Below are 63606 nucleotides of genomic sequence, written 5' to 3'. Positions count from 1 at the left end.
TCACAGTCACTAGATGGGGCTTGGTTTAGTTCCTTTTTTTTCTCCTGTCCAGCCTCAAAGGGGTGAGTGTGCATCAGTAAACCTAAACCAGTCCCTGAATCTCATCCAACAACTGTCCCTGGAGTCCTAAACCATGAGATCTCAGGTGAGCATGCACGTATTAGCCATGCTAAAAGATCATAATGGACATGACTTATCAGGTTGATTATTTCTATATGACGTACAGTTGTCATAACTACAGTTGCCCAAGCAAAACTGACTGCACCGTAACACTGAGTTACAAAACATCCAAACTTGTCTCTGACACACAAATGAGAACACATGCGCACACAATTGCAGAAACCATTATAAACCATTAAACAAAAGGACAAAAGGTCACACTCCTTTGGTAATCTTGCAAATGGTGGTGTTTCCAAAATGTGTATTCGTGCACATGTGGCCTAGACATCTGACAGTGACCACAAAAGCCTCATTGTTCTTCACAAATTTACAGGAAGTGATGTGAAACATGCCAATGAGAACAAGCAAACAAACCTGTGCACACATGCAAAGGCCAATAAGAAAGAAATCACATATTTATTGGTGTTTATATTGCTTAGGAATTTCTTTGCATCATTTACTGACAGATTTGTAGAGGAGAAGTACATTACTAATGTAATATTTTTGGCTGATTTGATTGGATTAGATTACTTATTTCTGGCGGATGATAAATTGCTCTGATTTACACTGCAGGAGCAACAGGCTTTACGAAAAGTACAAATATGTACAGTTAACATACTAATACGTACACTTCAGTTACTAATATGTTCCTTTAAGGTACTTATGTGCCTGTTTAGTGGTAAATAAGTGTAGCATTGAGTTCTGCATAAGCATTTTCCCCAAATGTATACTTAATTTTATTATTATATTACTATTTTATTAGTTTTATAGTTTATTTTGAAATTAAATTAAATTCAACTGTTCATTTCTCTTTGCTGGTATCACAGAAAACACATCCAGTCATTTGAATTAAACTTGTGTGCTCCCAGTAAATTTCCTCAGTCTCTTTTTGGCTGTGATGTCATTGAGTAGACAGGAATCCGGAGGAGAAAAATAAACAAGTGCTGCATTTGCCAAACTATTACATCACAATCACAAGATTACCGGCATTGTTGGGCCAGAAATGGGGCGACAGTACCTCTAAAATGGGACATTTCGTAACATACTGGAGCTTGTGATAACAAACATCCAAAATGCAAATAATATAAAAGAGCTGTTAGGTATTTTCAAATAAATAAAGTAGAAAAGTAGACTTAGTTTAGACAAAGCTAAAGCTGTGCTTGATATTTCTTCTCTTATTTTTTGTAAAAAATTAACTAAAATAAAATCAAGAACAATCACATGATATCGCATGAGATCGTATTATATTGGTGAGTGTTATTGTTTTATTATTCGGAGATCATATATTCCCAGCCAAATATCTTTGTAAAACCTCTATTGCACACTTTCACTCATAGCAATAAAGTTTAGAAGAAAGTAAAAACTCACTGTTGTACATCTACAATGAAAACTGAAAACTTTTAGCTTTTGCCCAATAATGCATCCACACCACTAGATGTCAATATAAATCCCAAAATGATTGTTTTATCAGCCAGTGCAACAAAAGCAATTATTGAGAACACCTGAATATAGAGTTACTGCTGTTGGGCGAGTTGTTTCTGGCCATAGTAAATGTACTGTAGATTAATAGTTACCAAAGTGAGTTGTATAAAAATAACTTGGCTTAAAACCTTCCAGAACTTACTGCCATGATGTTAAGGTAAGTGTTTTTTTTTTCTGGTTTTGCCATACAGTTGTGTTTTTTAGTTTGTTGCTACGAGTTTAGCTTAGTTTAACTTAGTTTGGTTGCTAGATGTTTGCATGCTAGGCTGTTCTATGTGGTTTTTGAAGTGTTATGTGGTTTTTCATTTGTTGTAAACTAGTTGGCATTTTTAGAGTTGTCTAGATGGTTCATAAGGTATTATTGGCCTCAACCCTGCTGAAAAAAACCCCCAAAACAAAACTATAGAGACCATCACAGAATTTATAATGGTTTTATTGGTTATAATTGGAATTGTACCGCTTTGACTGGAACTGTAATGGTGCCTGTTTGTTTTTTCTGGTAATTGGTCACCTTCTATTGGTGGCTTGTTAAAACAGCTAAATCTTAATAGAACATGTCTCAAAGCACACTACAGGAATCCATTTTTGATGGTTTGAAAGGGATAGTTCACCCAAAAATGAAAAATTGATGTTTATCTGCTTACCCTCAGGGCATCCAAGATGTAGGTGACATTGTTTCTTCAGTAGAACACAAACAAAGATTTTTAACTTAAACTGTTGCAGTCTGTCATATAATGGCAGTCAATGAGACCCATGGCTTTGAGAGTCAAAAAAGCATATATGGACAAAACCAAATGAAACCCTTTGGCTCATTACGATACATTGTTGTCTTAACACACAAAACAATCGGTCTGTGCAAGAAACCGAACAGTATTTATATGATTTTTTTACCTTTGATCCACCGCTATGTTGAACTGTCTTGAGCGCGTTCACAACAAAGTAAGCATCCATAACTTCAGTCGATCAGGCTCAAAAGTTGGGAGTCGGTAAAAAGTCAACACTCCCGGATGAGTTCGCGCAAGCAAAATCTTTTCGCTTTTAATCGGTTGCAACAATTAGGATAAGCACAAATAATTACCATTTTGAGTAGCCGTCGCACCCACAATGAGTGACGTATACGTGCGACAGATCGCTTCCACGCAGAGCATGTTGACGTGCAACACGCTGGCTGTTGTGAACAAGCTTAGGACAGCTGGACATTGCGGTGGGTCAGAGATAAAAAAATATATATAAAAATTATATAAATACTGTTTCTTGCACAGACCATTTGTTTTAACCTGTTGTGTGTTAAGACATCAATGTATCGTCACTTGCCGCAGGGTTTAATTTAGTTTGTCTGTGTATGTTTTTTTGTGACTCTCAAAGTCGTGGATCCCATTGACTGCCATTATATGACTGACAGACTGCAACACTTTGAGTTAAAAATCTTTGTTTGTGTTCTACTGAAGAAACAAAGTCACCTACATCTTGGTTGCCCTGTGGTTAAGCAGATAAACATCAAATTTTCATTCTTAGAACTATCCCTTTAATGATTAAAAGTTGGTTTGTAATGGTATTTGTTGTGAAAGCCATTAGAATTTCTGTGATGGTTTCAGTTGTTGTTGTTTTTTTTGTGAACAGGGAAGAACCTGCAATTCCATCTATCACTGTAAATACATGGGATTTTTTTCGGTCCAGTTTTTTAAAAACAATGAACAGACTATTTCAAATGACAGTACTTTCCAGACAGAGGTAAAAGAAGTTCAGAATGAGTTCATCAGGACCTCTTTTACTATTACAAAAGTGTTTCAAGAAAATCTCAGCATCACTCATGCTCCTGTGTATCTTTTCCTAAACATGTTGTTCCTGGTGTGTGTTTGTCTATAGTTTTGTTTTCCTACAGACTAAGAATGATGGTCAGTTTGGTAGTTACATCTTAGCAAACTATTGCAACTTTATGAGAGCACAGTGAGTTCTTGAAATTTGTCACTTTTTGTGTCCACTTTTTCATAAGTTTCAAACTTCCTATTTCAACCTACTTGAGTGTGTTAAGCGATACTGATGTGATAGGACAGCCCATTTCCTCTACAGTAGTTCAGCTGACATGTAGTTGTCCTTCCTGGTGACCTTGTATCATGCACACTCATTGTTAAACCTAATCCAGTTGCCACAAAAACAGTAACCGGCCACTTTCTATAAATGTCATACTTCATGCTGCTGGCTGTCAACCAGTGTTTCCGCCTTATAATAAAGACCTCACAGTCTGTGTTTTCAGGTTTTGTCATATCTACAGTGCCTTGCGAAAGTATTCATACTCATACTTCATAGTATTCATATTCATAGTATTTCACATTTTAGGTTGCTGCCTTATGTTAAACTGCTTTAAATTTATTTTTTCCACATCAATCTACAGTCCATACACCATATTGACAAAAAACAGAATTGTCCCAACTTTTTTATTAAAGACATTTAAAAAAAAAAACTGAAATAAGTACATTGCCTTATAGTGGGTGCAGGGCACTATAGTTATAGTATTCATACCCTTAACTGAGTACTTAGTTGAAGCACCTCTACAGCCTTAAGTCTTTTTGCTATGATGCCACAAGCTTTGCACATCAACATTTGGCAATTATCTGCCATTCTTTGCCTCACCTCTTCACTTCTAAAGATCTGTCAGCTTGGATGGGGGCAGACGCACATTTTCAGGTTTCTCCAGGAATATTTGATTGGGTTCAAGTCCAGGCTCTGGCTGGGCCACTCAAGGACATTCACAAAGTTGTCTATAAGCCACTCTTGCTGTGTGCTTAGGGTCATTTTCCAGATAGAAGGTGAACCTTCTGCCCAGTCTGAGGTTCTGAATGCTCTGAACTGGGTTTTCATTAAGCCTGTCTCAATATTTTAGTGCATTGAGCTTTCCTCCTGGTTGTTTCAAACTTCTGTTGGTAATGGAGACTACATGCTTCCGTGAACCTTCAAAGCAGCATTTTTTTTTTTTTCTGAACACTTCCCCAGATGTGTGGCTTGATGCAGTCCTGTTAATGAGCTCTACAGGCAGTTTTTTACATCAGGTCTTGGTTTTTGCGCTGATATGCATTTTCAGCTGTTAGACGTGTGTGTTTTTCCAAATCATACCTCACTCACTTGAATTCGCCACAGGTTAACTTCTTTCAAAGTGTAGTAACATCTACTGTACAAGCAATATGAATGCTCCTTAGCTGAATTTAAACTGTGCCAGATAAGAGTATGAATATGCAATGTAAAACCTGTTTTTTGCTTTGCCATTATCGTGTATTGAGTGTATATTGATGTGGGGGAAAAAGGTCATTTAAACCAGTTTAACATAACATAATAAGACATAAAAAAAATTAAGGGGTATGAATACTTTTGCAAACCACTGTAAATGTATAATTCCATTCAGCACCTTATGCCATGTCAATTTCTCTTTTTTTTTTCCCTCACACAATAAAATATTTTACATTCGTATGTAATAAGTCATCACTGAATGTTGAATACAGGTAATTGTGCTTCAACTCTTCAATGGGCTGGATGTGTGAGATTATTGTCTGCTCTTGACCCTGTTCACTTTAGATCTCATTACTTTGCACACTGACCCTGAGCCCCATCTGGATTAACTTACTCTCAATGCTGGACCGTCAGCCAAGCACGTTGTGCACATCCACAAAGAGAGATGCATGCCTCCGTTCAGGTACAGGTGCTTGCAAACACTGACAGTGTCTTATGCAAATTGTGTACGTGACGCTTTTTAAAAAGGCAACCAGAACCTACGTGCATTGAATCAAGCAGCATTCTCAAGCTAAAACTGCCCATATATGCTGCCACTAAGCTATAGATAGATAGATTTACATATAGTCCACAAGAAAATAAAAGTTGAACTTATAAAAATTACGTACACATAATTTACGTAACTTTACATACACTTTTTTTAATACTGTGTTGTTACTTTATTGAACTGTTTTTTTTTTGTTTGTTTAGTGATAGTTGTTCATGAGTCCCATGCTTGTCCTGAACAGTTAAACTGAAATTATGAATTAAGAGCCATGAGTGTAAACTTTGAACAGAATAAATGTGTACATTTTTCTTATTTTGCCTTAACATCATTTTTTTTTTTCATTTAGTATTGCCCTTCAGATGCTACAGAAGATATTTGTATGTTTCCCAAAAGACAAACTAAGTCAAATTTACCCTGATCTTCAAATTCCAAAAGTTTTGCCTGGTTTCCTATTGCATCGTATTTATTTCTGGAGCTTCAGTGAGTGTTTGAACCTTCTGTAATAGTTGCATAGGAGTCCCTTAGTTGTCCCCAGTGTGAAAAGATGGATCTCAAAACATAGTTATTGTTAGAAAAGGGTAAAAATACACAAAATGCTGAAGAACTAATTTTCCTGAAGAACAGTTAGCAGTTTAGCTGTGGTAACACTATTAAGAATCAAGTGTATGTAAACTTTTGAACAGGGTCATTTTTATAAATTCAACTATTTTCTCTTGTGGACTGTATGTATAGGCTACATCTACGTCAAATCTCATTCAGGTCAGTACTAAATAAAAAACATAACATGCATTTTGTATTATCTCATTTATTTCGGTAAAATAACATTTTGACCTTAACCATACACACATACTCAGGCAGAGAGTCCTTAGGTGACTTAATGTCATAATACTCAAAGTACTTCTGCTGCTGTGACATGGCTACATTCTTTAACCTTGACCAAAGTGGAGTTACTTCGTGTACATGTGTACTTTTATGGAGTCTTTCAGTTTACAAACTGAGCAATCAGCCCACTTGGAAATCGGTCAATTACTCTATGACTCTTTATACATGTGATGCCAGGTTAAGGGTCATTTGCAGGGTGTGACAAAGTTTGCATGAATGCTGCGGGAAGAGGTCAAGCACTTATCCAAATTATATGGCCACTGCACAGCCTTAACAAACACTTTTAAACATCATTACCTGAGGAGAAGTGAGAACTTTCAGGGTTGAAAAGTACACATAAGGAGACACAAAAAGACATATTAAGTGAAAAAAATGTTAAAAATAACTTTATAGCTGGTAATTAATCGCAACGTGCTTGCGCAGACAGCACGTGATAGACATTCTCTACCATTTATGGTCTTGCACCTGCATAGCATCAGAGTAGACTGTTGTATATGCAGGGTGTGTAGTGTAATGTCACGAGGATGTGTGGGGCAGTTTATATGTTGAAGTGATGAAATTTTCCCTCTGAAGGTGAAAGATAAGTTAGTTCGTCCGGTCAGGGAATCAGACAGTCGAGACATTAATCTGTCTCTGAGCCAGTGGACATAACATTATGTTAATCTCTTTATAAATCGTACCACGCAACGAATAAAATGCAAATGATCAGTCATTTCAAGAAATTCGGCACTCTTTTGTCCTTGAGCTCAGTTAGACGCATAGAAAATAACATTCAATAGTATTATATCACATTGATATGGGACACGGAGTCATTTTCCTGACTGTGATGACTCAGTGGTCATGTGCGCTAAACATTTGTACTCGTGCTTCCTGTCTTTCATGTGTAGCCTAATTCTGAAGGAAATACTGGCCTCTAGTGGACTCGTGATGCCATTGTGAACTTTAACGTGGTCATATTAAAATGTGTAAGTATTCAGACACCTTCAACATTTCTTACGTTATCATTTTATTATAACGTGTCAGAGCACATTCATCTTGATAATCGCAAAATAATTACGTTTAAACCTAAATGTATTCAGACACCTTCAATTTTTTTTTGACCATCACAGTTTATTCGCTACCCTGATAGCACACATACATCGGAGACGTCTATTGACTTCTGCAATTACATTTTAAGACGTTTTTTTAGAGGGTTTGCTCATCTGCAATAAGTCTATAGGACGTATCCTATCAAATATACGTCTATTAGATGTCTTTAAGATGTTTATGATTTAGAATGCATGTAAAACTGACATCTTACAGACTTCTGTCAGATGTTTGTACCCAACCAATGCTTTCCAGATCAAGTGATCTTTAACAGACGTCTTGCAGATGTACTATGCGATCTGGGTATAGTTTAGAAAATAAAGAACTCGAGAGTTAATCTGTCAGTCAGAACAAATGTATCTTATCTTATCTTGATACTGTCAGATAACTTTGATAAAGAGGTATGTAACAAAACATGGTCAGGTCAGGTCAAAGTGTCAAATCAAATTTAGCAGATTTATTAAAACAGAAAAACATGGTCCTAAGTATTCAGACCCTTTAGTCAGTAGAAGCACCCTTTCGATCTAATACAGAGTCTTTTTGGGAGAGATGCAACAAGTTTTTAACACCTGGATTTGGGGATCCTCTGCCATTCCTCCTTGCAGATTCTCTCCAGTTCTGTCAGGTTGGATGGTAAACTTTGGTGGACAGCCATTTTTAGGTCTCTCCAGAGATGCTCAATTGGGTTTAAGTCAGGGCTCTGGCTGGGCCATTCAAGAACAGTCACAGAGTTGTTGTGAAGCCACTCCTTCGTTCTTTTAGCTGTGTGCTTAGGGTCATTGTCTTGTTGGAAGGTAAACCTTCGGCCCAGTCTGAGGTCCTGAGCACTCTGGAGAAGGTTTTCATCCAGGATATCCCTGTACTTGGCCGCATTAATCTTTCCCTTGATTGCAACTAGTCGTCCTGTCCCTGCAGCTGAAAAACGCCCCCCACAGCATGATGCTGTCACCACCATGCTTCACTGTTGGGACTGTATTGGATAGGTAATGAGCAGTGCCTGGTTTTCTCCACACATACCATTTAGAATTAAAGCCAAAAAGTTCTATCTTGGCCTCATCAGACCAGAGAATCTTATTTCTCACCATCTTGAAGTCCTTCAGGTGTTTTTGTTAGCAAACTCCATGCGGGCTTTCATGTATATTGCACTGAGGAAAGGCTTCTGTCAGGCCCCTCTGCCATAAAGCCCCGACTGGTGGAGGGCTGCAGCGATGGTTGACTTTCTACAACTTTCTCCTATCTCTGAACTGCATCTCTGGAGCTCAGCCACAGTGATCTTTGGGTTCTTCTTTACCTCTCTCACCAAGGCTCTTCTCCCCCGATAGCTCAGTTTGGCCGGACGGCCAGCTCTAGGAAGGTTTCTGGTCGTCTCAAATGTCTTCCATTTAAGGATTATGGAGGCGACTGTGCTCTTAGGAACCTTAAGTGCAGTAGAAATTTTTTTTGTAACCTTGGCCAGATCTGTGCCTTGCCACAATTCTGTCTCTGAGCTCTTCAGGCAGTTCCTTTGACCTCATGATTCTCATTTGCTCTGACATGCACTGTGAGCTGTAAGGTCTTATATAGACAGGTGTGTGGCTTTCCTAATCAAGTCCAATCAGTATAATCAAACACAGCTGTACTCAAATGAAGGTGTAGAACCATCTCAAGGATGATCAGAAGAAATGGACAGCACCTGAGTTAAATGAGTGTCACAGAAAAGGGTCTGAATACTTAGGACCATGTGATATTTCATTTTTTTCTTTTTTAATAAATCTGCAAAAATGTCAACAATTCTGCGTTTTTCTGTCAATATGGGGTGCTGTGTGTAAATTAATGAGGGAAAAAATGAATGATTTCAGCAAATAGCTGCAATATAACAAAGAGTGAAACATTTAAGGGGTTCTTAATACTTTCCGTACCCACTAGTGTATATCAAAGAAATAGAGCTATAAAAACATAATTATACATAGGTGCTTTAAAGGGTTCTTTACAGCGATGCCATAGAAGAACCATTTTTGGTCCCACAAAGAACCAGTTGAAGGTTCTTTAAAGAACCATCTCTTTCTTACCTCTTTAAAATCTAAAGAACCTTCTTTTGCCACAAAGAACCTTTTGTGAAACAGAGGTTGTTCAAATGTTAAAGGTTCTTTATGGAACAGTGAAGCACCTTTATTTTTTAAGAGTGTAGGCCACTTACAAATTGTAGTCCATATAAATTACATGATGAAATCTGTAGTTAGTAATGCAATTGAAGTTACTCATTTTAGGTTATCTATTCTGACTGCTTTTTAGATTAGATTACTTTTAGATTACTTTTGAATGTTAGTTGTTTTAAATTTACCAGTAAATGCACCATATTAACTGGAAAAAGGCAAATTCAGGATTTGTATATTTTTTGGAAATGAAATAGGGAGAATCAATCAATCCTGAATGATTTTCTGCCATTGTGTGATCATTATGAACATTAAAAAATGAAATGTACTCTTACATAATTATTGGAATCTGATTACACAATCCAGATTACATCTAATCTGTTACTACCCAGTTCTAATTATACATGATTTTATCTCCTCCAACATATATATATTTTTGTAGATGTGAAGTAAATAACATAATGAAACCACTCTAGCGTACTTTCAGTGCAGCATGTTGCAACAAAAGTTTTCACTAAAGTCATATTAGGCTGTTATAATATGTGACCTTGTCCAGTTGAAGTTCTTAGCAATGCCTATCATTAATCCAAAATTAAGTTTTGAGATTTTCATGGTAGGAAATTTACAAAATATCTTCATGGAACATTATCTTAATTTAATATCCTAATGACTTTTGGTATAAAAAGAAAAATCTATATTTTTCACCCATACCGTGTATTTTTGTCTATTGCTACACATGCTGCTTAAGACTGGTTTTGTGGTCCAGGGTCACAAATAGCAAATGTGATATGCCAAAATGTAAAGTACTTTATGTTTGTGATTTACCTTTGGTCTGGAAGACTTGAGCATAGATTAAATTAGTCCCCAAAGACCCCACTCATGTTTATGGTTTTGTTGTAGCACGTTTTCATTTATTCATCAATGAGTTTTTAATTTTTCATGCACTGTAAAATAACCATACATACAATAAAATGACAAATCATAATGCTGACTATACAGAAAACACACATTTGTAATAAAGAACTTGTTTCTTTAAATAGAATCAGTTCTTGTCCATTACACATTAATTTGTAAGAATTTACATTCGTACTTTGTACAATCCAAGAACATAACTGAACCTAACTGAGCACAGCAGTAATGTACAGTTTGCTACACAGCACCTCTATACAAGGCCTTTAGAAGTCAAGTCAGTATGGAACACATAGCTAATAAAGCAGATCATTATTAAAGATATGGACATCACAGCATATTCATTCTAACAAAACATCAATTGATCTTCAGTAATGACTTTCATGATGTACAACCAAACATCTTGAAATGGTAATGTTTCAAACACTTCTATAAAAATCACATCACAATATGAGATGTAAATTACGCTCAAATTCATCGCCATTGTCTAATTCATATCTCTCAAAAATGGCTTGCAAATGAATTAATAATATATTCAAATTTTTATATTGATTCAGTCTTTAACTCTTACATTTAATAATGTCTACATTCCCCCGTATCCATTTTTAACTCATACAGATACTCCAGGTATTTTATTTAACATTGTTCAATTGTTGTAACAAAGGATTACAATTCCACATTCTACTGTCTGTACACTTACAAGTAGTAGTGGTGGGGATTTTTCTGTAGGGTTACATATTTTAACCAGTAGGAGGCGACAAATCGCCTCATTCACTTTAACTCGTTGGTTGAAAGTTCGTTTGGAACAATTTTTTTAATGGCGGAGCAAAAATAGAAGCAGGCAATACTGTGTTTACAACGTATGTTGCTCCATATTACCTCCTTGTGTAGTTTTTAAAGAACCAACACGTTTTTCGTTTGCACTTTACAAAAAGGCAAGGAGGCAGCAAATAATATAATAATAAAACAATACAACTTACATTAAATAAATTGACACAATTGTGTCTTTTATTTACTGACCATAGCATTAAATGAGGTTGACTAGAGGCTGATATGACATTTAGGTGAGTGTTTGCCTTTTGGTTTGAACGTTTTCACAGTATTTGCACAAATGTCTTTTGTTTGTTTGTGAGTTAAGGGTTCTTGAGACGGGCCATGGCAGGATTGATGAAGGAGAAGTTGTTGAACATGGTCTGGTCCACGCTGTTGATGATGATACGGTCTGTGACGGAAAGTCGAGGCTTCTCGTTTATGAACTCCTTGTCGAAATTACTACAGTCACTTGCTGATTTCTGTAAACAGAAAGTTAGTGTGTCAGTCACAAGTAAACTGTGTTCCAAAATCTTAGTCTGCACCTTACACTCTTAAATAAACATGCTTTGAAAGGTTCTTCACAGCGATGCAATAGAAGAACCATTTTTGGTTCCACAAAGAACCATTCAGTCAAAGGTCCTTTGAAGAACCATCTCTGTCTAACCTTCTTATAATCTGAAGAACCTTCTTTCGCCACATAGAACCTTTTATGAAGCAGAAAGGTTCTTCAGATGTTAAAGGTTCTTTATGAATGAATGAATGAATGAATGATGCATTTGTATAGCGCTTTCATTGTGTATTTCCATACACCCAAAGCGCTTTAAAATCATATGGGGGATCTCTCCTCAACCACCACCAGTGTGCAGCATCCACTTGGATGATGCGTCGGCAGCCACAGTACAACGGCGCCGGTGCGCTCACCACACACCAGCTACAGGTGGAGAGGAGAGTGTGATATAGCCAATTTTAATGGAAGGGGATTATTAGGAGGCCATGATTGACTAGGGCCAGTGGAGGGAATTTGGCCAGGACACCGGGGTTACACCCCTACTCTTTACGAGAAGTGTCATGGGTTTTTTTTGTGACCACAGAGAGTCAGGACCTCGGTTTAACGTCTCATCCGAAGGACGGATTATGAAACCATTTAGACTAAACGGACGGTTTATGAAACCATTTAGACAAAAAGGTTCTTCTATGGCATTGTAAAGCATCTTTGGAGCCTCAAAAGTTACTGATTTCAAGTGATCTTTAGCATTTTTATAATATCAAAAGCATACTTAATGTTAGCATGTTGCTTAGCTAAAAACAACACTACTATAACATTATAGCACAACACTCAACACAACTAGTGAATAATAAATGTTTTTTTTTTTTATGTTTCAAGTTCCTGTTTCAGTACTGTATGTATTCCTCACATTCAAGCTCCCAAAACTAAATATAATATTATTTAGGTTGGCAGCTCATTAGGTTTTGGAACAGAATAAGTCTTTTACAGCAATAATGAACTTACCACAGTCGGCCTGAAGGGTGGCTCTACCTCTCGTTTTTCTAGTGCATTCCAGTCTGTGTCTCTGAAGAACGGATGCTGTCGTATATTTCCTTTCACACCCAGCCTTCGCTCTGGCTCCCGGACAAATAGCTATATAACCATTCATAAAAAAAACAGTTATAGTTTATAATTATTAGCACAAATCATTCTTCTATTTAAAGGTGACATACCATGGAAATCAGACTTTTTCACTGGAACAGATGAACGTACAAATGGTAAGTTTTATGTGACATTGGTTTTGTATGCGTCACCGAAGTTCTGACTTGAAATTTTCGTTGAGTGGCGCTATAACTCTAATGCTCCGTGATGTTTTAAAATAGCTAACCATCTGCACTACCAGCTAAACCTACCTGATAGTGTGAACAAAAGCGAATGTGGCATAAAAACGCAATTGCAAATTGGATGTGTGTGCTCAGAAAACTTATATTACATCTTGTAAAACAGGCATAATAGGTCACCTTTAACGTTTAACTTTGACCTACCTTTACAAGAATGTCCCGTGCATCTCTAGCTAACCAGCGTGGGTAGCACGGGTCATCTGTGCGAATTGACTGAAATAACTCTTCCTCGTCATGGCCATGAAATGGGGATTGTCCAATCATCATCTCATAAAGAAGGACACCAAATGACCACCAGTCTACAGAAGTCCCATATTTCTGCCCAAGCAGAATCTGTGAAATATACAGTGTTAATTCGTATTCATTTATATACTTTATTTAATATTCATCTGTTTTGTGCAATATTTTAGACATGTAAACAATTTATAATAATATACAGTTGAATTCAAAAGGTGGACTCATGAACAGCTATCACTAAAAACACAGCTGAGGATAATTCAGGTAACAACACAGTATTAAGAATCAAGTGTATGTAAACTTTTGAACCATTTTTTTAAATATATAAATTCAGCTATTATTTTCTCTTGTGGACTATATGTAAAAGTCATTTATGTGAAATATCTTATTCAGGTCAGTACTAAATAATAAATAACAAGCATGTTGTATAATCATGAACATAATCATGTTGTATTTTTCAGATTCTGCAAGGTGTATGTAAACATTTGACTTCAACTTAAATAAATAGTATATGTGGTCCTCACCTCAGGAGCGATATAGTCTGGTGTTCCACAGAAGGTGCACGTTCTAGCTTCTCCAAACATGTTCTCTTTACACATGCCAAAATCTGCGATCTTGATGTGACCATCAATGTCTAGCAAAATGTTATCCAGCTTAAGATCTCTGAGGAGACATAATACACATAAATATTGTAATACCTGTCTATCAAGACACTCTTAGCTTATATTTTATGGAATATAGATTCCACAGTAATGTATACCTGTACACAATGCCTTTATCATGTAGAAACTGCAGCCCACAAACAATCTCGGCTGCATAGAACCTATCGACAGAGAGAAAGAGAGGAGGTAAGAGAGTGAAAAACAGAGAAAAGAAGAGTAGGCAGAGTCTCAGCTTTTAAAATGTTTGTGGGGGCTGCATATGAGACTCACGTGGACCGCGGGAGGTCAAATCTGTGGCAGGTTTGGATATGGAACATTAAGTCGCCCCCATTTAAGTACTCCATCACAAAGAAAAGATTTTCCTATAGAGACCAATACAGAAACCGATCAGTTCAGAGGGTCAAACAAAACCACATTAATTCAGTATGCGATGCGAGAGTGACTCAATGTGTGTCATGGGGTGGGTGGAATGTCCAAAATATTATATTGTAATATTAAAGGGCCGTTACTTATATTCACAGGCCTTGAACAAAAGCTTATAAATATAAAACTATATTTTATAATCTGTTTGTTTTTGTAAAAAATCCACATGTTTTTATAATTATATTATTTTGGACTATGGGGTGGAGGGGGGCGATTATATGGATGATGTGAAATGGTTGCACTTGGTGAGCTACTGCCACATTGTTTGGCTTTTGGTTGTAATTTTCAGTCAAAGAACAACAAGATAAATAAAAATTGGAGGAGAAAAGAATAGGAAGATGACTGTGGATGAATAAAACTTCCTAAAGACGAGCGTCTTTGTTCTCCCCACTATAGCCCTGATGCCTTTGAGGCTTTTAGCAGACCACAGCCACTAAAAAAGCTTACAAATAGCAAGTAGCGCTAGATGCCATATTGGCAGGATGTAAACATGACACTTGTCATGACACTGCGGCCACTGAAGGAGTTTCTCAATGTCGATTTCACTCGATATCTGTGGGCGTTTAGACTCCTTGTGGGGAAAACCGATGGGACAGCATTTGGTTTAGACTACGCTTATATCCATCACCACCTTTAAGCTCTTTCAGTAGCTGTGGTTATTATATCAGTATTTTCATTTCCACGTTTTGTATTGTGTTACAGGAAAAATGGCAATAGGCAAAGCCAGTAACTCACAGAGTGCAACCATTTGACATCATCAAAATAATGGTGACCCCGTAGTCCAAAATATGTATAAAACGATTAATAACATAAATCTTTGAAGGGTTTCTACACCATATTTCAGTAAGAGACATCATTTACATTATATTAAGCCGTTCAAGTCTTAATACCCTAAGTGTGTTGATGTGTATTACCTTGGTCTGGAAGGTGCAGTAGAGGTGTGTGAGGAAGGGGTGTTCCCAGGCTAGAGACAGTACTCTTCTTTCCACCATAGTGCATTCAACATCATCATCCATCAGAACCACATCCTTCTTCAGGGCCTTTACTGCAAAAAACTGTCCTGTGTTTTTCAGCTCAGCCAGGAATACCTACAATACATATACAAATATGCAAGATATGTAGAGAATTGCATTATAATGCATCCAGAATGATGTTATACTATATATGTGACCCTGGACCACAAAACCAGTCTTAAGTTGCTGGGGTATATTTGTAGCAATAGCCAAAAATACATTGTATGGGTCAAAATTATTGATTTTTCTCTTATGCCAAAAATCATTAAAAAATTAAGTAAAGATCATGTTCCATGAATATTTTTTTTTAATAAAATCCATACTATAAATATATCAAAATGTAATTTTTGAATAGTAATATGCATTAAGAACTTAATTTGGAGAACTTTAAAGGTGATTTTCTCAGTATTTTGATTTTTATGATTTTATGCTAGTTACTTAAAATATTAAAAACACATATCCAAATTGGCCAGGTACACTCAGGTCATAGTATTGCAATTAATTACCATGTTTGGTTTCAATATAGCAAAATATTACCAAGATTCTGTCAGTAGTATTCAATCGTTATTCATTGAAGATTATTCATAATGGTTTGACCCAGGGAACCAAAGGATGCCTCATCTCTAGTTAGTATACTGCACTATACTATTGGAAATTCACTGCTGTTATGTGTTTGTTTTAAGTTGAATACACTTCTCTTACCTTTCCAAAGCTTCCTTTGCCCAGCATCTTGTGCAGAGTAAAATTTTCTAGGTTGAATTTGTGGTGCTCTTTGCGTGGGGTGGCGTACAGGGGTTCAGACTGTTCAAGACTTGGCCTGCGGCCCTCAGCCGGAGTGTCCCATGAAATACCTTGATGCTCTGTAAGGAGGAAGGAGAAAAGTTAAATGGATTGAATAGGACAGCATTTATCTATTAAAACGAGCAATCAATCAATACAAAAGCTTATAGCCAGACAAAATTTTGGGAACCGTAAGCTAATTCAGTGTCAACTTCCTTTTGATCACTACCTAGTTCCTTATAAGCTCCTTTCTGGTCATTTCTAGAGTGGGAATACTTTAGTAAACTGAAAGTGTTTTGACAATGTTAAAACTCTAGAAATGGCCAACTCCAATGCAGTGTATTTAATACTGAACTCTGTAGCTCTCTTTCTGAGGTAATTTGATTGAATGAATCTTTAGTTGGTAGAACATTCAGCACTCAGTTCTATGTTGTTTTTGCTTATATTAAGGGGTTTTCACAACATGTAGTTCTAGGAACTAGCCAGCATGGTGGTTCCTAGAGAATCGGTTTCCCCCTCTGGCTGTTTTGCTGGTTGCAGTCGCACCTGCAGCAGGAACTCCAAAGCAACCAACAGTGATGTCTTTATTTGTGCCATTTGCAAACGTCAATAACAAGTGACATTCTAGTTCAGGGGTCCGTTCTTCGTACCTTGCTAACTAAGTTAGCTGGATTTGATTGTTGACGATTTGGCATGATCTTGGATTGTTTGGTTCTTCGAAGCTCATCCTGGACTTGCTGTCATAGCAACAGCTCTGCAAGCTTAAACCTGCTCTGGAGCAGGTTTATTTCATGTAAACTGGATTTAGGCTGCGCTCCTGGCGGGTTATGATTGGTTGAAATGGCGAGGTCACATCTGATTGGTTAAAGAGCACGACTGACGCGGACTGACTCACGTGGGAAAAGAAAAGTATCTTGCAAGAACGTGTATATATATGACAGGTTCCAAAAAATATTTGGCAGCACAACTGTTGATATTATCCAACATTGATCATTCTAATAATAAATCAGCATATTAGAATGATTCCTGAAGGATCGTGTGACACTTAAGACTGGAGTAACAGCTGATAAAAATTCAGCTTTTCATCACAGGAATAAATTCTATTTCAAAGTATGTTAAAATATATAAAAAAAAACAAAAACATTATTTTATTTTGTAAAAACAATTTGCAATATTACTGTTTTTTCTGTATTTTTCTTTAAAGACTATTACAAGTCTTACTGACCCCAAACTTTTGAACGGTAGTGTATAAAAAAATAAAAATATAAATAAAATAACATATCAAGGAAAAAACATGTAACATGGGCAACATTAACGCGTTTAATTTGTTCACTACTTTTTGTCAGCCCTCTCTCCTTGCTTTTCCAGGCTTTGCAGTATTCCCTTGCGTTTTAATTAAACTCTGAAACTCCTGAAATCCCTCAATCAAGAGTTCTTGCTCTGCTGCAGAAAAATACTGAGCTCGCTCCTTCGTCATGTTCGCCGACCAATCAAAGCGTTTCCGATCAATGTTTCTACTATCGATACGTAGCCCCTTTTAAGCCACCCAGTGATCTCAAATAACTTCATCCAGCTATACTAATCATCAACAACAGGTGCGTTCGGAGAACCGGAATAGCGTGCTCATAGTTAGCGTGATGATTTGATCTTGGATGTGTCATTTGATCCTGGATGTAGTAAGCGAGGTACGAAGAACGGACCCCAGTTTGTGGCAGTAATGCACTAATAAACTAGTCTACCAACTGCTAATAAACAATAAAAGATAAAGAAGAATGGAGGACACCATGATCAGAGCTGTTTTTGTCATGCCTCATGGGTCTTGTGATAACGGAAATGAAATGTAAATGCACAAGTTATGTGATTGAAATGGCTTGAAAATCTGACAAAATCTAAAACAATTTGCAGTGCTACAAATCACTGAGGATGAGAAAACAACACAGTTTTGCAGACCGCAGATGGCTAAATGTTTTCCATGTACATGAAGTAAATATTTTTACATGGCTTTGGCCAATCAGCGTACATTTGTCACTGGTGGTTTCTATAGAACCCTACTCTGAAGTTGGAGCTAATTTAGTTTTCCCAAAAGTTCCTAGAACTATATACGTTCCTAGTTCCTGCGGTTCAAACACAGAAAAAAAGCGGCTGCTACCGCCAATAGTTCTAGGAACCATAGAAAGGTTCCTCCAGTGTGAAAGCCTCTATATATTTACCTTTGCGTGGTAGAGGTGGTGCAGGCGTGAGGGGTGAAATTGGTAAGTGGCCTGAAGGCTCTCTAGTGACCCCTGCCTGACTTACGCCCACTGGACCTTCTCGACCAACAGTCTCACTATCCCGAGAGCTGCGAGCCTGCTGTGGAAAGAAATAAATAAATCAACATGACAGAGTGCCAACAGATACTCTAAAATATAGACCAAAAGTTGCTATTCTACTTAAAATGGTCTGTTTTACCCAACATTTGTGTAATTTATTATTTTGTTTACTAGAACATGACATTGTTAGTTTAGCAACATGCTAACAACAAACTCCATTGGAAAGTCTGTGGCACTATTATTGTACTGTGAGTGGTGTGTTAAAGAAATCATAACCAACTCCAGTTTGTTCCATTAAACCCATGTGCTATTAGGTAGCTTACTATTTACATGTAGAGTTTAACTTAAATTTAAACTGTAGCTATAAAAGACAACTAAATGTGTCACATTAGTAAAAAAAAATTGACATGGAACAATTTGAATCCTTTGCAAAAGCTGTCTGAAGAAATATTTTGCCCTTACTCAAATTCCTATTGAAATGCCTTGATTTTATGCACTAAAATTTGCCGAACAACATTAAATGGTGTGACATTTGTTACATGCTTGTGTCACACTGCCAAACTTCTGTGATTCATAATGTGTCTTCTAACCTGTTGAGTGCTCTCAATCATAGCCAGGGCCTCTGCCATTAGCTTCTGGTTGACGCCACAAAGATTTGCTACTTTCCTCTGACATTTGTGGTGAACGTTCATGCCACACTCTGCAATAAGAGCAAATAGTCAAAACATTAAACTGAAATGCAAGTCTAACATTTTGACAAATACGAGTATGTAAAACATGGTTATGCAAAAACTGAATTTCATAATCTTTGACTTGGTTTTTAACTAAATGTAACTGAATTTTCCATATTGTGTTCAAGCACTTTAAATGGAACAGGCCTTATGAATGTTTAGGGGTCTTTCTTCAAAACAGGAGATATCTGTGTCCTTTGTTAGTTTCTTATACCAGGTGTATGTATAAAAAATATTCAAACTCAATATAAATATATATATATATATATATATATATATGTATTCAAACTAAATAATTCATGGTAATTTTTAATATCTGAGATACACTACCAGTCAAAAGTTTTTGAACACTAAGATTTTTAAGACGTTTCTTCTGCTCACTAAGCCTGCATTTATTTTATCCTAAGTAGAGCAAAAACAGTACAATTTTGAAACATTTTTACTATTTAAAATAACTATTTTCTATTTTTATATATATATATATATATATATATACTTTAAAATGTAATTTATTCATGTGATTTAAAAGCTAAATATTTTGTCATTACTTCACATTACGTCACATGAACCTTCAGAATTCATTCTAATATTCTGATTTGCTGCTTAAAAAAGCATTTATTAATATGTTGAAAACAGCTGAGTAGATTTATTTTCAGGTTTCTGTGAAGAATAGAAAGTTTAGAAGAGCAGCATTTATCTGAAATAGAAATTGTAACATTTAAATGTCTTTATCGACACTTTTGATCAATTTAAAGCATCCTAAATAAAAGTATTAATTTCTGTAATTTCTTTCCCAAGGAAATTTTTTTTTGAATTGTATAAGTGTATAATGTTACAATCATTTTATTTCAAATCAATGCTGATCTTTGGATCTTTCTATTCATCAAATAATCCTGAAAAAATGTACTCGACTGTTTAAAATATTGATAGTTATAAAAAAAATTCTTGAACATCAAATCAGCATATTAGAATGATTTCTGAAGGATCATGTGACACTGAAGACTGGAGTAATGATGCTGAAAATTTAGCTTTGATCACAGGAATAAATTACATTTTAAAATATATTTAGATAAAATATTTATTATTTTAACATATGTATGCATGTATGTAAAGTTCTGTCATGAAACTCTAGATGGCGCAGGCTGATGGGTTGTTATTGTAAACTGATGATGGAACATACACAGCCAATGAGCTTGCTGCTTTTCATTTAAATATCTGATTAGCATACTAGAGCATTTCGCAGCACACTTTTAAAGTTCCTCTGAAACCTTCCACCTCCCCAGCTCCACCTGTATAGATCTGCTATGGGTTATTACTGTATATACATATATAGCGATGTGTCTTAAATGCTAACAGCACCGTATCGGCATATGTACTGACAGTAGCAAGTTATTGTGCTTGCTTTGCAGCAGCAATAATCTACAACAGCAGCAATAAAAAAATTAGCAAAATTTCCCGAGAAGTTGTCATGATAGAAATATGTTTTTGTGTGTTTTACTATCTCAAGCTAAATAAAACATTTTTAATTAATAATTACATTATTTTAACACTTTTCTAGCTCAAATAATATAGACATTAACTTTAAAAACCACCTTTTCAAAATGAAAAAAAAAACACAGAATGATCCTTTCACAAAATGACCCTTAGACATTCATAGTTGGCATGTGGTTGTGTAATGAATCACCTTCACATTTAAGGCCCTGCCGAGCAAGACCCCACAACAAGGTTCCACAGTGCTCACAGAAGGTCGGGCTCATGTAGTTATAGACTTTAAACCTGTGAGGCATGTCAATCTTAAAACGTTCCTTATGGATCTGAAACGCACACATATGCACACATATTTAATATAGGGCACATATACACGCAAAAGAAAAATGTCCAAAACGTCATTCGTTATTTTCAGCATGACGTAAAGTGTGGAAAAACTAGGCCTATTTTGTGTCATCTACTAATTACTGAAAGAGGAAGGAGTCTGAGACAAAAAGATGATTCATTTTCTGAAATATTTCTATGTCATTCATCTGCAGATTGCTAAAGCTTTGTTGCATCTATAATTAACCTAGAGTTGCACAAAATCTCCAAAGGTCTCTGACTTAGTGTAAAATCAAGGCACCAAAACCCTTTTGTGAGTGTAAAGGAACAAAAAAACAAATCACATTGTGTGCTTGGTGAATATATAAAAGGTGAATATATTTACCATGGTTTCTTTACTGTTTACTGCTGAGCCTGTGCATTTGGCGATGACTTTATCGATACACTTTTTATGGATGGCGGCATTGCATTCTGGAAAAAAGAGAGAGAGAAGTGTGGAGGAGGAGTCCTGACACTGATTCAATGGAAACTTGATTAGGAACTGCAACAGCAATGAGGATGTGAAAAAATGACTTACGCCGACACTGATATCCCTGTTTATTCAGGCCCCTGGAGTAGGAAAAGAACCATAAAGAAAACATTTGTAATGTATAATGTACAGTGCTTATTTGTTGCATATACATACACAGTGGTGGCCAAAATTATTAGAACACTAGTATTTTTACTGGCTAAAAAGTGGTTTTAAGTCAGTTATTTCTATCGTTTGCTGTAGTGTGTCATTAGGAAATATTAGTTTACATTTCCAAACATTTATTTTGCCATTAACTAATAATCCAGTGATATTTTGAGTTTGACAACAGCCAGTGCTCCACACAGAGATCTGATCGTCTTCATCCACTCTGTCTGGAATGGCATGAAGAAACAGAACAAACTGAGACAGACTAAATCCAGAAGAACTGTGGCAATGCCTCCAAGATGCTTCAAGAGACCTACCTGAAAAACTAGGCTCAAGTACACCATAGGGCAAAAGCTGCTTAAAACACAGGATGGTCACCAAATGGTGATGTAATTTAGTTAATAGGAGTTAATTGATAAAGAAAATCTATTTATGACATTATTTTTGACATCATTCTCATTTTACAGCATTTTTTACGCAAGTGTCTAAAACTTTTAACATTACTGTAGCTTTGCAGATAGGTTTCTTGAAGCATCTTGGAGATGTTGCCACAGTACTTGTGAATTTAGTCTGTCTCATTTTGTTTTGTTTCTTTTTGTCATTCCAGAAGATGAGGAGATCAGATCTCTGTGTGGAGCACTGGCTGTTGTAAGACTTCTTGTGCAAACAAAAATCCGACTGGATTACTATGATTAATGGCAAAATGAATGTTTGGAAATGTAAACTGATATTTCCTACTGACACACTGACTTAAAAACATTTTTAGCTGGTGTTCTAATCATTTTAATTCTAAATAGATTAATCCATTATGTTCCACCCACATAATTTACTTTTTTTTTTCTCGTTGTCTCTACAGAGTGCTGTACAGAAGTTATTTCTTAATAAGAGTGTTGTTTTAAATATGAATGTTTGAGACTGTTCATATTACCAGACAAACTCCTTGCAGACCGAACAGAAAGTTGGCTGAGGGAAAAAGGTGGCGGTAAACTCGTGACATTTGACCACATGAACTTTGGCCTGTTTAATGGCTCCTCGTCTGTGATGCAGGGCGAACACCCCATCTTTTTCCCGTTCGGTTTCTCCATCTCCTTCACCGTGACCCGCAGCATCTAAGTATAATCAAGAACCCACACAAAAACGCCAAAAATTATTTGTGTCACCGATCCCAATTTGAAAACTCCACCAAGTTTCATCGGCTCATGACAACACGTAGTAATAACGTAGCATTAATATATTAATCAGTGAGAGATTGTATGTGGATATAAATTAGAGAAATTCTCACCACTCCTCTCCAGAAAATAGCGCGCTTCCATAAGTAAACGCCCCTGTGGCTTCAGTTCCACCTATAATAAACCAAAAATAAATCATATTAAAGGATTAGTTCAGATAATTTACAGATAATTTACTGACCGCTTTGCCATCCAAGATGTAGATGTCTGTCTTTCTTTCTTCAGTTGTAAAGAAAATATGTTTTTTGAGGAAAACATTTCAGGATTTCTCTCCATTTAGTGCACTTTAATGGTGCCCCCAAATTTGAACGTCCAAAATGCAGTTTAAATGCAGCTTCAAAGGGCTCTAAACGATCCCAGCCAATGAAAAGGGGTCTTATTTAGCAAAACGATCTGCCATTTTCTAAACTAATTGACAAATTATATACTTTTTAACCTCAAATGCTCGTCTTGTCTCGCATGTGTAGTCTGTGTGATCCAGGTCAATACAGTTAGGAAATGTTGGAAAACTCCTATCTCATTTTTTTCTTCAACTTTTTTTTTCAGCGATGTACTGTAGGACGATTTTGAAATTTGGGAAGAAAACGAGAGGAGTTTTCTGACATACCCTAACTGTCTTGAGCCAGAAAAAACAGACAAGGCAATCCTTTGAGGTTAGAAAGTACATAAATAGTGAAAATAACCTTTTTGCTAGATAAAACCCTTCTTCCTTGACTGGGATCATTTAGAGCCCTTTGAAGCTGAATTTAAACTGCATTTTGGGACGTTCAAACTTGGGGGCACCATTGAAGTCCACTATGTGGAGAGAAATCCTGAAATGTTTTCCTCAAGAAACATAATTTCTTATCGACTATAGAAAGAAAGACATGAACATCCTGGATGACAAGTGGGCGAGTAAATTATTTGTAAATTTTTGTTCTGAAAGTGAACTTATTAGTGTTATAATCCACCACAAAAAGTCAATGTATGGACTGTACATCAGCATTGGTAGCACATTTGTTACAATTTAGCTTTTATTTCACACACAAACGCTCACCCAGATCTCCAGTTTGCCGTTCTCTTTCTTACAGCGTGAAGCGAGGGTGTCGAGTTGAACAGTAGCCTCCGTCTTTAGCTCAGCCGTCTTGTCCTTGACCACCACATGCATAACTCGTCCTCTGTGGACGTGAGCGTCAAACGTGCTGCTCCAGGGGGGATACATGGTGGGCCGCTTCTGTTTGTACACCTGACCCTTTTCTACAGACATAAAAATAAAACACAAAAACACCTCCAAATCAGTTTCAGACCATCCACAGTTTGACTGGATAAGCTTTAAAAGCATCAGCACAAGTAAATCACTTCATGTGTGTTCTAGCTTACCGGATCTGAAACTAATACTTGTGAAATGGCACAATGCTCTTACTGTCTGATAGTAATCTGACAGCTTTACTGCAGGAAAACACATATAGAACCATGCAAATGAAACCAAGCAATTTTAGTCGAATGTCAACATTTTCCCTTTGTTAAAGTCAACATGACATTTAAAATCAGGTCTGTTTTCTTTTAATGCATGTTCCTGGTTATGTTTGAAAAACACATTTGTCTTTCTAATCTTTCATCAAACTGACTTGTAAAACGACTTTCCTTTTTGATGACCTCATCAAGTACTCTTATTTTTAGCCCCTCCCCTCCAACCACCTGCCTTCATGTGTGTAATGCAACCCAGGCTCATGAAAATGCGTGCCTCTATATACATTTCTGGAACACCGTAATTGCGCACCTTACTGCACGTTTCGCGGCAGTTTCAAAGTGAAATGTCCAGAAAGTGTCGCTAAAACACACGTTTAATACGTGACCTGCTGAGTTTTTATTACACTGCTTGATGTACGTATTGTGACTGTTCAGAATTCAAATATCGCTAAAGATTAATGCTCTGTCTTGTTGAAAATATCCCCAACTCCAAACCCAACCCTAAACCTACCCGAAGTGTTAACAAATACAAAAGTGATATTAAAAACACATTTGTTGATGCTGCCATGCTATTTTAACTTCCTTATGCAGATTTGAGCTGTTTTGTCGAACCAGAGTTTCACGGGATTCGTACCGGAGCTCTTCATCATTCAAGTACAATGGCGCATCGGGTGAGCTACCGAGCAAACCTACTGAATTAGAAATTGTATGCATGAAGCTGTATATGTGATGACAATGTTCAAAAGTATTAGTTTTCAAATCGCGCAGGATGTTAAAATTGTTTTGAAGTCATAACGTAATATTCTGCAAGTAACTGTGTGAAAATTAGGCTTTATTAATCCAAACTCTGTACCTGTAAATCATATTTTGTGTGAAAAGGAATACAAGTTGTTGGGGTTTGACTGCTTCTAGTGTTCATTTCAATTGGAAGCTGCAGTGATTCCAACATATAGGTATGTTTTGCAGAAATGTATATAGAGGCACATATTTCCAATGAGCTTAGGTTGGTGTTACGCCCACTTTTTATAATCCAATAAATTCCCAATTAATAAAATTAAGTCCAGCTCTACATTCTCTTCACTTAGAAATACATACCTAAATTAAAATTAACATTTTAATTTAATGTGCAATTTTTACATTTAACAAATTAAATGTAACAAACTGGCCATACATCTGATTTGTACTTGACAGTGAAGATGTTTCAAAAGCGTTTGAGAATGACTTGACACATTTTTTGACAGGTATGTGTGGTTGTGGTTGGTTCTAGAGAATGAAACCAAAGGGGTTGCTGGGAAAGCCTTGTGTCTTTAATACTGCTTAGTGGCTACGTTTGAGTAATATGCATGTGTGTATAACTGTTTATCATTTCATCTAATCTGATTTACACCCACGTGTACACATCCGTGCTAGTAAATATATGGTGCATTTAAAAAAAAAAATCCTCAGTTCTCAAAAACACACACATATGGTAGGTGAGTTCAAATGCACTTTTGCAGAAATGGTTACTAATTTGATTCTTCTTGATTTGCTTTGTTGATTATAGGGCTGTCAAACAAATAATCGTGATTAATCGCAATATTATGTGTTTACATAATATATGTGTGTGTATTGTGTATAAGTCAAGCCCGAAATTATTCATACCCCTGGCAAATTGTGACTTAAAGTTACTTTTATGCAACCAGCAAGTTTTTTGTTTGATTAGAAATGACACAGACGTCTCCCAGAAGATAATGAGATGATATACAAGAGGCATCATTGTGGAAAAAATTCTTACTCATCTTTTATTTACATTTGAACAAAAAGTGGCATGTCTAAAATTATTCATACCCTTCTCAAAAATCAATAGAAAAGCCTTTATTGGCTATTACAGCAATCAAACGATTCCTATAATTGCTGACCAGCTTTTTTGCACGTCTCCACTGGTATTTTTTTTAATAATACTTCGCACTGTAGCCACTGGAACTTTAAAACATTTAGATATGGTCTTATAGCCCTTTCCTGACTTGTGAACAGCCACAATGCGCAGCCGCAGGTCCTCAGTGAGTTCCTTTGTCTTAGCCATGACTGTCCACAAACAAACAGCAGAGCTTCTGTTTTTCACCTGTTGAGTTGATTAAAACAGCTGTTCCCAATTAATCAGGGTAATTAGGATGCTTTAGAACAGCTTGGACCTTTTGGAATGGTATAGAACTTTGGATTTTCCCATAGACTGTGACAGTTTGCAAAGGGTATGAAACTATGAATGACTATAAAAATACACAGTACTCAAAAACGCAATTTTCCCCCCCAGATGCAATTAATTGCAATTATTCGTTTGACAGCCCTAGTTAATTATAAGTGGCCATTCTAATTATTGCTCTCACTTGCAGTACAGAAGCAGTAAAACACTGCAGTAATCAGTGGTCTTAAAGAATAATTCAAACTAAATATATATTTTTCTAAATTTAGTTGCGCATCTATGACAGAAGTTTGATTCATGAATGACTCGTTCGTTTGAGGCTTTCAAGTGAACTGTTTTTAACTCACTAAATCTATTATCCAGTTGCAGTGGTTTCAGAAGAATATAGTGCAAAAATCCTGTGGAAATGTACGATACTTGGAAAAAATTAAACGTGTCATGTTCAAGTTCATTGTATTTGCTTGGAAAAGAACGTCCAGAACATTCTGTAAAATATTCCTTTTTGTGTTCCACAGATTAAGACGGTGATGTGATTTGGAACAACATGAGGGTGAGTAAATAATGACAGAATTAAAATTTTGTGTAAATCATTTCTATAGGTTGTGCGGATAGGGCTGTCAAATGATTAATCATGATTAATAACAATTTAAAAAAAAAGCTGAATAAATAAGCTTTCCATTGTTATATTCCATTGTTAGGATAGGACAATATTTGGCTGAGATACAACTATTTGAAAATCTAGAATCTGAGGGTGCAAAAAATCTAATGTTTGAGAAAATCGCCTATAAAGTTGTCCAAATTAAGTTCTCAGCAATGCATATTACTAATCAAAAATTAAGTTTTGATGTATTTAAGGTAGGACATTTACAAAATATCTTCATGGAACATGATCTTTACTTAATATCCTAATGATTTTTGGAATTTAATAATAATAATAATAATTTTGGCCCATATAATATATTTTGGGATATTGCTACTTAAGACTGGTTTTGTGGTCCAGGGTCACATATGTACAAAAACATCTAGACTGCATCTTCAAAACATTTTGAATTGCACGTTTGGTTGTCAAATTCTATCAGACTTTCTATCAGTTTTGGTTCCAGGTTTGGCATCTGTGTGTCATCAACTGATTATTTTGCTGAATAGTCTAATGAATGACTAAGTACCCTGTTTGAATTTGTGGGGTGTGTGTGTGTGTGTGTGTGTGTGTGTGTGTGTGTGTGTGTGTGTGTGTGTGTGTGTGTGTGTGTGTGTGTGTGTGTGTGTGTGTGTGTGTGTGTGTGTGTGTGATAGACATATGTGCTATATGAATCACAACCTGAAGAGTAATAGGAAAGAGACACCTCCTTTTTACTGACATTGACACTTATGACACACATTTCCCTTAAGGCAAGAATTCACACTTGCACACAACACATCCAATAATGGTAAGCTTTGTTAAAAACTTTGACCAGACACACTTTCACCCACTGAAAACTGAGTAGGTTTGTCTTGTGGGTGTTTCTTCCACTATGGGCAATTTTGTCTTTGTAAACTTTTAGTAAACAAACTTTATTAAAATACACAGTTACACAAATTCACAGTTACATATGTTTCTTGAACTAATTCTTTAACTAATGTTAACTATTGAACCTTATTGTATTGAGTGTTACAGATAAAAACAATATAGATAAAATGCAAAAATATTAAGATCTCTATATTTAGAAATTTGGCAAAAATAAATAATGAATGAGTTTTATTATATGCAAGTTGCATTAAAATTGTCTTGTTATCATGCATTCATTATTTTCCAATTTTAATGATACAAATTTAAAAGTGCCCATAATTGAAGAAACTACTCTTTTTTTGTCTGTGTTTTTAAGCTTTTATAATAAGCTATCCACATATATCTGAAACAAAAGTATATCTTACCAGTCTCCACAGCCTCTTTCATGTAGACAGCACAGTATGGATTGAGTACTTCTTCATGATAGGCAAGCCCAGGGTCCATCTCAAAACTCGAAAAACCAATCCTCAGGAACGGAGACATGACTGTAAAGTCTCAGATCCAACAATAGCCTCTGATATACAGTTTTCCTTGAAAGCACGCTGGTTAATTCCACTGTAAGGATCTTCTGTACAGTGATGTACTCCTATTTGAAGTCTATTCTCATATTTGTGATGTCCAATGTATGGGTTTCGAAACTCAAGCGGCTCCTTAGCTTTGTGCCATCCAAAGTAATATTTTTTTCAACTGAAGTGTTTAACTTTGTCCTTTTTCCATTAGATCTGGCTTGTATAGTCACGGTTTTAGAAGGAATGAAGTTGGGATGAACTTGGAACAGTCTACAAAAACAGAATAAAGTATCATAAATTAAAGTCAAAAGTCTTAGTATATATAATATATCAGCAGTTTTAGCTGAAAAAAAAAAGTCCATTGCACTTTTCTGTCAACTTCAAACTTAAAGGTCTGAAATTATTTTGTTACATAATAATAGTCACATAATCACAATACTGTTTCAATTAAGTCTCTTTAAACCATTAACTAAAGCCCAGATGAAAAAATAGTGTAAGCACATAGGATCACACAGCTGAAGACATGCTTTAACTTCTATACACATGCCCTTTATTAACATGACACCAGTTTACACACACCACCAACCATGTTTCAATCAACCCTAACACTTCACTTAACATGTCATAAAATAAGCAGAAAACAATAAAAAGAAGAAGAAAACACACTGACTTGTTAAACAGTTGGACCACAGAGCCACACTAAAAGTACTTACCAGTTGAAAGCCATAAGGTAACTGGTGGAGAGAGAGAACCAGAGAGAAAGAACTATTAATAGATGTGAAATACAAAACTCCCATCCAAACAGCCTGCCAGGATTCACTTCCCTGCTGAGTCACAGCCAAACATGCAGTATTAACCCACACGTCATAGTCACACATTTACACTTTGCTCAAACTTGATGTCTATGTTATAGTGCATGATATACGTGTTGCAAAAATGGAAACCTGACTACTTTTTTCCATTTCTTTTCAGCACTGTCATGCCACCTACAATATTGTATCTGCAATTTAAACTAAGAAATACTGTTAGAAATTGTTAAAGAAATATTCTGGTTAAGCTCGAACAGCATTTGTGGCATAAAGTTAATTACCACATTAAATAATTTAGATTCATCCTTTGTTTTTTTGTTTTTGTTAATAAAAAAATAAAAATAAAAATATTATGCCAGTGTTACAAAATATAACATTAAAAAGCTTTTAAAATAAATCGCTTCATTTTTCTAAATAAAAAAAAAAAAAAAAAAAACGTCCAACAGCGACACCAGCAGATAAAGTTACAGCAGGAGCCTGCGTCTCTCTTGCCTCCCCTGAGCCCACTGAGTTTTAACCAATGCTGTCTCACGACCAATTCGTATGTATTTTACGAGGTGGCTAATTCATACGAATTTGTACGACCTCACTCGTACGATTTTATATGATTTGCCTAGACCCCAGTGACGGGCAGGTTTAGGGGCAGGGTTGCGTGTAGGCTATTTGTATGAAATCATATGAATTGGGGAACTCGTAAAGTATGTGCGATTTAGCCAAAAACGTATGAATTCGTACAAGTGAGGTTGTACAAATTTGTACGAATTAGCCATCTTGTAAAATACATACAAATTGCCATGAGATCAGACTGGTTTTAACAGACTCCCTAAAGCGTGCAGTGAGTTTGGTGGGGGGTAAGTGAAAATGAAAGGGGTTAAGTCACGTGAGAGGAAGGAAATGCCTCCATGTGATATGATTGGATACGACTGGTTATGTTCGGCTGTGATTGGTTCATGCGATTAAATCCCTCCTCTTGTGTTTGTGCGCGTTCCGTGTTCGTGAATCAATATGAATGAACAATATAATGGCGTTAATGGAAAGACTAATCTAATAAAGTAAGTAAACAACTCACACACTTAGATATAACCACTTAGTTACGTCAAATTTAGTCTCAAAATGGCATGAAAACATGAGATTTGTGAGAGTTTTTAGTGAGTTATTAGCCAGGCGAAATTTAAAGTAAATCTCTATGCCTGTGCCCAATATTTATTACTTGATCTCATGAAGAAAACATACCTGTAGGATATTTTACGCAAGACGCAAAATATGTACAAAGTACATTTCACTGCAGTTTTCAGCAGAAATCAACACTAGAGGCGGTAAAACAGTGACCACTCTGAATCGTTTTTGTACACACTATGATTGTAGCTCGCTGTTTTACCGTCTCTAGTGTTGATTTCTGCTGGAAACAGCAGTGATATGTACTTCTTGGTACATATTTCTCATTTTGTGAAAAATATCCCACAGTAGATCAAGTAGTAAATATGTTTTGCTTTCTGGATGTAAAAAGCTTGCTCGTTAGCTCACCTGCCAAGGAAAACGAGCTAAAAGATAAAAAAAAAAAATAGTTAAAATGGCATGCATGCGGTTTGCCTTTTTTTACGTCACATTCGCTTTTGTTCGTACTGTTGGGTAGGTTTAGGTATAGTGCAGGTGGTACATTATTTTAAAACGTCACAGAGCATTATAGTTATTGCACCAATAAACAGGCATTTCAAGTCAGAACTGTGGTGACATGGACAAAACCAACATAACATAAAACGTACCATATGTACGTTCATCTGTTCCGGGGGAAAAAATTTTTTTAGCACCACTCAGTACATCGAATTTTACATCGAATATGTCATGAAATGTACATGGAAGTACATATTTCGCATCTTGCATCTTGCAAAAAGTTCCTATGGGTATGTTTTTTTTTTCTGTTTTTTCTGTTTTTTTGATCAAATGAATGCAGGTTAAGCTCAAACAACAGCATTTGTGGCATAAAGTTAATTTTATCAGATTAAATAATTTAGATTTATCCTTTGTTTTTGTCTTTATTATATATATATCAGTGGCGATTTCTTTAAGACTGCAAGGGAAGCTCAGCTTCCCCTATAATGTCACAAAATTAATGGTCAAATTACGTACTATTGTATTAACATTTTATTGACTAAAAATGCGTTAGAAAACGTTCATCTCAAAGACGAGTTCGTTCAGAATCAGTTAGATATAGCAGGTCGGCTGACTTGATTTTCTTCTCATACATTCCCGTAGCGTCACAGTGCATTTCACCATTGAAGCCCAGCGTCCATTGACTTCAATGGGGCTGCTTTGAACGTTTTTTTTTTTCAGTGCTTTGAAACTAGACGGTCATTGGATAAACGCTGCGATTGTGTCCCGCCCACGGACGCTCAGCATCTCTGGGGGTGAATGAAGAGTGGGCTGGCCTGGACGCTGAGCTTCTGCGTGATGATTGGAAGGTCTGTCGAAAGATTGCATCTCCTTTTGACTGACAGCGATTTTGTACTATAAGGAATTGCTCGCTGAAGCTATTCGCGCTCAGTCCCATCGTGGATTTCTCAAGTTCAGTCGAAATAAAACCTGCTGCAACCTATTTCTTTATATTTGCTTGGCGAAATTGCTTGATTTTCGTCATACATTTCACACAATTATACACCACATTCCTTGTTTCACTTTTACAGAGTTTAATTTTTTTTTTTAGATCGTTCATTCATTCATTCATATAGTAGGCTAGGCTAGCGTCGTGGGTGAAACTGCACACGAAAAGACGCCTAGTTGGTACGACAGGGTCACAGACCATTTTCTTGAAAAGGAACGTAGGGCAGAATTTACTTTTAAATAAATAGACAATTTTATGATGTAGGCCGAAAATGAGCTTCCCCTATTTGACAGACAGTAGCCGCCACTGATATATATATATATATATATATATATATATATATATATATCAGGGTTCAGTGGTGTATATACCGAGGAGGCAGTGTCTCCTCAATGTTGTAGTACAAAAATAAAAATATTACACCAATATTACAAAATATAACCTTAACAAGTGCTTTTAAAATAAATCGCTTAACTTTTCTAAAAAACAACAACAAACAAACAGATAAAGCAGATAAAGTTACAGCTGGAGTCTTTGTCTCTCCCACCTCCCCTGAACCCATTGAGTTTTAACAGACTCCCTAAAGTGTGCTGTGAGTTTGGTGGGGAGTAATTGAAAATAAATAGGGTTAAGTCATGTGAGAGGAGGCATTGCCTCAGCGGGATATGATTGGATATGACTGGTTATGTTCGACTGTGATTGGTTCATGTGATTAAGTCCCACATCTTGTGTTTGTGCGCTTTCCGGAATTAATGAAAGGAAGTGAAGTGAGGCCAAGTATGGTGACCCATACTAGGAATTTGTACTCTGCATTTAACCCATCCAAGTGCACACACACAGTAGTGAACACACACACACACACACCGTGAACACACACCCGGAGCAGTGGGCAGCCATTGCTGCGGCGCCCGGGGAGCTGTTGGGGGTACGGTGCCTTGCTCAAGGGACTCACCTCAGTCGTGGGTGAAGAGAGTGCTGGTTATTCACTCTCCCCACCTACAATCCCTGCCCGACCTGAGACTCGTACCTGCAACCTTTGAGTTACAAGTCCAACTCTCTAACCATTAGGCCACGGCTGCCCAGTCTGATCAGTCTGAATGAACAAAATAATGGCATTAATGGGAAAACTAATTTTAAAAAGTAAGTAAACAACTCACAAACTTAGATATAACCACTTCTTTACGTCAAAATAAGACTTAAATGTAATGTAAAAAAATGATCTGTGTGAGCTTTTAGTGAGTGATCAGCTTAGTGAAATTTAAAGTAAATCTCGATTTTTTTATTTATTTTTTTTACCTGTAATTATTACCTGATCTCATGACGAAAACGTACCTGTGGGAAGTTTTTCGCAAGATGCAAAATATGTACCAAGAAGTACATGTCACTGCAGTTTCCAACAGAAATGAACACTAGAGACGGTAAAACAGCAAGCACGTTTAATCGATTTCGCACACAGTTAGGATTACAGCTCCATGTGTTCGCTTCTGGACATAACAAGCTTGCTCGGAAGCTCAGCTGGCACTGAATTGGACTTCGGATATGGAATCCTTGGGTAAGAATCCCGTGAAAAACGAGCTAAAAGATGAGAGATCGAAAAACAATCTAAAACAGCATGCGTGTGTTCGTGTTTTTACATCACATTCTCTTTTGTTCATACTATCAGGTGGGTTTATGTGTAGTGCAGATGGTACGTTATTTTAAAACGTCACGGAGCATTAGAGTTATAGCGCCACTCAATGGACATTTTAAGTTAGACTGCGTGACGTACAAAAACAACATTACATTAAACATATGTATGTTCATCTGTTCTGAAGAAAAAACTGAACACTCTTTTAGCGCCTTTCAGTTGACATTTCACATCGAATATGTCACTAAACGTACATGGCGGTACACATTTTGCATCTTGCGAAAAGGTTCCCACAGGTATGTTTTCATCATGAGATCAGGTTGAATATTTACCCAGCTTTGATGGCTGATGATCTCAAAAATAGTTCAAAGTTAGCTATTAAAAAGAATAGCTGAACATAAGTTTACAAATAAAATATAGTGTTTAAATTGTTACAGAGTTATCATTTTGGAATAAATGTAAAATGCCTAAACACACTAACTTAATGAGATTCTTACTTGGTGTTAATAAATAAAATAGTGATTAGACTGTTAATGTAAAAATATCAAATATAATTGTAGAAATGTATGTATATACATGGGTCAGAGATGTAAAAGGGTTTAAGAATAAAAACAAGTGTAATATTGCTTAAAAAATGAAATATCAAAATGTTTTCAGTTTAAATTTTATTGCATTTTTGTTTTTCTGAGCGAAAAATAAATATCATAAATGTTCCGCTAATTTACAGAAGACACTCACTAAAATTTCATTTAGTGTAACAATTTTGTCAGGCATATTTACAACAAAATTCAATTTATGACATATTAAAAGATGAATTACTTTCACCCCAAATACTAATTAGTTGTAATTCTACATTTTTAAATTTGCCACTATGCTAGGTTTTGCCCATTTGTCAGTAAGATTTTTTTACTCATTTAAAATTTAATATGCTACCTTATTCTTTTATATATTTTAATATGTACCAGTCAGAATCAGCATGTTGTTTGATTTTTTTATATAAATACTGTCTTACACTGAATGACAATGTAACATTATTTCAACCTAATTTTAACATTTTATTCCCCAAAACTTATTTGAAACCTTCAAAGTAGACACTTTACTTACATGTAATGTCCTTTTTATGGACATAAAATCACTTTTGTAAACTTCTTTTGACGTGGACATCTTAACACCTTTGACCCACATATTGTTAAGTGCTTCTCACAAGTTTCTCAAAACTCTGGCTTATAAACTCTCTTTCTCTGTAAATGTGTCTGCACGGCTGCCAAGTATTTCCTGTCGTTTGACTGACAGCTCAAACCGCACTTCCTGCGTCATTGAAGGACGGTAGCGCAGATAGCGAGCTGCTGCTCTTACCTGCTTTTGCTACCAGGATAGACAAACAAGAGCAGACAGATAGAAAGAACGCAGCAGGACACAAACAGACACTTTAATGTCACAACTTTATAGTAGGCCTTTATTGGCTCTATGAACGTGATATTTCATCAAAAAGTGTGTGAGGTCAATCCTGACTCCAGAGTTGATACAGCTGAACTGTGCCCAGCATGTGAACGCTGCAGGGGTGGAAGAAGTGTGGGATCAAACGGCAAACGCCTCCATTGAACTTACACACACTGGATTGGACTGAACTACAAATACATTTGACCTTTCGCAAGCCCCTCAGGAGGTTAGACTCATAAGGCTTGTTAAAGGAATATTCCAGGTTCAGTACTAAAGATTCTGTGGCTCAGTTACCACAGAAAATCATTCTCAACTCTCAGTTCGTAAAAACAAAAACATTTTTACATTAATCCACATGCAATGGAAATCAATAGGCAAGTAAACCGTGAAGTGTTTATATGAAAAAGTATTGGTCAAAGCACTCGTAATAATTCTTATGTACAAAAAAAAAAAAAAAAAAAGTTATTTGAGATTTAATCATCTAAATTGTCTTTTTGAGACGGGACTACTTTTCTTCTCTCTATGTAAACTGTTTGAAGGTAGTACCGTCCCGTCCCTTTGTGGTATCCTTGGGCGTGTTTTAGGTTTTAATGTTACACAATATGAAACTTTTTTTTGCACTGATATTAGACCTACGCTGCCGTTGAAAATTTGTGATCAGTAAGATTTTGAATGTTTTTAAAGAAATTTCTTCTGCTCATCAAGGCTGCATTTATTTAATAAAAAAAAAAACAGTAATATTGTGAAATATTTTTAATGTAAAATAACTGTTTTCTATATGAATATATTTTAAAATGTCATTTATTCCTGTGATGCAAAAATGAATTTTCAGCATCATTACTCCAGTCTTCAGTGTCAAATGGTCCTTCATAAATCATTCTAAATATGCTGATTTGCTGTATAAGAAACATTTATTAATATTATTATTATTATTATTATCAATATTTAAAACAGTTGAAAAAAAATAGCATTTATGTGAAATGACAAAGCTTTTGTAACATTACACACCATACCAAATTATAGAAATGTATATTTTTATTTATCAAGGATGCTTTAAATTGATCAAAGTGATGATAAAGACATTTATGTTACAAAAAAGTTATAATGTTAAAAAAAAAACATTCTACACAGCTGTTTTTAACAATAATTATTTTAGAATGATTTCTGAAGGACCATGTGACTGAAGTAATGGTGCTAAAAATTCAAATACACAACAGTTATTTTAAATAGTCACAAATATTTCACAATTTTGCTGTTTTTGCTGTACTTTGGATCAAATGAATGCAGGTTTGGTGAGATTTTTTTTTTTAAATAACATTTAAAAACTTACTGTTCAAAAACTTATGACTGGTAGTGTACATACACAAAAGATTTTCACAAGGTTCATATGATTAGAAGAAATTAATACAAAAAATAAATGTATTAAAATTAAATTGATCAAAAGTGACAGTAAATACTTACGTTAAAAAAGAGTTCTATTAAAAAAACGCATTAAAGAATCTTTAAATGTCTTTTTCTAGAAAATATTTAGCAGCAACTGTTTTCAACATTGATAATAATTATAAATGTATGTTGATCTTCAAATTAGCATAATAGAATCATTAAGACTGAAGTAATGATGTTGAAAAATTTACCTAAATTAGAATTTAAAAATAATAAAATATTTAATAAATAATAAACAACTGTTTTAAATTGTAATGATATTACATCTTACTGTGCTTTTGATCAAGTAAATGCAGGCCTAGTGAGCATGACATCTATTTAAAATAAATAAATAAAAAACAGACTTTTGAACATTAGTGTAGACCTAAATCAAACAGAAATTAAGATATTATGGAATATACTGTATGAATAAAAATTTTCAGTGGCTAATCCAGAAGCGGAATTGACAACAACATTTAATGTTTGACTCATTTTAACAGCTATAAATTCAAAAACAGAACTACGCTGTTGTGCATTTCTATCTGAGAAGTAAAGGCAGAAACACATGGATATTTTATAATCAAACAGGATAGGAAGTGTTTTTTTACAATCAAGGTTCTAGCACTAGGGTATAGGGTATGGTGTCTGTTGAGAATCATCTACATACCTGTACACTCTTAAAAATAAAGGTGCTTCATGATGCCATAGAAGAGCCTTTTTTGTCTAAATGGTTCCATAAAGAACTTTTAACATCTGAAGAACCTTTCTGTTTTACAAACGGTTCTTTTTGGTGAAAGAAGGTTCCCCAGATTCTAAAAAAGGTAAGAAAGATTGAATGATTCATTGTGGAACCAAAAATGGTTCTTACTGTACATGGCACCTTTTAAAGCACCTTTATTTTTAAGAGTGTAGTAGGCCTTTTTCATTCAAAACAATTATGCTTAAAGCTACTTTTAGTAAGTTGTTTGCTCTTATTGAGTTATAGAGCTATTTTTGTACATGTTGGTTCATCGTCATATATTTAACCCCATGGTTTTCCACCACAAGGCTGTTGAAATAATGGCATGCTCCACAAACCGTCACTACATCTGAGGTTTAGTACCATGTTATCCTTTTTAAAGAAGTCAACTTACGTATATCCACTGAGGAGTACAACTGTCACCCACAATTTCTTTATAAATCTTAAATTAACATTAAAATGAGGAAGTGTTAGATAAACATTTGCAGTTTGATGGTTAGCTTTGATTAATGCTATTTCAGCTACAGTATATTCTAAAATGGAGGAGAATGCAATAATATACTGTTTAAAATGTCTTGAAACGGTTGCCTGTTTTGAATAAGCTGTTTTAACTTAAATCACATAACACTGACATGATTTGGGCTCTTGGTTAAAGTGTGGTTGGAAATTGTGTCTGATGTGAGTAAGATGTTCCAGTGCCCGACATTTGCAGTTCCTCTAATTCACACTTATACCACTGAAGGTAGTGTGTTCATATCTTTCTTGTTATTTGATAGTTTTGCTTTTCTGGTTTCCAAATGTGTATTTTTAATATGGATGAAATCCATTGCGTACAAAGACATCAGCACCTTTATGTAAACCAAGTCATGGTTTTACACATACACTCTTAAAAATAAAGGTGCTTTGAAACGTTCACAGCAATGCCATAGAGGAACCATTTTAGTCAAAGGTTCTTTAAAGAACCATCTCTTTCTTACTTTTTTTATAATCTGAAGAACCTTCTTTCACAACTAAGAACCTTTTGTGAAACAGAAGGGTTCTTCTGATGTTAAAGGTTCTTTATGGAATCATTTAGACAAAAGGATTCTTCTACACTCTTAAAAATAAAGATGCTTTAAAAGGTTCTTCACAGGGATGCCATCGAGGATCCATTTTTGGTTCCACAAAGAACCATTCAGTCAAAGGTTCTTTAACCATCTCTTTCTTACCTTTTGATAATCTAAAGAACCTTCTTTCGCAACAACGAACCTTTTGTGAAACAGAAAGGTTCTTCAGATGTTAAAGGTTCTTTATGGAACCATTTAGACAAAAGGGTTCTTCTACACTCTTAAAAATAAAGGTGCTTGAAAAGGTTCTTCACAGAGATGCCATAGAGGATGCATTTTTGGTTCCACCAAAAAAACATTCAGTCAAAGGTTCTTTAAAGAACCATCTCATTCTTACCTTTTTATAATCTGGAGAACCTTCTTTCGCAACAAAGAACCTTTTGTGAAACAGAAGGGTTCTTCAGATGTTAAAGGTTCTTTATGGAACCATTTAGACAAAAGGGTTCTTCTATGGCATCGTGAAGTGTACAGTAATTCTAGAAAAGGTGTCTCTTTGGCAAAAATAGTGTGATTTACAAGCAGTAAATCAGCAGTAGATGTTCTGATATAATGCACAACATCAACATCAGTAAGTAACATTAATAAAAAAATGTAAAAGATATATCCAACAATATCCAATTAATATCAAGTTAAATTTCATTCTAATGAGATTAAACAAAGAGCATGTTAGACTTATCTTAGTCAACTTTGATACTTCCTATACTTACTGTAACTGAGACCTCTATTAAGTCTCCTGAGCTTTGAAAAAGCAACATTTGAGAGATTAATATCACTCCTTTATAACCTTTAAAAGAATTGTGAGAATATTTTGCATCTATTATTCATCTTGGGTAAGGCTAAAGCCACTACAGTTCGGCAGGTATTAACTGACTTAAAATAGACCAATTAAGGCAAAAAAAGTGCTCAAATACTGGATAAACAAGCTCTGAATTCTTCTATAAACACAAAATCCAGGCTTATGCTTTGAGCTGGAACAAAAGCTTGTGATCCAGCTTTTGCCACACTTGTGTGGGCAATGTAAGAGAAAACAGTAAGAAACATGGTTTCTAACTGAAATATTGATACATCCCACACATGTTGTTTTGTTTAATAGATCAGCTTATGTTTTTGAAAAGAGCAGGTTCTCAAACTTTTGTGGTTTCCTGTAGCTGTCACACGAACAGCTATAGCAAAACCAACTGGATATTTTTGCAGATTGTATGCGAAGATGTATCATATTAGTACATTTCTAGACAAGTCAACAACAGTTACATCAGCAGCACGAAAAGTCAGGCTGTTTCTCTTCTGATAATATCTTTGATGAAGTTCTATTTATACGTATTGGTTAGTAGAGTTAAACTAGGCTTATTTAAGCTTATGAAAACAGCACTTACCCAGTACAGCTCAAATCAACGCAGCTCTTTAGTGCAGTGCTGTGAAAGTACGCCTGCTTTTAGAACTTCTGTAGACCTCAGGTTGCGCGCACGTAATGCGTGCATTTCACACCTCTCTTCACACACTAAAGGAAGCAGAAAGAAGTGCTGTGTGGTTTGCAGAGCTGCACACAGTTAGCTGCGGAAATATAGGTCGTTGACTTTTATTGTAATGCATTGCTCGGAGTTCGCATGTTTGAATTACATCAAATGTTTTTTTTTTTTTTTTTGGTCATATTTCTTTTTTATAGAATTAATTAATTAAAGATTAAATTGAAGCTGACTTTTTTGTCGTATTGATGCAGAGGTGACAGTATTGCATAAAAATTGTTTTGTAGCCTGTTTTTATTTTATTTTATTTTATTTTATTTTATTTTATTTTATTTTAAGAAGCAGGGTAGTCAAATGTTGACATTCTATATTAAATAATGCTATTCATGTAATTAAATAATAAAATTTAATTAAATAATAATATAATTAATATGGAATTAATTAATTAGAGGTGACAGAATAAGAATTGTTTTATTTTATTTTATTTTATTTTATTTTATTTTATTTTATTTTATTTTATTTTATTTTATTTTATTTTATTTTATTTTATTTTATTTTATTTTATTTTATTAAGAAGCAGGGTAGCCTAGTGATGACAACTGCTATATTAAATAATGTAATTTAATTAAATAATACAAATAGTTAATTAAGAATTAATTAAATATATAAATTGCGGCTGACATTTTTGTCGTATTGATCCAGAGATGACAGTATTGCATAAGAATTGTTTTGTAGCTTGTTTGTTTGTTTTTTATTTTATTATATTATTTTTTATTTATTTTAAGAAGCAGGGTCATATAATGTTGACAAATTCTATGTTAAATAATGTTATTCATGTAATTAAATAATAATGTAATTAATATGGAATTAATTAATGAAAGATTAAATTGCATTTTTTTTTGTATTGATCCAGAGGTGACAGTATTGCATAAGAATTAATAATGTGTTTAATGAAATTAAATAATAGAAATAATTAGAATTAGTTTTTTTAATTAGTTTTTTTTAATTCATTCTAAATTAGAATTTAGAATGAATTAATTATATATAAAATTGCAGCTGTCATATTGATCCAGAGATGACAGTATTGCATAAGAATTGTTTTGTAGCTATTTTATTTTATTTTATTTTATTTTAAGAAGCAGGATAGCCTAGTGTTGACAACTGCTGTATTAAATAATGTAATGTAATGTAATTATATAAAATAATATTAATTAATAAAATTAATAATAAAAATAATTAATTTAGAATGAATTAATATAAAATTGCAGCTGACATTTTTATCGTATTGATCCAGAAATGACAGTATTGCACAAGGATTGTTTTGTACCCTGTTCATTTGCCTGTATGTTTGTTTATTTTATTTATTTGTTTGTTTGTTTGTTTTTTATTTTTTTATTTTAAGAAGCAGGGTAGCCTAATGTTGACAAATTCTATATTAAATAATGTTATTCATGTAATTAAATAATGTAATGTAATTGAATAATAATGTAATTAATATGGAATTAATTAATTAAAGATTAAATTGCAGCTGACGGGTTTTTTTGCCATATTGATCCAGAGGTTACAGTATTGCATAAGAATTGTTTTGCAGCCTGTTTGTATTTAATTTAATTTAATTTAATTTAATTTAGTTTTTTTTATTTTATTTTATTATTTTAATGTGTTTAATGAAATTAAATAATACAAATAATTAATTTAAAATTAATTAATTAAATATAAAATTGCAGCTGTCATATTGATCCAGAGATGACAGTATTGCATAAGACTTGTTTTGTAGCTATTTAATTTAATTTAATTTAATTTAATTTTATTTTAAGTGGCGGGGTAACCTAGTGTTGACAAATTCTATATTAAATAATGTAATTAAATAATAATGTAATTAATATAGAGTTAATTAATTAAAGATTAAATAGCATCTGACGTTTTTTTGTCATATTCATCCAGAGATGACAGTATTGCATAAGAATTGTTTTGTAGCCTGTTGGCTACAAAACAATTGTTTGTTTGTTTGTTTATTTATTTATCTGAAGAAGCAGGGTTGTGTTGACAAATTCTACGATGTTACATTTGTCTGTTAATATTTCCGCAAACAAAGTCGTGCTTTTGTCAGCTGTGTTTCTGCTCGAATCGATGCTCGAATCACTCTTTTTGAATCGAATCTTTTAAATGAACGAGTCAAACGTTTTAGTAAAATGGGTTAACATTTGAACGACTCACTTACAAAGTTAATCATTTAAATATGAAGTTTTTTATATAACTGGTAACCGCCAAACTAAAGTAAACACTGACGGTACAAAAATGGTTTAAAAAATACAGATGCATTTTACAGAAATTTGATTAGACCTAGTTCGATAGACACAGACACTGGCAATAGTTGTTCTATTTCGGAGACTTTTTTCTAATAACATGTATTAGGTTAAATTGTAGCTAACTGTTTTTAATATTTCGTGTTTATGTTTAACAAGCATGGCCAAAACACGAATCGGTTCTTTGAAACCAAACGATTCAGTAAAATGATTCAGACGTCCCAACTGCAGATGGTATTTGTCTTGCCAGCAGGCGGCGCTAAATCATAAAAAAGCGACACTTATATCCTCAAAAGGACAGATAAATGTAAACAATTTCTCTTTCTGAATGTGTGCACAGATCAGATAGATAGATAGATAGATAGATAGATAGATAGATAGATAGATAGATAGATAGATGTTTGTTTTACTAAATTAATATTGAAGGGTCAACATGAGTGAAATAAATGCTAAAAATATTTTATAGATGGGTAGATATTTGTTTATTTATTTATTTAAAGTATATCATTTCAAATAGGGTGATTGCAGGTAAAGTGGGCCACTTTTTGTAAAAGTCTAAATTAGATACCAGCTACAATATTTAAATGTGTTTGCATAAAGTGTTATTTGCATGGTATATAACAATAAACATTTTTAGATCATGCACTCCAGAAAAAAAAAAAAAAGACATTTTCAGGTAAAATGGGCCAAATGGTCTGGTAAAATGAGCCATCCCTTATTTATCAAAAATTACACTGCATCTTAATTTAAAATACATGATTTATTAACACATATTATCAGGCAAACATATTTAACAACACTTTTAACAAATCCAAACATAAATCATGTGTAAATCCCCATCTCAATTCATGTGTGAAATTCCAAACAACTGAACGATTAAAGATTAGATTAAATCTGAATATCAATTTTTTTCAGAAGTCAGAATATTAATAAAATGAACTCTACAATATGTTAAAAATATGACTATAACACAAGCAACAACAAATAGTCTAAAAAATAATAGAAACATTAAAAATGGTACCTACACTCTTTAAAAAATTGGTGCTTTAAAAGATTCTTCACAGCGATGCCAAAGAAGAACCATTTTTGGTTCTACAAAGAACCATTCAGCCAAAGTTTCTTTGAAGAACTCTCTCTTTCTTACCGTTTTAGAATCTGGGGAACCTTCTTTCACAACAAAGAAACTTTTGTAAAACAGAAAGGTTCTTCAGATGTTAAAGGTTCGTTATGGAACCATTTAGGCAAAAAGGTTCTTCTATGGCATCGTGAAGCACCTTTATTTTTAAGAGTTTATATGTAAAAATGTATTTTTTTTTTTAATGTTCTCTAAACACTTTAAATGACCTTTTAATTTTGTCCATATTTTATATTATGCATCTACATTTTGCTCCTCTCATCCTTTCTTCATTCCACAGATTTTAACCGAATGCCTCGATATCCTTTATATTCTGTCTTTCCTTTCTTCCATCTCTGACTTGAATTTCCTGACTGCAGACTCATTTCTGTTTTCTAAAGAAGCAAATTATTCATGTCAACTATAAAATAACCATTGAAAGTTCAGTTCAATTCAAGTTTATTTGTATAGCACTTTTCACAATACAAATTGTTGCAAAGCAGCTGTACAGAAAATTTAGCTTTCTACAATATATTTAGTAGCTTATTAGTGGTGACTACTGTATGCCAAGTTGATGTACATATGGCATAGATGTATGTTAAAATCAGTAATGATGTATTCAAACAGACGATGAACACTATTAACTAGGGCTGGGCGATTTGGCCTAAAATCAAAATCTCGATTAATTGAACATTTTAACCCGATTACGATTAATGAACGATTATTTTATTCATTAATAAAATTATATTTAAATATTTATTTTTTTGCCCTCATAGTTCACTGACAAGTTTTGTACAGTAAATATGCTCACATATTACAAGTGAGAGATTTTTGAATGAAGGGTGCACACACTATCTACTATCTATGATTATTTATTGAACATTAGTGTTGAACAACTGAAATTAAAGCACACATTGCTTAAAACAAAAAGTCACATTTTTCTTAAATTAGTGAAAATAAATAACTTGCAATTAAATTATTTATAAAATAATAATAAATATTAAAAGTAGAAAATAAGCAGTATCTCTTCTAAATAAAATTACTCTTGTATATTCTGTAAATACTTTTTACTGTATAAATACTGCTTAAGCTCTCCATGGACATGTCGGCGGAATAACGTAGCGTAATGGAGCTGGGTTATGTGACTCCACACGCAGTAGTGTTTTTAAAGGGAAAGTAATTTAAATAATTGACCTGGAAAAATTTGATCGATTATAGGTTCTGAATGTCGATTTCGATTACTTTTCGATTAATCGCCCAGCCCTACTATTAACAGTAATGATTATATGTTGCAATCAAACTTGTAGCAACAATTCGTAGTGCTGTATGTTGGCATCATCAGAGGTCCTCTGAGGGGTTGGCACCATCTCTTCTCAGGTATTCTGAATCCAGACTGAAGCTTGTGTAACTCAGTTACCATGGGATGTCAGAAACAGAGAAACAAATAGAGAAATAATTAGCATACACTCTTAAAATTAAAGGTGCTTCACAATGCCATAGAAGAACCTTTTTTTGTCTAAATGGTTCCATAAAGAACCTTTAAAATCTGAAGAACCTTTCTGTTTCACAAAAGGTTCTTTGTGGTGAAAGAAGGTTCTTCAGATTATAAAAAGGTAAGAAAGAGATGGTTCTTTAAAGAACATTTGACTGAATAGATCTTTGTGGAACCAAAAATGGTTCTTCTATGGCATCGCTTTGAAGAACCTTTTTAAAGCGAGCAAAAATTATGCATTTAGCCCAAGCTAAAAAATTTTAATGTGCAATTGATCAGATGTAACTGAAGTACAAGGTTATGAGATAAACTATGTGAATGCTTGGCTAAAGAGATGTGTCTTTTAATCTAGATTTAAACAGAAAGAGTGTGTTTGAACCCCGAATGTTATCAGAAAGGCTATTCCAGAGTTTGGGAGCCAAATACGAAAAAGCTCTCCCTCCTTTAGTGGACTTTGCTATCCTAGGTACTACCAAAAGTCCAGAGTTTTGCATGATGGATTGTAGCATGGTAGGAGACTAGTTAGGTATGCAGGAGCTAAACCATTAAAGGGGTCATCGGATGCCCATTTTCCACAAGTTCATATGATTCTTTAGGGTGTTATTGAAAAGTCTCTAATATACTTTGGTTAAAAATGATCAATAGTAGTGTAAAAAAAAAACTTTTACCTTGTCAAAATCAGCTCTGCAAAATATCAGCTCATTTTATCGCATGGTCCCTTTGAATGCAAATGAGCTCTGCTCGCCCCGCCCCTCTCTGCTGAGGGATTACGAGCTGTAATGTTTACTTTAGGCGCAATTAGCCATGTTTAGCTGCATTTAGCTGCGTTCATCTGCGAAACTTGCCAACAAGCACATTATTAAGCAAGGCCATTTGCAAAGATGCATAAAAAAGCCTTATACTCACTTCTGCTGTGGGTGAAGCTACATCACAAATGATTCACATGAACATAGACGCATATGTAGATCGGGATCGGCACTTTCCTTTTAAAAACGAAAGTAACGTTGTCTTCTGCCTCTTAAGGGGCTCAGATGTCGGGAGTAAATGACTTCTGCTATGTTCATTATTACATCCAACAACAGAACACCTCAGTCGCTCAATTAGAGTGTTCCTCTGCACCTGAGTCACTCAATGGCGATCGTATTCGGACTGTTTCAGCTCGGTGAGGGCGGGTCTAAGGTAAGACGCTCATGTCAATCAACTGTGTTTCATCACAATGACAAGAAGCTGAGAATGACCTGATTTTAAAAAGAATACATCACTTTTAAAGATTAAAAAAAATACCACTGGGTGGATTTTTATCATTGTAGGGTGCTGCCAACAAACATTAATGTTCAACCAACATGTAATAGTGAGTTTTGCATCCAATGACCCCTTTAAGGGCCTTATAGGTAAGAAGTAATATTTTGTATCTGATTCAGAACCTAATAGGTAGCCAGTGCTGAGACTGTAAAATTGGCGTAATATAATCATATTTACTTGACCTGGACTCAAGAAAGCTGCATTTTGTACTATCTGTAGCTTGTTTATTGAAGATGCAGGACAACGACCTAGTAGTGCATTACAATAGTCCAGTCTAGATGTCATGAATTCATGAACTAACTTTTCTGCATCAGAAACAGGTAAAGCCGAGTTCAGACTGCACGATTTTCAAAGCAATCGAGTCACAGATGTTTTCACACTGCATGACTATCTGGGGTAGCATTCTGTCGCTGCTGTGTTCACACTGCACGATGGATCGGCGACAGGGGGTTTCACACTGTATGACTTTACAATAGGAAGAATCGCCGACAACTTTGTCCAGGTCCGCAAACTACGTCTCACAACACACGCGAGAAGTGACATGGAAACAACGCGAGGTCAGGCGTGCAAGTTCTCACATGAGACTGGTATTATCATAAAAAAAAATGGTAGCCCGCAAGAAGCTTGGCATACAAATAGCATGTGCACTCATTTGCAGCGAAAAGAAAAGAAGCCGAAGCTGTTCTTGTTGATACTGTGGTCTACCTTCGTAACTCCTCCCCCAACTTCCCGCTGGCCTGGATGTTGCTCTCTCATTGGCTGTAGGTAATCGCCGATGTGATTTTCAGTCAGATCACCTTTCACACGGCATGATTTTGAATCGCCGACAGGTCCAGATATTTAGCATGCCAAATATCTCACGGGTGTCGGCGACACGTCGGCGATTCTCTCAGATCGCGTCTTTGATAGTTCACACTGTGTGATTGTCACTCACGTGAACGAGCACCGATTTGCCTGTGATTTCGGGCATTTGTCTGCGATTTCTCAAAACCTGTCGGCGAGTCAAAATCGGGGCTAAAATCATGCAGTCTGAACTAGGCTTAACATGTTTCATAGCTTGGCAATGTTTCTAAGATGGAAGAAGGCTGTTTTTGTAACATGAGAAATATGATTTTCAAAAGACAAGTTGCTGTCTAATATAACACCCAGATTTTTGACTGTAGAGGAAATGACAGTACATCCGTCTAGTTGCAAATTGCAATTCAAGAGATTCTGTGTGCTGTTTTTGGTCCAATAAGTAATAAAGTCAAATTATTTAAATGGGTCATCGGATGCAAAACTCACTTTTACATGTTGTTTGAACATTACTGGGTGTTGGCAGTTTGTGTACACAACCCTACAATGATAAAAATCCACCCAGTGGTATTTTTTTTTAATCTTTAAAAGTAATATCCCCTTTTTAAAATCAGCTCATTCTCAGCTTCTTGTCGGTGTGACGGCACACAGAGGCCACTCCCACGATAGTTGATTTACATGAGCGCCTTACCTTAGACCCGCCCTCACTGAGTTGAAACAGTCCGACTCAGATCGCCATTGTGTCGACTCAGGTACAGGGGAAGACAAGAATGTCTCTGATTGAATGATTGAGGTGTTCTGTTGTTGGATGTAATAATGAACATACACTGTAAAAAGTTTTCACCAGATTTAACTTAAAAACCTAAGTTCAGCAGCTGCCTTAAAATTTTAAGTTAAATCAGCTTAAGTCATTTTAACTTATTACAATAAAAATGAGTTGATTTAACTTGTAAGTTGACATGACTTAAGATGATTTAACTTAACATTTTAAGGCAGCTGCTAAACTTAAGTTTTTAAGTTGAAACTGGTGAAAACTTTTTACAGTGTAGCAGTAGTCATTTACTCCCGACATCTGAGGACATCTGCTCTGAAGACGCAGAGGATAACGTATCTTTCGTTTTTAAAAGGAAAGTGCCCTTGTGAATCATTCGTGATGCAGCTTCACCCACAGCAGAAGTGAGTATAAGTGTTTTTATGCATCTTTGCAAACGGCCTTTCTTAATAATGTGCTTGTTGGCAAGTTTCGCCACTAAACGCAGCTAAATGTGGCTAAAGTAAACATTACTGCTCTTAATCTTACATCAGAGAGGGGCGGGGCAAGCAGAGCTTATTTGCATTAAAAGGGACCATGCAACAAAATGAGCTGATTTTTTGCAGAGCTGATTTTGACAAGGTAAAAGGGTGTTTATTTTACACTACTATTGAGAATTTTTAACCAAAGTATATTAGAGAATTTTCATTAACACCCTAAAGAATCATATGACCTTGTGGAAAATGGGCATCTGATGACCCCTTTAATGAACTTTCATATAATAACTGAAGGTTAAAGGTTGGTCCACTTTCACACATTCAGCTAAAGTGGGCCAGCAATATTTAAACACCTTCTAAGAAAACTAACAATTTTTTAAACAAAGTTTTTCTTTGCATTTTATTTCCTGTCAACTGTGGAAACAAAAACAGCAGGAACTGTCCCAATAATATTTGTTTCCATATTCCATATTAGTGAGCAACCTTAAAATTGAGAAATGAAAATCTTATGTCAAATGGTTTTCTACCTTTCTACCATTGCATCAACCAAAATGATTTTATCATTTAGAAAAACAGCGTTCCTTTAATTAAGAACCATTGTTATGCTCTGAAAGCTCTGCAAACCCTTTGAGCACAGCACAGTCAAACTTAAACGGCCCACTTTACCTGCAGCCACCCTACTTTCTGAGAAATATTTAAGTATGTACTTATTTCAAATAATAATAGTGTACCAATCTTCTATTTTAATCACTTTCTTTCTTTCTTTCTTTCTTTCTTTCTTTCTTTCTTTCTTTCTTTCTTTCTTTCTTTCTTTCTTTCTTTCTTTCTTCTTTCTAGCTAGCAGCTACAGGTGGGGGCATGATTTGTGTGGTGTATGTTTTGTGATAGCCACGGGAATGAAGTCGTGAAGAATAGTGAGAGGGATTTTTATTTCACTCTTTGTTTTGGGAAAGTAAGTGAGTGTGGCATTAATGAGGGAAAGATGGAGGAGTAGGGAGGGGTGGGGTGGGGTGGGGAGGTGGAAATATGGGGGGATGGGACGCAGCGTAAGAGTATTGTAATTGTTGCGTTGCAGCAGGGAACGTGCCTTCACTCTATATTTCTGTTGCTATGGAAACCCGTGAGGGAGCTGGCGGATGTCTGGGAGACCCCCAGCAAAAGTCCTCCACACTCTTTCACACACGCACATTGAGGGAGAGAAATCCTGGGTGGTTGTGTGGGTATGTCTGAATAAATTTCATTTTAATTATTTGAATGGAATCCAAAGCTTTGCAAAGAAGCAAGCATTGTGTCTGTTATTTAGATTTATGATAAAATCCCACAGATTTGCCAAAACCCCCGCTTAATCTCAGTGTGTAGCTAATTAATAAAAGCTCTAGGGTAAATAACTCATCTCTTCATTTTAGTTTTATCTAATGAGATTGTGATTGTGATTTATGGCAATTAGTATGAAAGAAGGAAATACTGACTGTAGAATATGACTTAAACACCATAATGATTGAGACGACTGACATTTTGATCGCTAAAATCATCTTTTACTCATCTACAGGGTGGGTGAAAAGTATTTAATGGCTACAGAACTTGTAGTATAAATAATCACAATAATTAATCATGATAATAATTTAATAACAATAACACTTTAATAATTATTGTTTCAATAAATTTGAATTAGAAATATAGACTTTATTACAATTTTTAAGGCCTAGTAACTTTTCACCCACTTTTTATATTGATTTAGTGCATTTTTTAATACAAAATTTCTAATAACAAAGTAAAATCACAAACAAACAAATAACAAATATTGCATTTTCATAATATATAAAACTCTTAATTCCAAAGTAAAATCACAAATAAATAAATAAACAAACAAACACATAAATAAATAAATAAATAAATAAATAATGCATTTTCATAGTACAAAATTCTTAATTCCAAAGTAAAATCACAAACAATCAAATAAATAAATATAGCATTTTTATGATATAAAATGTACAATTCCAAAGTAAAATCACAAACAAATAAACAACAAATAATAAAATAAATAAATAAATTGTATATTTTCTATATGCAAAATTCCTATTTCCAAAGTAAATAAATATGAAACACATAAAAAATAATGCATTTTCATAGTACAAAATTCCTAATTCCAAAGTAAAATAACAAACATAAATGCATTTTCACAGAACAAAATTCTTAATTCCAAAGTAAAAGAACAAACAAATAAAATAAATAAACAAACAAACAAATAAATATTGTATTTTTATGATATTAAATTTCTAATTCCAAAGTAAAACCATAAACAAATAAATAGTAAAATAAATAAATAAATTGTGCATTTTCATTATACAAAATTCCTATTTCCAAAGTAAAAATCGCAAATAAATAAATACAAAATACATAAATACATAATGCATTTTCATAGTACAAAATTCCTAATTCCAAAGTAAAATCACAAAGAAATAAAGAAATAAATTGCACATTTCATTATACAAAATTCCTATTTCCAAAGTAAATAAATAAATAGTGCATTTTCATAGTACAAAAGTCTTAATTCTGAAGTAAAAAGAACAAACAAATAAATAAATAAACAAACAAATAAATAAATATTGTATTTTTATGATATTAAATTTCTAATTCCAAAGTAAAATCATAAACAAATAAACAGTAAAATAAATAAATAAATTGTGCATTTTCTTTATACAAAATTCCTATTTCCAAAGTAAAAATCACAAATAAATAAATACATAAATACATAATGCATTTTCATAGTATAAAATTCCTAATTCCAAAGTAAAATAACAAACAAATAAATAAATGAAAAACAAAATAAATGCATTTTCTTAGAACAAAATTCTTAATTCCAAAGTACAATTACAAACAAACAAATAAATAAATGAAGAAATAAATTGCGCACTTTCATTAAACAAAATTTCTATTTCCAAAGTAAATAAATAAATAGTGCATTTTCATAGTACAAAATTCCTATTTCCAAAGTAAAATCACAAACAAATAAACAAACAAATAAATAATAAAATAAATAAATAAATAGTGCATTTTCATAGTATGAAATTCCTAATTCCAAAGTAAAATCACAATCAAACAAATAAAGAAAGAAAGAAAGAAATTGTGCATTTTCATAGTACAAAATTTCCAAGGTAAAACCACAAACAAATAAATAAATATTGTATTTTTATGATATCAAATCTCTAATTCCAAAGTAAAAATCACAAACAAATAAACAAACAAATAAAAATAAATAAATAAATAGTGCATTTTCGTAGTACAAAAGTCTTAATTCCAAAGTAAAAGAACAAACAAATAAATAAATAAACAAACAAACAAATAAATAAATATTGTATTTTTATGATATTAAATATCTAATTCCAAAGTAAAATCATAAACAAATAAATATTAAAATAAATAAATAAATTGTGCATTTTCTATTTCTAAAGTAAAATAACAAACAAACAAATAAATAAAAAACAAAATAAATGCATTTTCTTAGAACAAAATTCTTAATTCCAAAGTAAAATCACAAACAAACAAATAAATAAATTATTTCAATATACAAAATTCCTATTTTCAAAGTAAATAAATAAGTAGTGCATTTTCATAGTACAAAAATCCTATTTTCAAAGTAAAATCACAAATAAATAAATAAACAAACAAACAAACAAATAAATAAATTAGTGCATTTTCATAGTACAAAAATCCTATTTTCAAAGTGAAGTCACAAATAAACAAACAAACAAATAAATTAATTAATTAGTGCGTTTCATACAAAAATCATATTTTCAAAGTAAAACCACAAATAAATAAATAAATAAATAAATTAGTGCATTTTCATAGTACAAAAATCCTATTTTCAAAGTAAAGCAACAAATAAATAAACAAACAAACAAATAAATCAGTGTATTTTAATAGTACAAAAATCCTAAAATTCAAAGTAAAATCAAAAACAGACAAATAAATAAATGATGAATTTTCATAGTGCAAAATTTCTAATTACAAAATAAAATAACAAACAAACAAACAAATTACAAAATTCATAATTCCAAATTAAAATAACAAACAAACAGATAAAATAAATAATTTTTTTAAATTGACCATTACAGTACTTATTAAAATATTTTACAGTATTCAAATATGTAAAATAGGGTGGAAAACAGATTACTATTTATGGTAAAGTACTTCACTGTGTATTCTGTCATTTTTACTGTCATTTAACTTATAGTATACATGCAGGAAAATTGTGCTATTTGATAACACAAAACTATTGTAAAACAAAATAATAATATAATATAAAAAAAAAAACATCTATATATAACATGATAAAATCTTGAGCTTTTCACATATAATTGTGTGATCCTGCTTTTATAGTTTGGAGAAAATGGAGCCTGATCTCAGGAAACGTGTCTAATTAGATGCGTCGCAAAACCCAAAAGCTTAGACACCATCTGCGCCAACAAAATCAAGTTGTTAATTTGTGTATTGTCTCAATTACTTTCAGCAATGAATAAAATAAATAAATCGAAGTTCTGTTTTTAATAAGCAAAAAGTATGACCGGTAATAATGAACTCTGGAGATCAGTAACCTGTTACAAAAAAATCTTTTCATTTGGTGTTTTAGAAAACAAATGTATAGATCATACTGTAAATGTACCACGATGACTGTTTCTGCTTAAGGGAAATAAGCACACAATTTCTCTATTATTGTTTCTCTTAGTGTTATTTTTACAGGAAATGCGTCTGAATGAAAATGAAACGGTTTCCTCAAAACCATCTCTGTTTAAGCAGCTCGCATGCTGAGATTGTACTGAGTCATTCACAGTGAATACAAATGAAAGTACAACACACATACACACACAAACACACACACTCACACACAGATTGCCGAAATGCCCCATGCAGTGAAATATCCAGCCGCGTGACTGAATTGGCTGTTGAGGAAAACTGTGAAAAACTTTAGTGGAAAAATATTCATAATGCCACTGATAGCCTACTTTAAGATAGCTTGCAGGAAAACATACTAAATACTCTGGTTCATTCAGATGAAAACATGTTTTTGTTAAACCTGATCATCAACTCTACGAGTGGCATGAATTTATTTTCACATTAACAGCACGTTTCCAAAACACTCCTCCATGACTGTAGCAGACAGGAAATGATGCATTGTGTTTTGTACAGACTGAGAAAGTGTCATTGAATAACAAGCAGAGACATACAAATCAGTCCTGTAAAAACCACATCATATACATACCATTGCAAAGAACAATCACAATGAGGTCTTATGTAAATTTAGAAAAATTGTTTTCTCATTATAAAAGAATTTGATTAAATAGATAAAATAGATTAATTCTTGTTAACTGAAAAATAAACATTTACTTTGCTTTTAATTCTAAAAATGACCCACTTTGCATTGTATGGTTCTTCTAATGGAGGTTTGCTGAGTACGAATATGTAGAAGAGCAAAGAACTTTAAAATCTGTAAATCCACTGTTTTTAAAATAAAAAATAATAAAATAAAATAAAATAAAATAAAGTAAAACAAAAATCTGTTTTCTAAATATGAAATTAATCCTTTTTTGAGCTTTACGGACCATTTTCCCTAACCTAAATTAAATGAAAATAAACTTACATTTAAATTACATTTAATTAAATTTAATTAAATTAAATTAAATTTAATTTTAATTTCTGTTTTCTAAATATGAAATTAGTCCTCGTTTTAGCTTGATAGACACCCTATTCCAAATTTCATTGTATGGAAAAGAGCATGAACAACTCCTTTTGTAAAATTTAAATTAAATTAAATTAAATTAAATTGAAAAAAATAAAATAAATAGTCCTTTTTAAATATGAAATGAATCTTTGTTTAAGCTTTACAGACCATTATCCTTGTTTCATTGTATGGAAAAATTAAATTAAATTAAATTAAATTAAATTAAATTAAATTAAACTTAACTTAACTTAACTTAACTTAACTTAACTTAACTTAACTTAACTTAACTTAATTTGAGTCTGTTTTCTAAATATGAAATTCGTCCTTGTTTTAGCTTGATAGACCCCTATCCCAAATTTTATTGTCTGGAAAAGAGCATGAACAACTCCTTTTGTAAAATTAAATTAAATTAAATTTAATTAAATTAAATTAAATTTAATTTAATTTAATTTAATTTAATTTAATTTAATTTAATTTAATTTAATTTAATTTAATTTAATTTAATTTAATTTAACTGAAAAATAAAATAAAATAAAATAAAATAAATAGTCCTTTTTCTAAATATGAAATGAATCCTTGTTTAAGCTTTACAGACCAGGGCCGGATTTAGCCAGCCCCAGTAGGGGGTGCATGTAGAATATTGGGGGGGGGCGAGTGTGGGTGAGCTTCTCTGATTATCTATGCAAAGAAAACTATACTAACTATGCTGTCATCATATTAGTCCACCTATCCATATTTCTATCTTCTCCTTTGATCCATTTGATTTGTCTTATAGGTTTTATGTTTGATGCCCTACCCTCTGCATTTACCCGGGCTTGGGACCGGCACAAATAGGACACTGGCTTGTGCCCTTTTGAGGCTGCATTTATGTTTTTTTCTTTTCTTTTTTTTTTCTTTTTTTTTTACTTTTTAAATGTGTCTATCTATCTATCTATCTATCTATCTATCTATCTATCTATCTATCTATCTATCTATCTATCTATCTATCTATCTATCTATCTATCTATCTATCTATCTATCTATCTATCTATCTATCTATCTATCTATCCTTTCATTTTTTTGTCTTTTATTTTATTTATATATTTTTTCATTTCTTTTTTTGTGTATTTTTTTGTCGTTTTTATTTCTTAGTTCTGTACACAGCATGGCTTATAACAATCATTAAAGCATCAGTTGTCTGCTTTTCTGTGCAGAAAGACTAACAAATGCATCCATATCTAGGCCTGTGGTTATGCCCTTCTCCTGAGCCAGAATAACTAAATTTATTTTTCTTTCATGTAGCAATAGTGCGGCGGAAGGGAATAAGAACACGAGACAAAGTGGAGAAAGAGCTCTCGCGTGATGCAGATGATATTCCAATCACAAGCTGAGGAAAGGCATTCTTATACCCATGTAGATATTTGCAAATGGTGGAGAGGTCTACAAACTCTACATTGCCATCATCATCAGTCTTTTTAAATTCTTTTTCCAGTCTTTTTGCATTTCAGTTTTCACAGACACTAGTCCATATCGCGATTTGAATTAAGTGACAGACCAACTTTTGATTTATTAATCCAAAAATCGACGAATTCCGTGGTATTCCGCGCTATAGTAAAGTCGGTTTTTATGAATGGAGTCCGCGATCCTGTCCGTGTTTTCGCTGAGGAGACATTGTAAACGTGCGACTATGTAGAGACAGAAATGACATGCCTTCGTGTAAATAAAATAAATAACATAAGGCTATTTAGTTTGTTTGTTTTATGAAATTCTGAATTTTGCATGCCTTTACCTTTGGGGGGGGGGGCAGTCACAGCATTTAGGGGGGCATTGCCCCACCTTGCCCATGCCTATGTCCGGGCCCGTTACAGACCATTATCCCTAATTTCATTGTATGAAAAAAATTAAATTAAATTAAATTAAATTAAACTGAAAAATAAAATAAATAGTCTGTTTTTTATTTTCTTTAAAAAATATGTACATTTTCTGTTCTTTAAATTAAATTAAATTAAATTAAATTAAATTTAATTTAATTTAATTTAATTTAATTTAATTTAATTTAATTTAATTTAATTTAATTTAATTAGTCATTGTTTAAACAAGACCCCTATCCCAAATTTCATTGTATGAAATTAAATGTAATTAAATTAAACTGAAAAATAAAATAAAATATATAGTCCTTTTTCTAAATATGAAATGAATTTTTGTTTAAGCTTTACAGACCATTATACCTAATTTCACTGTATGGAAAAATTAAATTAAATTAAATTTAAATAAATTAAATGTAATTAAATTTAATAAAATTAAACTGAAAAATAAAATAAAATAAATAGTCTGTTTTCTAAATATGAAATTAATCCTTGTTTAAACTTTACAGACCATTTCCCCTAATTTCATTGTATGAAAAATAAAATAAAATTAAATTAAATTAAACTGAAAAATAAAATAAATAGTCTGTTTTCTAAATATGAAATTAGTCCTTGTTTAAGCTTGACAGACCCCTATCCCAAATTTCATTGTATGAAAAAAAAGATGGATATTCTGCTAGATAACTCGCTAGAAAACTCAAATTAAATTTACTTTATTTAAAAATAAAATAAAATAAATAGTCCTTTTTCTAAATATGAAATTAGTCCTTGTCTAAGCTTTACAGACCATTATGTATATACAACTGTATAGGAAAAAAAACAACAAAATAAAATAAAAATAAAAATCAGTTTTCTAAATATGAAATTAGTCCTTGTTTAAGTTTAACAGACCCATATCCCAATTTTCATTGTATGGAAAAGAGCATGAACATTCTGCTAGACAATTCCTTTTGTTAATTAAATGAAATTAAAAAATAAAATAAATAGTCGTTTTTCTAAATATGAAATTAGTCTTTATAGACCATAATGTATATACCAATGTATGGAAAAAATAAAACAAAATAGTTTTTTTTTTGTGTAAAATAAACTCCTTTTGTAAAGTAAAATAAATAAAATAAAATAAAACAAAATAACCGTTTTCTGTTATTTACTAAAAAAAAGCCTTTGTTTAAGCTTGACGGAAAAAACAGCATGAGCATTGTGCTAAATAGCTCTAATATATTTATATTAATTATATTATATCATGATTTGCATTTTTAGCATTTTAACTTGGTGTAAACTGTATTTAATAGGGTTTTTTGGGGGTGGGGGTTGTCTATTGACTTCAAACCCTCATATAAACACCTGATTATTGTGACATCTTTAACTTTTTAAAACCTTTTCTGCAAAAACAATTACATATATTATCATACAAAACTAAATTTTGCACTAAAAGATCGCTTCTAAAATATACACACATCTATTTTGCTCAGTTCTCCCTTGAGATATACATAGATGGACGCTTAATGGGGTATTCATGTTCGATCAGGTCGATAAATGCATATACACCTAACGAGCAAATGCGGTTAAAAGGTAGCAACAGAGTGCTGAAGTGGAGCTTTTGCTTGAATCTTGTTCCATGATGAGTCATTTCACACAGTGTCAGAGATATCAGTATGACTAATTCTAATCATGCCTCTGCAGTTTACAACCGCATACAAAGAGCCTGTGTTTATTTAAACGCATATGTTTCTTACAGATCTGACAAGGGTTATTGCAGAACAGTGTTGAGGGTCAGTACATTCACACGTCATTGCGCCGCGACCTAGAAGTACTAAAACTACACTGAAAATCAAGAACGGTCTTATAGAACCATCCAGAATACCTTATAGGAACATTCTAGCGACCATTCAAAACACCTTGGAAATCACTTTCTGTTCTGTTTTTTGCCTCAAAAAAAGAGGCTGCTTTTTTGCCATTATTTTGTAACACTGTCTTTTTATACCTCCACATTTTATACTGACTATGACTCACTCATAATTGCAAAAATATATTTGTAAAAAGTCCTATTCAGGAGAATAAGGTGAAATCTGGAGGACAGGAAGGTAAGAAAGGTAAAAAAAAATAGCTAGTGTAAAGATCGAACAGGTCAGATGATGATCACATTTAATGAGAAAATCAATATTTTACATTCAATGCTTCACACTTTATGAGGAAATTAATTAATGTTAATCTTCATTTGGCTACAAAATGATCCAAAATTATGAGAAAACATAACTATTTTTTTACGAGGTGGCATCTTATATGAATTTATAAGAAACCGTATTTATTTATTTATTTTTGAAAAAGCGAAAAAGTAAACCTAACTATCATTGGGGAATAAGCAGACTGTGTAAAAATACATTGTGAAATAAATAAATAAATTAAAAATAAATAAACAATAGGGCACTGTATAATATGAAGGAATTTTCTGTATTTATTTATTTTTGAAAAAGCAAAAAGTAAACCTAACTATCATTGGGGAATAAACAGACTGTGTAAAAATACATTGTGAAATAAATTAATTAATTAAAAATAAATAAAAATAAATAAATAATAGGGCACTGTACAATATGAAGGAATTTTCTGTATTTATTTATTTTTGAAAAAGCAAAAAGTAAACCTAACTATCATTGGGGAATAAGCAGACTGTGTAAAAATACATTGTGAAATAAATTAATTAATTAAAAATAAATAAAAATAAATAAATCATAGGGCACTGTACAATATGAAGGAATTTTCCGTATTTATTTATTTTATTTATTTATTTTTGAAAAGCAAAAAGTAAACCTAACTATCATTGGGGAATAAGCAGACTGTGTAAAAATACACTGTAAATAAAATAAAATAAAATAAAATAAAATAAAATAAATTGAAAAATAAAATAATTAGCCCTTTTTCTAAATATGAAATGAATCCTTGTTTAAGCTTTACAGACCATTATGCCTAATTTCAGTGTATGGAAAAATGAAATGAAATGAAATTAAATGAAATTAAAAATAAATAGTCCTTTTTCTAAATTTGCAATTAGTACTTGTTTAAGCTTGATTTGAAAAAAAAAAATGATAATAGGGCGCTGTATAATATGAAGGAATTTTCTGTATTTATTTATTTATTTTTGAAAAAGCAAAAAGTAAACCTAACTATGAATGGGGAATAAGCAGAGTATGTAAACATACACTGTAAAATAAATAAATTTAAAAAAAATAATAATAATAATAATAATAGGGCACTGCATAATATGAAGGAATTTTCTTTATTTATTTATAAAAAAAAAAGGCAAAACGTAAAACTAACTATCATTGGGGAATACACAGACTATGTAAAAATACACTGTAAAATAAATGAATAAATAATAGGGCACTGTATTAATATGAATAAATTTTCTGTATTCATTCATTCATTCATTTTTAGGTGTTTTATTTTAGATTTTGCACTTCATTGCACTGTTTTCTTAGGGTTAACAAAAATGTCAATAAATGAGTGGACTATGTACTTGCACAAAATTTACCAGTACATTTACTGTTCCTTTTCCTTTTTTTTTTACACTGCATTTGTTTGCAACAAACAAACAGCGATTGTTCAGTTGAGATTACAAATTCATATGAATTAGCCAACATATCACAAAAACACAAAACAATTGCAAATTGCCATAAGAGTGTGTTGAAATAATCATGTTAGTTTATTAGCTGAACCTTCCACCAATTTGTTTAATAAAGTATGCATTACATTGAAAAAAAAAACAGGCGAAATAGTACTCATGAACTGCTTTTCATGTCAAAACAGGTGTGTAGGTCTGTTTAAGTCTGTTTTTTGCACCTTTCAACTCATTTGCGGTAAAACCAGTAGAGAGAAACAGTCGTCCTTGAAGCTGTATCTTGATTTCCGATTGCATGCAAAAAGTGCAAATCTAAAAGGAAGCTTATTTCAAAGGAGAAACAGCAGCTAACAATTCAAAACTGGCCCCTGTCACCCCCCCAAAGGTCGTATGTGACCCAGTTTCAGGTGTGTTTTAGTATGAGAATAAGCTTTTGTGGTTAACCCATGCAAGCAGCGTTTTTCTTTTTTTACACCAACAGGCACACATACACAGTCCCGTTTGCTGCCAGCCCCTGATATTATCTACAGAGTCATGATCATAATCACCATAATCACAGACATATAACATCAACATGTTTGACAGAATAGCTAAGTCAGCAATGCTGTGCCACTAAAGATGAGTTTGTGATATGTAAAAAGTTAAAAACCGGATGCAACTTAATATAGTTTGAGAATAGCTTATACAGAACAAATGATACATTTATCAAATGTGATTTCACAGTACAGTTGTACACCTTAAATATAAGTAACTTCAATGTTCAACACTTTTAGGTTTGCAACCCCTTTGCAGTTTACTGAAGCTGTTTGCGGTTGTTACATTTGACCCATAAAAGTGAGACATATATACGGTAACCACATGGGTTAAGGTACCCTTGTTAGTAAAAGTGGAGCAAGTGCTACCTTGTTTGCTGAAAACTCTGAATTAAGAAAAAAATGAATTCAGAAATTAATTGGTTTCTATTAATTCGCTGAATCTGAATTGAGTTTAAGCAAACATGCCTGGTATCATTATAAACAACAAAACATACCTATTCATACAATTCACAGCATTTTCTAGCTGAAATGAACACTATTGGAAGTAAAACTTCAACTTTTATTGCTTTTCATACAAATTCTGATATAAACTTGCTCGATAGCCCACCCGGTAGATCATTGTCCCGTGATGAAAGAGCTCAAAGACTTGTAGAATGGCATGGTTATTTCAGCAAATGTTTCTCTTAAAATTACTTAAGGCAAAAATAGATAACAATGAGAAACTGTTAAACACTTATAAAAATAAAGGTTCTTTATTGGCATTGATGTTCCATGAAGAAACATCAATGGAACCTTTCAAATGCAGAAAAGTTCTTTATAGTTTAAAAAGGTTCTTCAGATTTTTTAAATGTTCTTCAAAATGCTTCTTTAAGGAATTGTTCACTGAAAGATTATTTGGGGAACCAAAAACAGTTCTTCTATGGCATCACTGCAAAAACACTGTTTTGAAACCTTTATTTTAATGAGTGTACAGTAAAAATATAAAGCTATAAAATGAATGTTTATAGTATCACTCATATCATTGGAATTTTATTGGAAACTGAGTTCATTCTGAAATCTTGAACATTTGATTACAGGCTTTTTGAAGGAGTATTACTTTTGAAACTCTAGGAGACAACAGATTTTTTTCCCCCTCAGGAGAAACTGATTGAAGGGGACTTGAGCAATTTAAAAAAACATACCTATTCATACATTTCACTGCAGTTTCTAGCTGAAGTGAAGACTAGTGGCAGTAAACCATGAACAACTTTTATTTCCTTTTACACAAATCATGATTATAAACTTGCTCGATAGATCACCCGGTAGAGCATTGTCTTATAAAACGAGTCATTATAAAAGAGCTTAAATGTTTGTAGAATGGCCTGGCTACTTTAGCAAATGCATTTTTATCACATATTTTGTTAACACGATCAGTTATGTTTAGGTTTTAGAGTAGGTGGTAAGTTATTTTTAAACGAAATAGTGCAAAAGTTGCGCTAAAAGACTTTTGCTCTATTGTATTTAAAAATAACTTGTAAAATAACTAACTATAAATTAAATTTTCAAACTGCTGAGATAGATAGATTTATAATCATTGGAAATGTAATCATGCATACACCATATAGATACATACATACATACATACAAGATAGATAGATAGATATACAGATAGACAGATAGAATTAATGTTTATAGTATAGCTTAAATCTTTCGGAATTTTATGAGAAATTAGTTCATTCTAAAATCTTGAACATTTGATTACAGAATTTTTGAATGATTATTAAGATTTATTTTAAAACTCTAGGAGACACACTGGCATTTTTTTTCCCTCAGGAGAAACTGATTGTTGGAGACTTGAGCAAAAAGTTGTACCTCGTACAATTCACTGCAGTTCCTAGCTAAAATAACCGTGAAGGTAGTAAAGCATCAGCAGCGTATCAATTATGATTCCAAACTTGCTCGATAGCTCACCCGGTAAAGACTGTCCCAAAGAATGGCTTGGTTACTTCAACAAATGCATTTTTATCAAACATTTTGTTAACACTATCGGTTTGTTTTAGGGTAGGTGGTAAGTTATTTTCGAACACAATAGAACAATAGACAATCATTTTTTAGAACCACTCATTGAAAATGTAATGCATACAACATACAAATACAAGATAGATAGATAGATAGATAGATAGATAGATAGATAGATAGATAGATAGATAGATTCCTCAGGAGAAACTGATTGTTGGAGACTTGAGCAACCAAAAAAATGTACCTCATACAATTCACTGCAGTTTTAGCTGTTTTTAGCACACTAGTGGCAGCAAAACATAAATAACTTTTATTCCTTTTCACACAAATCATGATTATAAACTTACTCGATATAGCTAACCTGGTGAAACATTGTCCCATAAAACAAGTCATGATGAAAGAGCTCAAAGACTCTGTGCCTTCGTGTGCATGGTTACTTGAGCAAATGCATTTTTATCACACATTTTGTAAACACATTCTGTTAGGTTTAGGTTTATTTTTAAAAGCAACAGAGCAAAAGTTCTGATTCTGATTCTGATTGTTATAGGCTTGAGCCTAATTCTTCATTTGTTTCACGTGTATTGACATCCCCATCTATGAGAAACTTTTGAGAGATATGAAACCAATCTAATTTGTGATTTGATTATCAATTGGTTGCATTTAGGCTTGCGGTGTTTGAAACGTTGCTTTACATTTCTTAATATAAATTCATAAGGGCAACTGAGAAACATATCTCGATTATGGTCGGACACATCACTGGCGAAGCCACGTGCAGCATACCTTTGAAATGATGTTGCCTGGCAACCGTGAGAAGTGGCAGTCGTACAAATAGGTTCACAGTCAGACTCAAAAGAAAACACTTAATGGTCATGTCACGCTTCATGAAATATATATATATATAGTATATAAAATAATTTCTGTGATTTATGAAGTGGAATGAATGATTGTTTTGTTTGTTCCCACATACACCAGTTCTCCTGGTGGATATGTACAAAACAACAAAAAAACAATGGTTTTGAATTATGTGTATGGTAAAAAAAAACAATGTATGGTCTGAGAACAATGCGAATCGTGATGTTTCTAAGAGTCTGGATTCTTAATGTTAATAGGGAACACTGTTTGGGAATATGTGCTTAAATTTGAAGAAAATAATGTCACAATTCATATTTGATTTTAGGGAGAAACATGAACCTGGCATTCATGAGTTATGTAAGACTCACACAATTTGATTCTTATTTCAGTTATTTTTATCATGTTGTAACATACAACATGAGTTTAGACGCCTATAAGATATACAATACCAGTCAAAAGTTTTTGAACAGTAAGATTATTAATGTTTTGTTTGTTTTTTAAAGTCTCTTTTGCTCACCAAGCCTGTATTTATTTGATCTGAAGTACAGCAAACACAGTGAAAATATGAAATAGTTTTACTGTTTAAAATAACTGTTTTCTATTTGAATATATTTTAAAAATGTAATTAATTCCTGTGATCAAAGTAACATTTTCACAGAGGTGGGACCAAGTCATTGTTTTGCAAGTCTCAAGTCTTTGCATTCAAGTCTCAGGTCAAGTCGCAAGTCAAGACGAGCAAGTCCAAGTCGAGTTGCAAGTCCTCAACTTTAAGCTTCAAGTCCTAAACAAGTCATTAATGCTGTTTGCCCAAATTAGTGTAACTTTATTAATTACTACAGTAAATTTAAAGTCAGTAATAGTCTATAGTAGGCATAATTATAAAAGATATAATAATTAGTGGTGTT

The 63606-nt window shown here is 33.5% G+C and overlaps 1 protein-coding gene across 1 annotated transcript; it reads right to left on the bottom strand.

Annotated features, from left to right (window-relative positions):
* Positions 1-10404: 10404 nt before the first annotated feature.
* prkcq (protein kinase C, theta) lies at positions 10405-29454 on the bottom strand. The gene is made up of 18 exons (XM_073838094.1): positions 29388-29454; positions 28531-28944; positions 24028-24227; positions 23045-23105; positions 22691-22871; positions 21664-21695; positions 21472-21557; positions 20959-21088; positions 19134-19243; positions 18445-18583; positions 16157-16314; positions 15356-15529; positions 14289-14380; positions 14117-14179; positions 13881-14019; positions 13264-13452; positions 12743-12871; positions 10405-11711 (listed from the first exon to the last, which is right to left on the bottom strand). The coding sequence occupies exons 2-18, from the start codon at positions 28646-28648 to the stop codon at positions 11553-11555; spliced, it is 2160 nt and encodes a 719-aa protein (XP_073694195.1). The 5' UTR covers positions 28649-28944; positions 29388-29454; the 3' UTR covers positions 10405-11552.
* Positions 29455-63606: the final 34152 nt, after the last annotated feature.

This window comes from Garra rufa, chromosome 4 (genome assembly GCF_049309525.1).
Source record: "Garra rufa chromosome 4, GarRuf1.0, whole genome shotgun sequence".
NCBI classification, from domain to species: Eukaryota; Metazoa; Chordata; class Actinopteri; order Cypriniformes; family Cyprinidae; genus Garra; species Garra rufa.
Note: the sequence above shows the minus strand (reverse complement) of the source record. Positions and strands in the feature narration are given on the sequence as shown.

Bases quoted from the DNA above. Each gene is read 5' to 3' on its own strand.
- prkcq (XM_073838094.1), bottom strand. From the start codon at position 28,648: ATGTCTCCGTTCCTGAGGATTGGTTTTTCGAGTTTTGAGATGGACCCT. The intron at 22,872-23,044 runs GTGAGAATTTCT...GATTATACTTAG, and splicing joins CTATTTTCTGGAGAGGAGTG to ATGCTGCGGGTCACGGTGAA. The intron at 14,381-15,355 runs GTAATACACATC...TGGTCTCTATAG, and splicing joins ACTGCACCTTCCAGACCAAG to GAAAATCTTTTCTTTGTGAT.